Genomic DNA, 69,576 nt, shown 5'->3' with positions numbered 1-69,576 from the left:
TTCCGCGGCCTGCCCCTGGCCAGGACATATTAAATAGTCCAATATCTTTTGCTTATCGCACTACTTGTATCGTTCGGCTTTGATAGCAGCCTTTCTATAAACAATGCATAGCTTTTTGTCTATTTTCTGCATTACCCTCTTTTCATATATATGTTTATTAAATGACATTTTGCACCCGTACACCATGGTACGGCAAACACGCCAGGGGCTTCGGTACCCCTCAATATGGTGTGAGAAGCCCGTACACTTTCACAAGTGCGGCACCCCGAACTTATAGCACTATATGCATCGGCTCCGAATCATGATTTGGGTCAATAGTTGGGTTTTCCCGGCTCCTATGTTTTGGTGTCTTACGTTCCGCTATATCGGCTAAGGTAGCACTAGGAGAACCACTGCGATTGTGCCCCGGTTGAGCTGGGTTAAGCACCTCAGTGGAGAAAGCTAAAACTGACTGTCATGATGAGGCGAGAGACCGGTCGCTGTTCGAGAGGTTTTTCGAGTCCCTAAAGACTTATGCCGCTTCAAGCGAGGAGCCGGCTTTGTCCGGCCAAGGCGTGGATAGCGCCCCGAACTCGGTCTTCCGAACTAGGGGCTTCGCCGAAATTTAAAATTATAAAGTTATATGGCTAAGTGAGAGTGTTCAAGCATTATAGTCTGATTGCCTGGTTCGTTGTGCTGAGCGCCTCCCTCGAAGGACCCAACTATGGGAAAAAGAGCGCTCAGGTTTTATCCCGAACACCCCAGCACTAGTGGCATGGGGGCAGAAGCCGACGACTGGCCATCTCTCAATTTTTGATAAACGGCCGCACAGAAAATAATATTTTAAATTCAACAAGCATTGCTTAGCGCCTATGAACAAGTTTTCAGCGCACAGGATAAACACGAGCGAGTTCATTCAAAAATTACATCCTTGGTACATTCATCCGCCACAAGGCGGGCACCCGCAAGAACATCCTTATAGTAGTTCTCGGGCTTGCGATGCTCCTTCCCCAGCGGCGGCCCGTCCTTCACAAGCTTCTCACCGTCCAGCTTACCCCAGTGCACCTTTGCATGGGCAAGGGCCCTCCGGGCACCTTCGATGTAGACGGACCGCTTGATGACCTCCAGCCTTGGACAGGCCTCCACCAGCCGCCGCACCAGCGCAAAGTAGCTCCCAGGCAGGGCCTCTCCGGGCCACAGCCGAACTATGAAGCCCTTCATGGCCTATTCGGCCGCCTTGTGGAGCTCGACCAGCTGTTTCAGCTGGTTGCTCAAGGGCACAGGGTGTCCGGCCTCAGCATACTGAGACCAGAACACCTTCTCCGTCGAGCTGCCCTCTTCGGCTCGGTAGAATGCGGCAGCATCGGATACGCTGCGGGGAAGATCTGCGAATGCCCCTGGAGAGCTCCGGATTCGGGTAAGTGACAAGTAGTTTACTTTTATATTTCTGCTTTGCATAAAGAATGCCTTACCCGCCACTATCTTTTTCATCTCCTCCAACTCTTGGAGGGCCTTTTGGGCTTCGGCCTTGGCAGACTTGGCAGTCTCAAGGGCCGCTGCGAGCTCGGACGCTTGTGTCTTTGACTCAAGCTCCAAACTCTCATTTTTTTTCATGAGAGCCTGAAGCTCCTGCTGCACCTCGCCGACCTGAGCCCCAAGTTTCTCTCGCTCGGTGCGCTCCGCGGCCGTTTTCTTTTCGGCCTCGGACAACGCCTTCTTGAGGGTCGCCACCTCAGTCGTGGCCCCTATAATAAGCAGTACAATCCTGTTATTTTTTGCAATCACGTCTTTTTATAGGCACCCCTTTTTTTGTAAGGTATTTCTTACCTTCTTTTTCCTCGAGCTGCCGTTTGGCAAGGCCGAGCTCTTGCTCGGTCCGCTCGAGGTCCTGTTTCAGGACACCCACCTCCGCAGTCAGTGCGACAGTGGATAGCAGCGAAGCCTGCATGCGCATATTGACTCTTTATTATTAGACTCCTGCGAAATTTAATAGATCCTCTATTCGGCTTTTATTTCCGAACGCCAAACAGAGCATCACGGGCTACTGTCTATGCGGTAATATTTTTACATATTTTTACTTACCTCGAAGCCTGTTAGAAGGCTAGCGCAAGCTTCAGTCAGTCCGCTCTTGGCGGACTGAACCTTCTGGATCACCGTACTCACAATGGTACGGTGCTCCTCGTCGATGGAGGCGCCGTCAAGCACCTCCAGCAGATTGTCCGGCGCCTCCGGTTGGACGGAGGCTGCCGGCTCAGAAGGCTTGCTCCTCTTGGAAGGAGTTCGCCTGCTGCGGTCCGGAATTGTTGAAGATTCCGGCACGGTGTCCGGCTCAAAGCCGGACTTGGAGCCATGGGGGGTCTTGTCCCCTTTACTCCTGGAGTCCGGGAGGTTGCCTTGCGGCTCCTCCAGGACCACCTCCTCCTGCCCCGGAGCCTGTCGCGACGCCACTTCGGCGTCGTCCGCAGTGCGGGGGGAGACAGCGGGTGGAACGGAGTTCACGTTCGATGAATCCAGGGAGCCGCTCGATGACTCGTTGAGTTCGGCCCGGGGCGGGCTGCATAATTATGATCGACATTAGGGAAAGCTGTGCAATAAAGGAATGTCATGAGTTACTCTGATATCCGAACTTACGATTTCGCCGGACGCTTGGCCCTGTCTGGCCACTCCTCTTCGTCCTCTTCGGCGTCGGGGGAGTAGTCCGGCGGAGGGGTCTTCCTCTTCCTAGACCCTTCGGCCTCCCCCGCTGGGGCGGCCTTCCTTTTCTTTCCTCCCCCCGATGGAGGGGGAGAGGTTTCTTCTTCCTCCTCCTCGTTCGCATGGGAAGAGAGCGTCTCGGACTCGTCAGATGACGAGTCCGACACCACCACATTACGGGCACTCTTTCGAGTCCCCGTGGCCTTCTTCTTCTTGGCCTTCTTCTGCGGCACCACATAAGGTGCCGAAACCAGCAGCTTCACTAGGAGAGCAGGGGCTGGGTCTTCGGGCAAGGGAGCCGGACAGTTAACCGGTCCGGATATCGCCTGCCAAGCCTGTCAAAGGTCAAGGAGTTTAGATCCCGCATAGTCAAACTATGAATAAACTTAAACATCCTGTAAAAGGTGAAAATAGCTTACCTCGCTAGCGTGACGCTCCGAGCTATATCCGCGGTCCTCAGAAGCGGATGTGGGGGCCTCGGCGCCTTTGATTAGCACCTTCCAGACGTCTTCATACGTCGTGTCGAAGAGCCTGTTAAGGGTTCGGTGCTGCGCCGGGTCAAACTCCCACAGATTAAAGTCTCGTTGTTGACACAGGAGGATTCGGCGAACGAGCATGACCTGGACTACGTTGACAAGCCTGATTGGCTTGTTTACCAGGGACTGGATGCATGTTTTCAGTCCGGTCACCTCTTCTTCGTTACCCCACGACAGGCCCGTCTCTTTCCAGGACATAAGCCGCGTGGGGGGTCCGGATCGGAACTCGGGGGCTGCGACCCATTTCGGATCGCGTGGCTCGGTGATGTAAAACCACCCGGCTTGCCACCCCTTTAGGGTCTCCACGAAGGAGCCCTCGAACCATAGGACGTTGGCCATCTTGCCCGCCATGGCGCCTCCGCACTCCGCCTGGCTGCCGCGGACCACCTTGGGATTGACGTTGAAGGTCTTAAGCCAGAGGCTGAAATAGGGGCGGACGCGGAGGAAAGCCTCGCACACGACGATAAACACCGAGATGTTGAGGATGAAGTTTGGGGCCAGATCATGGAAATCCAGGCCGTAGTAGAACATGAGCCCCCGGACAAATGGGTGGAGTGGAAAACCTAGTCCGCGGAGGAAGTGGGGAAGAAATACTACCCTCTCATGGAGCCTAGGGGTGGGGAGAAGCTGCCCCTTTTCAGGAAGCCAGTGCACGATGTCGTTAGACAAATATCCGGCCTTCCTTAGCTTTTTGACATGGCCCTCCATGATGGAGGAGACCATCCACTTGCCTCCTGCTCCGGACATTGCTGGAGAAGGTTGAGGTGGGAAGTGTGGGCTTGGGCGCTGGAGCTCGAGTGCGCAGGAGATGAATAGGCAAAGGAGGAAGAAGGCGTAGGTAAAAAGGTGGATCCTTATCCCCTTATATAGGCGGATGCGGTTGCGCGTCCCCACCGGCCTAAGTAAAACTCGCTTGCCTCCCAAGCGCCGTGATAAATGGCGCGGTTGGGTTACCCACGTCCGTATTGATGAGAATCCCATAAAAGGGGGACACGATCTCTGCTTTGACAAGACGTGCCAAGGAAACCGCCTCGCAAAAACGTGCTGAGGTGGAAAAGTAAAAACGATTCGAGTAAAAGACTTGGCCGAAGTGTGATGACACACTGCGGAATACGTCAGCAGATTTGATTTGTGTTAATATTATTCTCTCTATGGCAATATGTGGAAACTTATTTTGCAGAGCCGGACACTATTCTTGGTGTTTACAATCTTCTATGAAGAATTTGGAGGAGGAACCCGCCTTGCAATGCCGAAGACAATATGCGCGCCGGACTCGTCATCATTGAAGCCTGGTTCAGGGGCTACTGAGGGAGTCCTGGATTAGGGGGTGTTCGGGTAGCCGGACTATACCTTCAGCCGGACTCCAGGACTATGAAGATACAAGATTGAAGACTTCGTCCCGTGTCCGGATGGGACTTTCCTTGGCGTGGAAGGCAAGCTTGGCGATGCGGATATTCAAGATCTCCTACCATTGTAACCGACTCTGTGTAACCCTAACCCTATCCGGTGTCTATATAAACCGGAGGGTTCTAGTCCGTAGGACAACTCCATCATACAACAATCATACCATAGGCTAGCTTCTAGGGTTTAGCCTCCTTGATCTTGTGGTAGATCCACTCTTGTACTACCCATATCATCAATATTAATCAAGCAGGAGTAGGGTATTACCTCCATCGAGAGGGCCCGAACCTGGGTAAAAACATCGTGTCCCTTGTCTCTTGTTACCATCCAGCCTAGACGCACAGTTCGGGACCCCCTACCCGAGATCCGCCGGTTTTGACACCGACAATGATGAAGAGGGCCGCCGGAGATGGATCCCCCTCCGGAAGGGTACCGGAAAGGGGTCCCGATTGGTTTTTCGTGGCTCTGGAGGCTTGCGGCGGCGGAACTCCCGATCTATCTTCTGTTATGGAACTTTTAGGGTACGACAGTATATATCGGTGAAAGGAGAACATCGGTGGAGCTACGGGGGCCCCACGAGGCAGGGGGCGCGCCCAGGGGGGAGGGCGCGCCCTCCACCCTCGTGACCGCCTCGTGGCTCTTCTGACATGGGGTCCAAGTCCATCAGGTGGGTTTCCTTCCAAAAATAACTTCTCCAGTTGATTTCGTTCCGTTTTGACTCCGTCTGATATTCCTTTTCCTCGAAATACTGAAATAGACATAAAACAGTAAATCTGGGCTGGGCCTCCGGTTAATAGGTTAGTCCCAAAAATAATATAAAAGTGGATAATAAAGCCCAATATTGCCTAAAACAGTAGATAAAGTAGCATGGAGCAATCAAAAATTATAGATACGTTGGAGACGTATCAACCCTCTTGATCGGCATACTGCCAGACCCACTAGGGGGCTTCTTGATCGTATCTGAATCATAGCTCAACCCCTTTTGAGTCTGACGTGGACCGTATTTGAATCAGCGTCATTAAACAACTTTCAAGGTCACTTGGGGGCTTCCTGTTCAAACATAGGTTGTATTCGAACCAAAGAGAACATAGCTGTCGATACCCTCTTGATCGGCAACGCCAAAGCCACTGGGGGCTATATGATCGTATCCGAATCTTAGCTTAACCCCTTTAGAACGGTTTACTGATCGTATTCGAATCAGAAGCCTCAAAGTTTTGTCTGTTTCTCATAACGTTTTGCAATCACAATTATTTGACTGTCTTGAGACCCCTTTTTTTATCATATTTGAAAGAGTTTATGGGGTGGTTTCTAATCCACCGGCTTAACCTTGATCCATACAGATGTTAACACATAACAAAACATCATATGTGACGGTTTTTCCAGAATTGGATTATCACCCTCATTGTTCGGATCACATAAACTGGCAGCATAATCAAAGGATCACAGGTATGCTATTATGATTATGTCTCAAGGATATAATTGAGAACCGGCTTTTTTATGATTTCTGATTCATACTCCGGATTATCTGTAAAATATATGACCCTCCATGCGGTAAGCCGCCAAGGGACTTGTGTTTTGTTCTTTACGCAGGACAATTAAAGCAGCTCTTTTTGCATAAGGAAAGAAGAGGATCAGCATAATACGGAGGAATATAAGATGGCGGCTTAAACAATGTTGAGCGCCACACATGTGTGCGATGGCACGACAAAATTAAGTGTTTTTTACCCTATTACATGACTCCCCGAGTCCAGATAATGAAGCATTGTTTTAAGCAAGGCATAAATATAAGTCGCCCGATGGATCACTCGTTTTGTTCGCCCGAAGCTTCCGGTTCATCCCTTTCTGCTCCTCCGTCTGTTTCCCTGTCCTGGAAGGTTGACGATGACCATTCAATGCCACTCAAAGCTTCAAATTCAGCTTCATCATCAATTAACCCAGCCGGATCGACTTCAGGGGCGAAGGTATGCTTACGAATTGGAGGGATTAGACTGACTGCTTCATAATGTGGCGTTGGGATTCTCTGATTCTGGTTGTCATAACCCGGCTGGTACTTGGTAAGGTCCGTGTCATTACCAATAAGAGTGGCCACAGGATGTATTTCCTTCACGCAGGCGGCGAAATTCTTATGGTCAAATGGGGTGTCCTCTTCCTTCAGGCTCGGATATCCAAGGGCGATGTCGGCCGGGTCCAGCTCTGGTAGCCACGCCTTGGCCTGGCTTAATGCGGCTATGGCTCCGGCTCTTGTAGAGGCCCGTCTTAACTCTTGGACCCATTGAGGCAGCACGACAAGCCGCCTTAATACATCCGCCAGGAGAGTAGGAACTTCATTCGACAAGGCCACGGCAGATAAAGCTCGTTGTGACCCGGTATAGAGTTGTTCTACCAGTGTATAAACCGCGTTCAGCTTGATTAACATGCTTTGGTTAAGGTTGGAACTCCTGGGGCCTGTATTACAAAATCAGGTGAGTCGGTGACAGTTTAGATATTTGTTGAAAAAGATTTAAAATATCTAACACTTGCAGAATAACTTGCCAAAGATTGCTGAGACCATCTGACAGATATGGCGTTTTAAGCCGGATAACTCAGCAGTTGTTTCTGCAAGAGTCGCCTCCGCTTTCTCCGCCCGGTTGATCAAGGCGACCTTTTCATCAGCCCAAGCCTTCTTATCTGCTTCAAAGCTCTTTTTCAATTTCTCTTGTTCAGATACACTGAACTCAAATTTAGAGTTGGCTTTTTGGGTTTCAGTCTCCCGAGCTTCCAGACGATTCTTCAAATCAGAAATCTCTGATTCAAATTGATTCATGGCGGTCTGTATGAATGTCGGGTTACAGTCAGGATCATCATAATGGAACATTAAATCCCAAAGCATTTTGCAAGCAAAGATACTTGGCACTTGGGGGCTAATGTATGCTGAAGAAAGCTGTTTACAATAGTGGTTCATCAAAAATAAAGTCCCAAGCACTTTGCAAGCAAAGGTACTTGGCAGTTGGGGGCTAATGCATATTGCTATTCAAACTACTTGATTAAAACATGGTAAGGACCGGGTCAAACATGTTGTCTAAACCGGCCATTGGGTGCTACAAGATAAGCCGGTTTTCTTGCATGTATTACTAAGCTGGTATTAAGTCTACAACATATTTCATTATAAGCAATAGACTTGGGGGCTGGTGTAATAAGGATAAGTAAAGTATAGTGCTACCTCTTGAGCTTGCGTTGGTTTTCCCCGAAGAGGAGAGGATGATGCAGCAGAGTAGCGTAAGTATTTCCCTCAGTTTTTGAGAACCAAGGTATCAATCCAGTAGGAGGCCACGCTCAAGTCCCTCGTACCTGCACAAAACGATAGCTACTCGCAACCAACGCGATTAGGGGTTGTAAATCCCTTCACGGTCACTTAGGAGAGTGAGATCTAATAGAGATAATATTTTTGGTATTTTTGGTATAAAGATGCAAAGTGAAAAGTAAAAGGCAAAGTAAAAAACAAAGCAAGATTAAAGTGATAGAGATTGATATGATGAGAATAGACCCGGGGGCCATAGGTTTCACTAGTGGCTTCTCTCAAGAGCATAAGTTTTCTACGGTGGGTGAACAAATTACTATTGAGCAATTGACAGAATTGAGCATAGTTATGAGAATATCTAGGTATGATCATGTATATAGGCATCACGTCCGTGACAAGTAGATCGAAATGATTCTGCATCTACTACTATTACTCCACTCATCGACCGCTATCCAGCATGCATCTAGAGTATTAAGTTAAAAACAAAGTAACGCTTTAAGCAAGATGACATGATGTAGAGAGATAAATTCATGCAATATGAAATAAACCCCATCTTGTTATCCTCGATGGCAACGATACAATACGTGCCTTGCTGCCCCTTCTGTCACTGGGAAAGGACACCGCAAGATCGAACCCAAAGCTAAGCACTTCTCCCATGGCAAGAACTACCAATCTAGTTGGCCAAACCAAATGGATAATTCGAAGAGACTTGCAAAGATAACCAATCATACATAAAAGAATTCAGAGAAGATTCAAATATTATTCATAGATAGACTTGATCATAAACCCACAATTCATTGGTCTCAACAAACACACCGCAAAATGAAGAAGATTACATCAAATAGATCTCCACAAGAGAGGGGGAGAACTTTGTATTGAGATCCAAAAAGAGAGAAGAAGCCATCTAGCTAATAACTATGGACCCGAAGGTCTGAGGTAAACTACTCACACTTCATCGAAGAGGCTATGATGATGTAGAAGCCCTCCGTGATGACGGCCCTCTACGGCGGAGCTCCGGAACAGGCCCCAAGATGGGATCTCATGGATACAGAAAGTTGCGGCGGTGGAATTAGGTTTTTGGCTCCTGTTCTGATCGTTTGGGGGTACGTGGGTATATATAGGAGGAAGAAATACGTCGGTGGAGCTTCGAGGGGCCCACGAGGCAGGGGGGCGCCGCGCCCCCCACCCTCGTGACCGCCTCTTCGATGCCTTGGCGTACGGTCCAAGTCTCCTGGGTCTTATCCGGTGAGAAAATCACGTTCCAAAAAGGATTTTTCTGTTTGGACTCCGTTTGATATTCCGTTTCTTCAAAACACTGAAATAGGCAAAAAAACAGCAATTCTGGGCTGGGCCTCCGGTTAATAGGTTAGTTCCAAAAATAATATAAAAGTGGAAAATAAAGCCCAATATAGTCCAAAACAGTAGATAATATAGCATGGAGCAATCAAAAATTATAGATACGTTGGAGACGTATCAGGCATCCCCAAGCTTAATTCCTGCTCGTCCTCGAGTAGGTAAATGATAAAAAGAGAATTTTTGATGCGGAGTGCTACTTGGCATAATTTCAATGCAAAATTTCTTAATTGCGGTATGAATATTTAGATTAGAAAGATTCAAGACAAAAGTTCATATTGACATAAAGAATAATAATACTTCAAGCATACTAATAAAGCAATTATGTCTTCTCAAAATAACATGGCCAAAGAAAGTTATCCCTACAAAATCATATAGTCTGGCTATGCTCTATCTTCACCACACAAAGTATTTAAATCATGCACAACCCCGATGACAAGCCAAGCAATTGTTTCATACTCTAACTTTTTCAAAACTTTTTCGATCTTTACGAAATACATGAGCGTGAGCCATGGATATAGCACTATGTGGAATAGAAGGGTGGTTGTGGAGAAGACAAAAGGAGGGGAAGATAGTCTCACGTCAACTAGGCGTATCAACGGGCTATGGAGATGCCCATCAATAGATATCAATGTGAGTGAGTAGGGATTGCCATGCAACGGATGCACTAGAGCTATAAGTATATGAAAGTTCATCAAAAGAAACTAAGTGGGTGTGCATCCAACTCGCTTGCTCACGAAGACCTAGGGCAATTTTGAGGAAGCCCATCATTGGAATATACAAGCCAAGTTCTATAATGAAAAATTCCCACTAGTATATGAAAGTGACATAACGAGAGACTCTCTATCATGAAGATCATGGTGCTATTTTGAAGCACAAGCGTGGTAAAAGGATAGTAACATTGCCCCTTCTCTCTTTTTCTCTAATTTTTTTATTTGGGACTTTTTTCTTTTTTATGGCCTCTTTTTTTGTCCGGAGTCTCATCCCGACTTATGGGGGAATCATAGTCTCCATCATTCTTTCCTCACTTGGGACAATGCTCTAAAAAAATGATGATCATCACACTTTTATTTTTCTTACAACTCAACAATTACAACTAGATACTTAGAACAAATATGACTCTATATGAATGCCTCCGGCAGTGTACCGGGATATGCAATGAATCAAGAGTGACATGTATGAAAGAATTATGAACGGTGGCTTTGCCACAAATACGATGTCAACTACATGATCATGCTAGCAATATGACAATAATGGAGCGTCATGATAAACGGAACGGCGGAAAGTTGCATGGCAATATATCTCGGAATGGCTATGGAAATGCCATGATAGGTAGGTATGGTGGGTGTTTTGAGGAAGGTATATGGTGGGTGTATGATACCGGCGAAAGGTGCGCGGTACTAGAGAGGCTAGCAATGGTGGAAGGATGGGAAAAAGTGCATATAATCCATGGACTCAACATTAGTCATACAGAACTCATATACTTATTGCAAAAATCTAGAAGTTATCAAAGAAAAGTATTACGCGCATGCTCCTAGGGGGATAGATTGGTAGGAAAAGACCATCGCTCGTCCCCGACCGCCACTCATAAGGAAGACAATCAATAAATAAATTATGCTCCGACTTCATGACATAACGGTTCACCATACGTGCATGCTACGGGAATCACAAACTTTAACACAAGTATTCTTTAAATTCACAACTACTAAACTAGCATAACTCTAATATTATCACCTCCATATCTCAAAACAATTATCATGATTCAATCTTCTCTTAGTATTCAATGCACTCAAAAGAAAATTTCACAAATCTTGAATACCAAGCATATTAATATTAAGCAAATTACCATGCTATTAAGACTCTCAAAATAATTTAAGTGAAGCATGAGGGATCAATAGTTTCTTTAAAACAAACCACCACCGTGCTCTAAAAGATCTAAGTGAAGCACATAGAGCAAAAATTATAACACTCAAAAGATATAAGTGAAGCGCATAGAGCAAAACTACATAGCTCAAAAGATTTAAGTGAAGCACGTAGAGTATTCTATCAATTTCCAATTCAAGTATGGCTCTCTCAAAAGGTGTGTACAGCAAGGATGATTGTGGAACACTAACAAACAAAGACACAAATAATACAAGACGCTCCAAGCAAAACACATATCATGTTGGTGAATAAAAATATAGCTCCAAGTAAATTACCGATGGAAGTGGACGAAAGAGGGGATGCCTTCTGGGGCATCCCCAAGCTTTAACTTTTTGGTGTCCTTGTATTATCTTGGGGGTTCCATGGGCATCCCAAAGCTTAGACTCTTGCCACTCCTTGTTCCATAATCCATCAAAAGAATTCACCCAAAACTTGAAAACTTCACAACACAAAACTCAATAGAAATCTCGTGAGCTCCGTTAGAGAAAGAAAACAAAAGACCACTTCAAAGTACTGTAATGAACTCATTATTTATTTGTATTGATGTTAAACCTACTGTATTCCAACTTCTCTATGGATCATACCCTATTTTACTCAACATAGATTCATCAAAATAAGCAAACAACACACGAAAAACAGAATCTGTCAAAAACAGAACAGTCTGTAGTAATCTGTAACTAACGCAAACTTCTGGAACTACAAAAAATCTACCAAAATTAGACGACCTAGAAAATTTGTTTATTGATCAGCAGAAATTTGAATCAGTATTTTATCACGTTCTGATGATTTTTAATAATTCGGGCACTGAACGCAAAGTTTCTGGAAATTACAGCAAGATCAAATAACTATCATCCAAGAAGATCCAATAGGTCTAACTTGGCACAAACACTAACTAAAGCACAAAACCACATCCAAACAGAAGGTAGATGGGTTATTTATTCCCTAACAGAAGAAAAACACAAGAAACTAAAAATAAAATTGGGTTGCCTCCCAACAAGCGCTATCGTTTAACGCCCCTAGCTATACATAAAAGCGAGGATAGATCTAGGTATTGCCATCTTTGAAAGGCAATCCATAAGTGGCTCTCATAATGGTTTCATATGGCAATTTTATTTTCTTTCTTGGAAAGTGTTCCATGCCCCTTTTTAATGGAAATTGGAATCTAATATTCCCTTCCTTCATATCAATAATCGCACCAACCGTTCTAAGGAAAGGTCTACCAAGAATAATAGGGCAAGAAAGATTGCAATCTATATCAAGAACAATGAAATCTACGGGCACATAATTCCTATTTGCAACAATAAGAACGTCATTAATCCTTCCCATAGGTTTCTTAATAGTAGAAACCGCAAGATGCAAGTTTAGAGAGCAATCATCAAAATCGCGGAAATCTAGCAAATCACACAAAGTTTTGGGGATAGTGGAAACACTAGCACCTAAATCACACAAAGCATAAAACTCATGATCTTTAATTTTAATAGTTGGTTCCCACTCATCATAGAGTTTTCTAGGGATAGAAACTTTCAACTCAAGTTTTTCTTCATAAGATTGCATCAAGGCATCAACAATATGTTCGGTGAAGGCTTTCTTTTGACTATAAGCATGTGGAGAATTTAGCACGGATTGCAACAAGGAAATAAAATCAATCAAAGAGCAACTTTCATAATTAAATTCCTTGAAATCCAATATAGTGGGTTTAGCAACATCTAAATTTTTATTTCTTTCAATCTCACTTTCATCAATTTCATCATCAAGATCTAAATACTCCGAATTTTTAGAACGCCTTCTAGGTAAAGGAAGATCATACTCAGTTTCATCAAGATTCATATTGCAAAGCAAAGATTTGATAGGGGACACATCAATAACCTTTAGGTCTTCATCTTGATTTTCATAAGAATTGGAAGAACACGCTTTAATAAAGGCATCTTTGGAAGCACGCATCCTAGCGGTTCTTTCCTTGCACTCATCAATGGAAATTCTCATAGCTTTGATAGACTCATTGATATCATGCTTAGGAGGAATGGATCTAATCTTTAAAGAATCAACTTCAAGAGAAATTCTATCAACGTTCCTAGCCAAATCATCAACTTTAAGCAATTTCTCCTCAAGCAAAGCATTAAAATTCTTTTGTGAATTCATAAACTCTTTAACACTATTCTCAAATTCAGAGGGCATCTTATTATAATTTCCATAAGAGTAGTTGTAGGAATTTCCATAATTATTAGAAGGATTACTTGGGTATGGCCTAGGATTAAAATTCCCTCTATACGCATTGTTACCAAAATTATTCCTACCAACAAAATTCACATCCATAGATTCATTGTTATTCTCAATCAAAGTAGACAAATGCATATCATTAGGATCAGAAGAAACACTCTTAGTGGCAAATAATTTCATAAGTTCATCCATCTTTCCACTCAAAACATTAATTTTTTCTATCGCATGCACTTTTTTATTAGAAGATCTTTCAGTATGCCATTGAGAATAATTAACCATAATATTATCTAGGAGTTTAGTAGCATCTCCTAAAGTGATTTCCATAAAAGTAACTCCCGCGGCCGAATCTAAAAGATTTCTAGAAGCAAAATTCAATCCGGCATAAATTTTTTGTATAATCATCCACAAATTTAAACCATGAGTAGGGCAATTATGTATCATTAATTTCATTCTCTCCCAAGCTTGTGCAACATGTTCATGATCAAGTTGCTTGAAATTCATAATATCGTTTCTAAGAGAGATGATCTTAGCAGGAGGAAAATACTTAGAGATAAAAGCATCTTTGCACTTGTTCCAAGAATCAATACTATTTTTAGGCAAAGACGAAAACCAAGCTTTAGCACGATCTCTAAGCGAAAAAGGAAATAGCTTCAATTTAACGACATCATTATCGACATCTTTTTTCTTTTGCATATCACATAAATCAACGAAGCTATTCAGATGAGTAGCGACATCTTCACTAGGAAGGCCGGCGAATTGATCTTTCATAACAAGATTCAACAAAGCAGTATTGATTTCACAAGATTCAGTATTGGCAAGAGGAGCAATCGGAGTGCTAAGGAAATCATTATTGTTGGTATTGGTGAAGTCACACAATTTGGTAGTATCTTGAGCCATCGCGACAAACAAGCAATCCAACACACGAGCAAACAAAAGGCAAGCGAGAAAAAGGCAAACGGAGAAGGAGAAGGAGAAGGAGGAGGAGAAGGAGAAAGAGAGGGCGAATAAAATGGCAAAGGTGAAGTGGGGGAGAGCAAAATGAGAGGCAAATGGCAACTAATGTAATGCGAGAGATAGGGATTGTGATGGGTACTTGGTAAGTTGACTTTTTGCATAGACTCCCCGGCAACGGCGCCAGAAATTCTTCTTGCTACCTCTTGAGCTTGCGTTGGTTTTCCTCGAAGAGGAGAGGATGATGCAGCAGAGTAGCGTAAGTATTTCCCTCGGTTTTTGAGAACCAAGGTATCAATCCAGTAGGAGGCCACGCTCAAGTCCCTCGTACCTGCACAAAACGATAGCTACTCGCAACCAACGCGATTAGGGGTTGTCAATCCCTTCAATCACTTACGAGAGTGAGATCTGATAGAGATAATATTTTTGGTATTTTTGGTATAAATATGCAAAGTGAAAAGTAAAAGGCAAAGTAAAAACAAAGCAAGATTAAAGTGATAGAGATTGATATGATGATAATAGACCCGGGGGCCATAGGTTTCACTAGTGGCTTCTCTCAAGAGCATAAGTTTTCTACGGTGGGTGAACAAATTACTGTTGAGCAATTGACAGAATTGAGCATAGTTATGAGAATATCTAGGTATGATCATGTATATAGGCATCACGTCCGTGACAAGTAGATCGAAACGATTCTGCATCTACTACTATTACTCCACTCATCGACCGCTATCCAGCATGCATCTAGAGTATTCGGTTAAAAACAGAGTAACGTTTTAAGCAAGGTGACATGATGTAGAGAGATAAATTCATGCAATATGAAATAAACCCCATCTTGTTATCCTCGATGGCAACGATACAATACGTGCCTTGCTGCCCCTTCTGTCACTGGGAAAGGACACCGCAAGATCGAACCCAAAGCTAAGCACTTCTCCCATGGCAAGAACTACCAATCTAGTTGGCCAAACCAAACGGATAATTCGAAGAGACTTGCAAAGATAACCAATCATACATAAAAGAATTCAGAGAAGATTCAAATATTATTCATAGATAGACTTGATCATAAACCCACAATTCATCGGTCTCAACAAACACACCGCAAAATGAAGAAGATTACATCAAATAGATCTCCACAAGAGAGGGGGAGAACTTTGTATTGAGATCCAAAAAGAGAGAAGAAGCCATCTAGCTAATAACTATGGACCCGAAGGTCTGAGGTAAACTACTCACACTTCATCGGAGAGGCTATGATGATGTAGAAGCCCTCCGTGATGACGGTCCTCTCCGGCGGAGCTCCGGAACAGGCCCCAAGATGGGATCTCGTGGATACAGAAAGTTGCGGCGGTGGAATTAGGTTTTTGGCTCCTGTTCTGATCGTTTGGGGGTACGTGGGTATATATAGGAGGAAGAAGTACGTCGGTGGAGCTTCGAGGGGCCCACGAGGCAGGGGGCGCGCCCTAGGGGGGGCGCCCCCCACCCTCGTGACCGCCTCTTCGATGCCTTGGCGTACGGTCCAAGTCTCCTGGGTCTTATCCGGTGAGAAAATCACGTTCCAAAAAGGATTTTTCTATTTGGACTCCGTTTGATATTCCGTTTCTTCGAAACACTGAAATAGGCAAAAAAACATCAATTCTGGGTTGAGCCTCCGGTTAATAGGTTAGTCCCAAAAATAATATAAAAGTGGAAAATAAAGCCTAATATAGTCCAAAACAGTAGATAATATAGCATGGAGCAATCAAAAATTATAGATACGTTGGAGACGTATCATATAGCGACATGAGTTATACCTCAGATTTTTGGTGTATCTGTTTCGCCATGTCAATTTCCAGGTCACGGCTGTTGTGCACTTGATTTATATAACCAGAGATGATTTCTCCAATACTTAGGTGAGTATAATCAGTGACATCCAGCTTGGCTTTGCGGCGTTCCAGAAGTTCTTCCTTGGCGGAGCACTTGGCTAGCACGGTGGGTCTCCCCGATTCAATGAAGTCAGTCTTGATGATCTCGACGTCCGGGTCATCCGCTTTGGCTGGGCTAGGGATCTCCGGGTTTTCAGAGCCGTCAAGGGTTTGCTCGACAGGCGGATCAGTGGCAGGCGCTGGAATGTCGTGGATCGGTTCAGGCGGCGGCTCATGAGCGGAGGTATCAGGAGCAGCAGTTCTGAGCTCTGGTTGGTTTAAGATCGGCCCTTCGGTCGGCTTGTTCTTCTTCGCCCTCTTGCTGGGCTTCACTTGTATGCTTAGTACAAATCAAAAAGGTTAGTACAAAAAATAGTGGTAAGATAAGCACAAGATAAGCAGATTATTATTACCCTGGAGCGGTTTTGAAAGCCGGCATATTGGTGCATTGATTCACCAGATGAAGGTGAAGTTCCCTGATAATTTTAGTCAGATGAATTGAGTGGTTGACGAATGAAACCCGCCAAGGGGTAAAAAGAATGTAAATCGGAGATGACCTCAGCCCGGCGCTTCCTTGTTACGTCAGGTAAGCCGGAGGAGAGTTCCGCATCTTTGCTGGTCCGGGTCTGCCTCCGGCTCTCATGAATATGTCGCTTCAAAAGAAATTGAGGATCTTGGTAAGCTAAAGGATGGGGAAAATCTTACTTTCCGGGTTACTCTTCGGATTTTCTGCCTCGGCAAAGGCTCGGAGTCGGAGGAAATTATAGTTACCTCTTCAATCACCACATGACTTGCTCCGGTATCCTCCTGATGATAATCAAGGTCAATAAGATGGTTAAAAAAGGAGCCTAAAGAGTCAAGAGCTACCTCTGACTCGGAGGTATCGTCCAAATGAAGCAGGTCTGAGGCGCTGGGTTTATTCCCTTTCTTCCGGGCAGCGGCTTTCCTGGTGGCTTTCTTGGCTTTTCGGGCTTTCTTTGCAGCCTCATGGTCATATTTGACCTTCCAAAATTCGTCATCAGCCTGTAAATTACAGCAAAGGTTTTGAGTAAAGACGAAATTGCTAAAGTTGAAGGTAAAAATGCTCAAGTCAATAGCTTACCGCTGGAGCCGGGTTAGCTTTGCAGAAGGGACTTAGGCCTACTTTCCCACAATCTGCCAGGCTCTCATTCAGAAGATACTTGGTCATGTCATCGACAACATCCTCAGGTAAGTCATCAGGACTGTGCCGTAGAGGGTCATTCTTTTGGCCTGTATAATTGCACATCAAGCCGGGGCGACGGCTCAAAGGAATAACCCGCCAGGCAAGCCAAACCCGGACCAGATCAATGCCATTTAGGCCGTTCCCCAGAAGAGCCTTGACCTTGCTCATGGTGGGGGCGAGTGTTAGACGTTCAGCCAGAGACAACTTATCTGGCAGGGGGTGAGTTGACTCCAGGCGCAGGGCGCGAAAGCCGGGTAGAGGGTTCTCGTTGGCCGGAGAAGTGTCTTGACAATAGAACCATGTTTGGTTCCAATATTTAGGGTGACTCGGCGGTTCGGCATATGGAAAAAGATAGTCTCTCCGCCGCTGGATTGAGATTCCACCGAGTTCTAACCTGGGCCCGTTGACGCGTTCACTCTGACGGTTCAAATAAAATACCTCTCTAAAGAGTAGCAAGTTGGGTTCTTCTCCAAGGTACACCTCACAGAACACTTGAAAATTGCAGATATTTGACACGGAATTAGGTACGATGTCTTGAGGTCGCAGGTCAAAAAGGTGCAGGACGTCTCTGAAAATTTTTGAGCTGGGTGGAGCAAAGCCCCGGTTCATATGATCAGTGAAGACAATAACTTCTCCTTCCTTGGGTTGAGGTTTTTCTTCTGTCGGTTCAGGAGCACGATAGGACATGACTTCCTTCTTCGGCAGATAACCAGTCTTCACGAACTCATTAAAGGTGTTATCTGTGACGATAGATTTAACCCAGTTGCATGTAACGGGTGCTTTGGGATCCTTGGGCGGCATTATGGAGATGGAAGCCTATGACAAGATGGAAATTCCGGTTCAAATTTAAGCCGGAGGAAAACATTTCAATTCATATTCAAGATGGCGGCTTACCAAGGGGCCTAAGGACATATGGCTAAATGTATCAGATTATTCAAGACGCCATGAGCATCATAAACAGTCAAGTTATTTAAACTACCATGGGTGGTCGGAATTATTGATTATCATCTTTTTAAGCCGGCGATAAGAGTCGCCATGGCTAGGCGGATCTAACAGATACAGTTTTTGCCTAAGTGTCACACAAACAAGTTTCACATATTGCAATTGCTATTTTGGATCAAACAGTTGTTTAGAAAAGAAAATATTCTAGACCTAAACATCTAGTGCAGATGAATCTACGAGCTCTAATGAGGCCTCTGAACTAGAGGAAGGAATCTACTGGCATCCGAAATGGATGCGAAACAGTTACCTCACAAGCTATATGTTCTTTTTGGATCAGAAAAAGCTGCGGTGGAGGAACCGCGAAGAAACGATGAAGAACCATGAAGAACATGGAGGAACTCAAAAACCCTAGCTGCAGATCTGAAGTGTGGGAAGGTTAAGACTTACAGCTGTAGATCTACTGCGGAGGATTATCGTCGTTCTCTGGTCGATTCAGGTTGATGCAGCGGCCAAGATCGACGAAGATGGGGTGCTCTGCTGCGGCGGCGGCGGCGGAGCTCGAGTAGCAGCGGAGTCGCGAGAGGAAGAAGACGACAGAAAGGGGAGAATGGAGAAAGACCTAAAGGTCATGCTTATTTATAAGGAAAGACTGACAGAGAGGGTGCGAGAAACGAGGAGGCCAGACGTGGTTATCCAGCTACTCCGACGCCTCGACTTTCGGGAGGTCATTAAGATAAGGATCCGTTGGGATATGACAGAATAAAATATGAATCTAATGGAAGATGACGTCATGGCGGGTTATTACAAATCCAGAAGATGGCGTCATGGCGGGTTATAACTTTTGCACAGACAGAAGACAGAAGGTTTTTTCTTAAGGTATTGAAGATTGACATGAACCGGTTCAAATCAATCTGGGGTCTAATGTTGAGGATATAAGTATTAGCGTAACCCGCCCAGGAGGGGCCGGGTTATGCTAAGACAAATCACCATACGAAGCCCAGTATCAAGCTTGAAGATGGCGGTTCAATAAAGGGCCTAAAGCCCGCAGGCGACTTACGGCCCATAGTGATAAACCGCCGTAATGGCATGACTTGTGTTATAAGGCAAGATTAACTAGTCACCGAGCCGGACACTGTTTATGAGCCAGTCGGGACTCTGTAGGCCGCAGGGCGTCAACCCGTGTATATAAGGGGACGACCCGCTGGCGGCTTAGGGCAAGTAACACCAAATCGAGAGCCGGGCATAGCAGATTTGCTCCCTGGCAATCGAAACCCTAGCAATTCCACCTCAACTAGATTAGGCTTTACCCTTCACCGCAAGGGGCCGAACCAGTATAACCCTCGTGTCCTTTGTCCCACCTTAACCCCTTTAAGCTTCCTAGTTGCGATGGCTCCACGACTAAGTCCTTTCACGAGAACATCTGCCGTGACAAATCCACGACAACATATATTACCAATATAGATGAAGATAAAAGACATACCTCATCTTCTTTGTAACTTATATAATCGTGCATTCACGGTGTGATCTGGTCTCTCGAACAGTCAACATGGTCGCATGGGAGGCAACAACGTAATTATCTGCGGCAATCCGATCATGGTTGTACTCTACTACTCTCGTGCATTAAGGAAGGATAAGAGGAGCGATTTCATTATAATTACCCCTAATTAATTGCATATAACCGGCACCCCCTTTGTTTTTATTTAATTTTCATATTAGATTTGACTGAATTTGACTGATTTGGCTAAAGCGTGCGGAGAATGTCAAGAGAGGTCGGGGTAGACCGAATTTGACATGGGAAGAGTCTGTTAAAAGAGACCTGAAGGATTAGAGTATCACCAAAGAACTAGCTATGGACACGGGTGTGTGGAAGTTTGCTATCCATGTGCTAGAGTCATGAATTGGTCGCGAGATCTTATGGGTTTCACCTCTAGCTTACCCTAACTTGTTTATGACTAAAGGCTTTGTTATTGTTGTTGATGTATTTGATTTGACTGAAAATCAAACTTCATAAAGTTTGACCAAGTTTGGCGAATTAACTAGTGGCTATGGCTAAACGAAGATGGCACTTTGGCATCTTAATTTGCGGTCATTCCCTTTCAAGAGGGAAGTTCTTTTCTTTATGGAGAAGCTAGCATATAACATGTCTTTGGTCGGAGATCTCGGCGGAGAAAAACCTCTAACTATGGGTTCCATTTTCCTTGTAGAAACACTAAGTAAAGTAGATGTATCCACACACAGACTCAAGGCATGTACTGAAAATTGAAATCACGGACATTAAAGAAATTTGAAAATACAAAGATTGAAGATTTAACACGATCACCAGCGAGAACATCGCCTCTAAACAAAATAACATCATGTCTTAACGATGCATACACGACCTTGAACTCGGGTTTAATCCATGGTTGACTGGGCTACAACCAACTCAAGAACCATCCAATGAATGATGGATTCTCCCACAAGATGGGTGCAACAGGGTCCACTATTGTCATTTTGCTTATCCTTCTTGCTTGTATAAGTTTTTGCTAATTTAATTATGTTTCAAGCAACAAAAAATAAGAGCCACCCGGAAAAAAAGGAGAAAGCAAGAAAGTGGCATAATATTTACTGTTTTCTCCAAATCTAAACTGCAGCGTTTGATTAATTTGTTGTGAAATTCTTTTCACCGAAAGTTCGTAAAGCCCCTGAATTCTAGCATATCCCTTTCCTCCATAGTTCACTACTGACTCGTAAAGATTGGTGCCTGGACTGCCGGTGTTAAACAACTAATATAATTGAAGCTTATCCTCAGCATCTTCCTCGAGACATCCCCGTAACTTGCACGCTTATGCTTGGCCATTCTCAGCTTTCTACAGGCTGCATGAAGCCATTAGCTGCTCTAAAATATAGTGCAGTTTGCAATTATTTGCCAATCATGTTAATCTAATCCTGGGGTTTAGCGAGGAGACTTCCCGTATCCAGGCTGAGCTGGTCGCCACGGCCACTCCCCCCGGCTGATTATTATTCTAGAGCAATAATGTCGTTGTGGAGTATATATGCGCTCGAGTTGGATCCGATTGCAGACACCACCCAGCTGGTGCTGACATGGCAGAACAAGCATGATTAATTTTGGTCGTCTTTAGTTATGAATGAAATCTCCGGTGGTAAACTCGGTGAGTGCCTTTGTGACGCATCAGCACCTGTTTGTTGTGTTATTTTAGTTCTAAAAAAAAAGACCAACCTAAGGGCAATTTCAGCTGCCCAGCCAATGGGTCGACGCCTCGTCCTCAATCATGCTTATTTTAGTTCTCAATTATGCCAAAGTTGTCTTCGCTAAATGTTTACATATTATTTTGGACGCATGCACCCCGTATGCTTGGACAACTACACGACCTTGGTCCAACTTAGAGCATCCGGAAATTCGCAGAGGCACCCAGGTGCGGAAGTATGCACCTGCTCAGCCCTTTGTTTTCTTGTATATCTCCTCCCCTTGTTCTATGTAGTTTGGATTTTGGCTCTCTGTACAGTGTAAATATTCATTGATTAATGAAGAAGCAGTACGATACTCTCCTGTTGTAATGTTGCTAAAAAAAACTCCGGGGAGGGGTGCCACAAGGACGCTGCCAAGAGGGACATCACCATCGCCAGCGCCAAAGCACAGAGCTTTCGTCCAAAGTCTCATCCACGCATCGTCGAGGCACCACGGTTAACATGTCCATCGCCATCAAACCAGACCTCCACACTGTGATCTGAGAGTTGCCACTGCTGAAGCATGGCCACACCAAGATTCCACATCGCCCCGCTCCTTTCCGTCCACACAACCAAGGAGTTGGGTCACCACCACCTGCCCGCTTGCCGTAGAGTCGACCACATTGTCCCTAAGGTCTCAGATGAGAGGCAAAGTGCGAGAAAGCATTGCGGCTTCAACGAATACGATTAACTAACTGTGCTACACGAAACCTATTTTTGTAATGTGATATAAGAAATATACATAAAAGTGCGGGAAATGGGCTAGCCAAACGCGATAAAGGAAAAAAACTTTTTTAAAAGCCGGATTATCATGGTTCACCTTAATACTAAATCGTACTCTCTTATATATAAAATGTTTTAGATATTTTAATATAAACTTTTTTTTTGAAAAGAAAGATAACCACCGACCTCTGCATCGAGCGATGCACATAATCATTTTAATTAATTATTAAGTAAAGTACAAACAAAAGACAACTAGTGCCCGAACTATTATAAGATATGAAATAAACACCTACGATTAAGTCGATCTCTCCAAGAAGGAATAAACGCCCTTGTGCTATCGTCATCACGTCCGACCAAAAACGGCTTAGACAAGAATTTTCACCCTAATTACCGAGATCAGTCAATGAAGATTGCTACAACAGCAAGTAGATAACGCCTTCAACAAGATAATGTCTTAAGTTCGTCGCCATTGTGGCCAACTAATAAAGGTCGGAACAAAAGTTTTCACATCAGACATGATCACATGAAGCGGTGTTCCCATCGGTATCTTGAAGACGGATCGTTCGATAGTCGGCCTCCGCTAGTACTCCACGCCATGCCGAAAGACACTAGCAGATTGATGAGATGTATTTCCACCTTAAACCACCGGCATGGCTGTCAGGTGTATGTACATCGGATTCACTAAAAATTTGTAACATTTTATATTTGTGAACGGAGGAAGCACAAGTTTACCCATCCATCTATCTGTGGAAAAGTAATTAATTACTCATAGTGCCACCTTAAACCTATAGAAAAACCAAATTCGCGGCAGCTACAACTACAAGAGGTACGCGGGGCTCGAGGCAGGACGGCCACTCACTCACTCACTCACATGTCCGCGGTCGATCCACGGATCGGTCGACACGCAGACGAACAAATGTGGGAAGCTTTGGGACGAGGGCTCGATCCGTTCAGAGCAGTTCGTTTCCAGCTGCGTGCCTTCGTCTCCTCCTCTCTCCCCAATCCCCATGCATCTGCAAGATGTACAGCACAACAAGTCAGAGCCTTGGAAGCGCAGGAAGAAGAGCCGGTACTCCTACGTAGCAGAATCTCACGCGCAAGAACCGGTCCGAGCGGACCCGACGAGCTAGCGGCGGACGGTCGTGCTAGACGATAGGTCACGGGAGGAGGAGGGAGCTGTGCGTGCTGCTCCGCTTGGCCTCACGCGCGCGGCGCCGAACGCTGCTCCGTCAGATTCGAGATCCCACGCACGGGCGAGCCAGAGCCGGAGCCGGAGGACGCGTGCGCGCGCGCTGACGCGGCAGATTCGGCCCGTCGCGTCAGCGTTCGTCACGGACTCGCGTGCTGTCAGACCGGGTCAGGGCAGGGCAGGGCATGGCGTGCTGCTTTGCTGCAAGAGGTAATAGCATGACAGGTCCTTCAACTTGTCTTGTATGTGATGATTTGGTCCTCAAACTTGCAAAAATAGATTATTTGGTCCTCCAACTTGGCCTCAAGGTGCATATTTGGTCCTGGCCAATCAGCAACAGTCAAGTGGAGCCAGCTGGGCTGAGCCGGTCAGCTTCGCACCTTTTGCATTTAGCCCCTGCCGTTTAACGGAATTAACTCGCGGGACACCACATGGCGCCAATACCCGGCACCGCGGCGAGCTTGGCCGGCACGGTGCCGGAGAGGCGGTTGTGGTCTACCGCGAGGAACGACAGCCTGGGCATCGCCGCAATGGACTCCGGGATGGTGCCCGCGAGGCGCACGTTGGACAGATCGTGTCCCCGGCCAGGGAGCGCTACCCCGCCGGCGAACGCCTGTCTTCCAACCTCGCCGTATCCTTCTTCTCCCACCAGGCCTCCCCAGCCATGGCAGCTACAGGGCTGAACGCGTACGCGCGGCCATACAGCCGCCGCTCCGCCCGCGCCCACCTCACTCCGCTAAAGCCCCATCCTTCCACGATGCTGGGGTACCACGGCCACGCCGGCTACCCGGCGCCTTCCCCGTTCGCCGCCAATTACTCCCGCGCCACCTTCCCCGAGCACCACTACCCCGGGGCCCTCCCGCCGCGGCCTTTCTTCCGTGAGCACGTCGCCGCGCCGCGTTACGACCGTCGCCCGCGCGGGGTCATGTTCGATCCTGAGAAGATGTACGCGCAGGTGATGCACAGCTTCAACTACAAGCATAAGGGGCGAGCGGCCGCGGCCGGGAAGGGCAAGGGAGGACCCGTGACTCGCCCTCTGTTGCCGGCGGCACCGCCGTGCGGGCCGCGGGGGCAGCGGGCCAGGGGCAGGGCGTGGAGGCCGCACGCGCCGGAGGTCGCCGTCGCCGTCGCTCACGAGGCGGAGGGCGTGGCCGGTGCCCCCGCCGGCCTGGGCCTGGCACGGCCGCAGCCGCACGACCGTGTAAGCGACCAGCTAGCCCAGCCACGCTACGCCTTCCCGGTTCTCCACCGTTGTACTGTTCAGTTCGTGCCTGCGTTTTAGCTGATGGATCTTTCGCCTTTTTGGCGTGCGCCGTCGCAGGCGCGCCTTGATGATGAAGCTGCTCGACGACCCCTGCGCCCGCGTGAACAGGCGGCACGGCCCCGGAGCGGTGGCCGCCGCGTCCGATATCCTCTACCTGCCCATGGATTTCAGGTGATTCATCTCATGCTTGCTCTTCTCTCACGGGTTGACAGGGTGATTTCTCTTGCCTGCATTTATGCCTGTGCGGTAGTGGAACAGATTCTTATCAAGTATAGTAGCATCAAATGGACGAAGCCAACGTTAATCCTGTAAGTCAGAAAAATAAGAAGCGTACTTTCAATAAGTTCCTCTTCTTTTGGCGAGACACAGTTTCACAAAGTACGTACGTACCGACTTGTTTTGTGTGCTTTGGTGTTCTTTATATTATTATTAGTCAGGTATAATGATCTTTCCGTCTTGCAAAAATAAATGGGTCAGTCTATGTCACATCTAGATGTGAGATAATACCTCACATCTAAGTGACATCGTCCTCTAAAAATCTGTCCCACCTCGTTTGACAAACAAAAAATTCGGCTTGTTTGTTTGTCGATCTCCCACCTGACCTGTTGTTTGTCTATCGTCAACACTCGCCCACCCATCCCGACTACCCCCACCTGGTGGGCCTTGTAAGTTGGGCTTTTGTATTGTCTGTTTGTTTGTCTCAAAATTTGCTCACGGGCCTGGCCCTTGTTTGTTATTAGTAGAAAAAGACCTTGCTTGCTTGTAAAAGAAGTTGACTGCAGTTGACTGCAGAAGCTTGATTCTGGTATGTAGAGAAACAACACAGCAGTTGACTGCCGTCAGTGTGTAGCAAGAGGGAATTTGTTTTGATTTCTCCAGGAAACAACAAACTATGGGCGCAGTTGCGAGACGAGAGTGGACTCGCATTTGGGGCAACAACAAACTATGATTCCAATTGCGAGTCGAGGATAAACTTGCAATAAAGACAACTACAAAACAACGAGCCCAGTGCGAGTCAAGGATCGACTTGCAACTAGGATGAAACAAACTATGGGCGCAGTTGCGAGACGAGAGTGGACTCGCATTTGGGGCAACAACAAACTATGATTCCAATTGCGAGTCGAGGATAAACTTGCAATAAAGACAACTACAAAACAACGAGCCCAGTGCGAGTCAAGGATCGACTTGCAACTAGGATGAAACAAACTATGGGCGCAGTTGCGAGACGAGAGTGGACTCGCATTTGGGGCAACAACAAACTATGATTCCAATTGCGAGTCGAGGATAAACTTGCAATAAAGACAACTACAAAACAACGAGCCCAGTGCGAGTCAAGGATCGACTTGCAACTAGGATGAAACAAACTACGGACCCAATTGTGAGTCAAGGATGGACCTGCCACCGGGATGAAAAACTAAACAAAGGCCAAGTTGCGAGTCAAGAGTGAACTTGCAACTAGGTTTAAACAAACTACGAGTCTAGTTGTGAGTGGATGCTATACTTGCAATTGGGACAACTACACAAAACTATGATACGAGTTGCGAGTCGAGGGTGGACTTGCAACTGAGATAACTACACAAAACTACGATACAAGTTATGAGTTGCGAGGGTGGACTTGCAACTGATACAACTACGAAACTACGAGCCTAGTTGCGAGTTTAGGGTGGACTTGTGATCGGGATGAAAAACAAACCGCATGCCTAGTTGTGGGTCAAGGATAGGTTTGCAACTGGAATGAAACAAATTACGGGCCTAAATGCCAGTCAAGAGTGAATTTATAATTGGGACAACTACACAAAACTAAAAAGAAAAGAGGAAATAAAAAGAAAAAGAAAAATAAAAAAATCAAAATAAAAACTGAACCATAGCTCAACGGAAGAGAGTGAGAGCAACGAGTCATGTTACTCTATAAAAAAATTGAACCCGCACCCACCACATAGAGTGAGAAAAGTTGCTGCCCCGCAAACTGAAAATTGACACAACCCCAACAATAAATGCGAGTCGCGAAACACCTCCAATGTGCGACGTCACATAACCGGAGAACAATGGATGAAAGCCGTGAAACAGGTCGACAACGTGACGAAGATCAAAGCATTGCATGAAAATTTCAGCAACAAAAGATTGTACATTTGAAAATTTAGAAGAGCCGACATTGCTAATCTCGTCCTGATGAGTCACAGTCTATGGAGGATCGTACACTCACACTTACGCAAACATGGAAGACAATGAGAAAAATGACCAGCAATACGACACGAAAAACCGGCCTGACAACGCAAACACCAACACGACCCAAGGTACATGCATGTGAACAAAACATTTTTGCACGAAACATACATGTTTGATCAAGTGGTGAACAACTTAGTTGTAAAATCATCTAGATGTAAATTAGCAAATGCAAAAGAAAAAATATATGAAAATAATGATATTTAAAATAAAAGTAAAAAACAAAAACAAACAAAAAATACGCGTGGCATTTTCATATTTTTTTCTTCAATTTTCACCTCTTGGGGTAAGATAACAAATAAGAAAAAAAATTAAAATAGAAAAAATGCAACTAATAGTGTGCTGCAGGGTGTGTTTGCACGAATTACAGCCCATGCATGCAGCTACACATACGTGCAACATCGGTCACATCCCCAAAACGATGTGAAAAGAAAAAAAATAGACGTTCAATGAAGTCCCATGGGCCGATACGTGAAACAAGCTAGTACAGGTGCAGTCCGCGCAAGAACAACAATGAGAAAAAAAATGCACTATGCTGAGAGAAGAGAACAAATCTTAAAGGGCTTTCATCCTATGATGATAGAATTAGATATGAGGTAACTACGGTATTTCACATCTAGCAAAAGACAACAACAAACGACATAGCCTGCCTCTTCCACTTCTACACCGCAAACCAGATAAAAAGTGGGCCACAAGTGCGCAAGAAAAAACAAAAGTCCAACAAAAAAACAGACATGCACCACGAATGGGTCAACAAAAAGTGGACAGAACGGAACAAGAGACACAGAAATACATTAGCCGATGATGCGAGATCAAGAATTTGCGTGAAAATTACACCAATATGATCCCAACAGAAAACAACTTAGCAAAACTTCAAAAAAAACTTAGCAAGAGGCCCTTAACAAAAGCCTTGATTATTCTCCCAGTTCTTATTAGTACAACGGTCATGCAACCAACAAAGAAAAAAAGCCCAAAGAGTCACATCACATGCAGCAGACATGGGCTATCTTCCCAAAAGAAAAAGAAAAAGCAGACATGGGCTAAGGCCCTCACGCATGACACGAACAGGCAACAGGAACACAACGTGCAACCGACAAACACGGCAAGCGCGGCCTGGGGATAGCAGGCAGCGACAAGAGATCAAGACGTTTACACGATTTTTTCAGCAATTAGATCGTGTGGTGGAGAACTTAGATGTGAGATACTATTTCACATCTAGATGTGAAATAGCAAACCTGAAAATAAATATGGCAGAATATCAACCATACCGTATGTGCAAAAACTGCAAACTGTGCAACTACCAACTAAAAATATGTGCAGCCTTTTAGTATATCTGTAAAAACTAGTAGTACTATCTCCAACAAAGCCCCTGGAAGAAGACAAACAACCAAAGCAAGCGAGGGAAACAAACAGCCAATGAAAGCATGCATAACTTTAGTTTGGTCTTCCAGCCTGAATGAATCGGAGTTAAAACGGTCACGATCTTCTTCTGTTTTGCAACGGGCAAATTAAAGCAGGCAGCGTTGCAACAACAAGGGGTGCGCGGTCGTCAACGGCGGCCGACGCGGAGCGCGGGCGGCACTACGCTCTACACGGCCGCGGCTGGAACCGTTCGCTCGGCAAGGCGTACATGCAGGTAACGAACGTGCACGCACGCACAAGCCTCCTCCGTGCCGTCGATGCATGCATGCATTCATGCGGTTTGTTCTCTCACACTGTGAGCCGTTGGTCTTTGCAGGCAAAGGCTGGTGAGGCACTTCAGCCGCTCCACCTTCGCGTGCTACACCGATGAGTACCTCCCGGTTGTCTTCTCGCCGCCACGCGACGGTGCCGCCGACCCGCCCCCGGCCGAGCCTAGGCACCTCGGTCGACGTGTCCCTCCGTGCGTCCCTGCCGTCGAGCCGATGAAGCCGGCGAGCAGCTGGCATGGGTGCATCGAGGCGAGGCTATAGCGAGCTAGCTAGCCACTCCAGCAGAGGTGCCCCGCGGGTTAATTCCGATAAACGACAGGGGGCTAAATGCAAAATATGCAGCGCTGACCGGCTCGGCCCAGCTAGCTCCACTTGGCCGCTGCTGATTGGGCCAGGACCAAATATGCACCTTGAGGACAAGTTGGAAGACCAAATAATCTACTTTTGCAAGTTTGAGGACCAAACTATCACATACAAGACAAGTTGAAGGACCTGTCGTGCTATTACCTCTTGCTGCAATGCTACGCTGCTGCTTGCCTCTCGTGATCGATATGAGAGGAAATTGCACAAACCACCTACTTTTGGTGCTAGTGTTGCACAAAACACCTATTTTACATGTTTATTGCACAAAACATCATATATTGGGGTAATCCCTTGCGGCTAGGTCTAATCCATCATTTAAGTGTGTTGACATGATTCTTGACAAGTGGATCCATTTGTTAAATGCACCGTTAGCAAAAAGAAGAAGAAGAAGAAAAAAAAACTGGTCACATCATCAGCCAATTAGAACCGTCAATATCTCACAATTTTTTGCTTCAATTGAGCTGAATTTCCCCTAAAATATTAGTGAGTGTATTTATGTTTTACTGGATAATTTTTTAATTTTCTAAATGTTAAATTATGAACAAAAAAGTTGACCAATGGAAGTCCTGCATCCATTCTTAAACCCTTCAACTGGGGGTGAGATATTTACCAATGAAAGGCCGCACCCATTCTTAAACCCTTTGATTTATGCATGTGGAACAAAGAAAACACCATGAAACCTTGTTTTTTTTTCAGGTTTGTTAATAGGACGGGTTGTCCATACATGAAATCTTGAACTAGGATTCTTTTCCATTACAGTGCGCAAACAATCTCGCATACAGGGCCGCCCCTAAGGAGGGCAGGGGGCGGCCGCTGATACGTCTTAAACATATCTATAATTTTGATTGTTTCATTTTATTACACAAACACCCAAAAAATTAGGTTCATTGGCAAATATACGTCGATCAATGACAAAATTTCTACCCGACCATGGGGTGGGGAGGGGGTGTAGAGACGGGCTTACCCGACGACGTGGGAGAGCTGGCTAGGCTCCATCATCGGCAACCACTTTGCCAATGGCTGCCACGGCCTACTCTTCTGTGCGATGTGTTTTGTGCAAGAAAAATGCAAAATAATCCAATAAATCATAAATGCACTCGCTAATATTCTAGGGAAAATTCAACTCAATTGGAGCAAAGGATTGTGAGACATTGACAATTCTAGTTGGATGTTGATGTGGCCGATTTTTCTTTTTTTTTTCACCGGTGCACTTACAAACTAGATCCACTTGTCAGAAATCATGTCAACACACCTAAATGGTGGATTAGACCTGGCTGCAACAAATTACCCCAATATATGGTGTTTTGTGCAACAAACCTGTAAAGTGGGTGTTTTGTGCAACAAACCTGTAAAGTGGGTGTTTTGTGCAATCCTAGCCCCAAAAGTAGGTGGTTTGTGCAATTTCCTCCGTCGGGTGAGCAGCGTCTGCGTGGCTGGAGGCCAAAATCAGGGCTTATTTGATTCAAAGAAATTTTGAAGGATTCTAATCCTCAGGAATTTTTTCTATGTGGGTTGTTTGATTCGTAGGTTTGTAAACCATAGGAATTTTTTCATCGGATTCCTTTGCACTAGATTTCATAGAATTTTTTTTCATCCACTCAAACCTCTTTGAAAGAATTCTACGTTTTTTCTATGCACAATCAAATACTTGTATAATCCTGTAGGATTCAAGACGACATGTCACTCTAATTCCACGTTCTTCCTATTCCTACGTTTTGAAAATCCTACGAATCAAAGAGGCCCTCACTGTGTGTGTTTTTGCTACTAGTAAGAAAGACCAAAATTATTGTTTTGAACTTGTTTTGCTGATCAAATTAAGTGTATGATCTGACCTTTTTAAAAACTCTGGCACGATATATGATCCCGACCAATCAGTGGCGGAGCTAGGCAAAAGGTTCTGGGGGCCAAAGGCAAATCACGAAAATCTAAGGGGCCAACAACTATTTTTTTCTCTCAATCTATGCCTCCTCAGAAAAAAGCACACCTACCCCGCCCGCCGGCTGATTCGCGTATTTCCCTTCAATTTCCGTCGGTTGACTCTTTGATCACACTACAGCTCGACTTCTGGCTTCTTCCAGTTAGAGTCTATGCATGTTGACTCCAGGCTTCCAGTACTCCACGCATGTTCTTTGTCTTTTTGACAAAAGAATCCACGCATGTTGAATGCTGGGTTTGATTTACGTGGATCATGTACGTTATCATGCGCGACCGATTGCTTTGCCCGTTAGTCACTTGCGTGCGTACACGCGCCCCTGAATTTGAAATTAGGGTCAAGTAAACGACGCGAGAAGATGCAATTTTGGACCTTCGCAGCAGAAAAGATGCTGTGGTACGTGCACGCGGTCAGGTGCCTGCACGTATTGCGTGGAGAAAAACAAGCGACCACGTGCGAAATCCAAGTCCCGCCGAGAATCGAAATCGAGTCCACCAGCTTGTTTTTCTGCACGCCATACGTGCAGGCACCTGACCACCAGCAGCTTGTAGTACTACTACCACGATAGCACACGCAACGGGACGCTGAAAATTTCGTAGGGGGACGTAGGTATGTCGAGGCACCTTGGCAGGCGTAGGATTGCCTCGCAATTCAGAAATTGGATGGGTGTCATGCATGCCTTTAGTGCTTAATCACTGTACGTGGGGTCAATGCATGCAACATGCTCCATCCAAACCACCTCCCATACCTTTTCTTTTGACTTTCAAGTTTGAATCCATATACTTTTCAACCAAAAGTTTAATTTTGTTTTGTTTGTGTATTCGTGTTTCTTGCAATGAGTGCTTTCAAACAAGACCACTTTTGAATACATTTTGGCATTTTTTATCAAAGTGTCAAATATTGAAACTTGACATTCGTAATATTAAGCTTTTGCCAAGTTTCATATGAATCAACTCAATTTATAATATTAAGTTTTTGTTAGGGTTTAGGATTAGGGTTTAAGTTTTAGTATTTGACACTTTCTCGTTTTTAGGGCCCATGGCACACTGTAGCGAGACGGCAATTGTAGCTGAGTTTTTTATTCACTCGGTTTTTTGAAAACATGGGAAGATTAATTGTTTTGAAAAAATGTGAATATTTTTTCAATTTTTGATTTTTTTAAACACAATTATTTTGAAATTGTTTTTGAAAAGCAAACAATTTTTGGAGTTCCATATAGTTTTTGAAAAATGCAAACAATCTTTCGATTTGCCAAACATATCTTAAATATATTTTTTGGAAAATGCAAACAATTTTGATTTTTTGATTTAGTTTGGAAACACAACAATTTTTTCTGACATTTTTTGAAAAACACAAAAAAAATTAATGTCAGAACAATTTTTTAGAAAGCAACACTTTTTAAAAAATTCAACTATTTTTTACAATTTTTGAAAGAGAGAATAACAAAAACCACAGAGGGAAATAGACGAAAAAGACAAAAAGTGAACAAAACAAAAGAAAAAATGCAAACAAACGCCGAACTAGAACCTTGTAGAAAGTTCCTAAAAGCAGTCTAAACCGAGCTAGAAGCTTTGAGAAAGTTCCTAAAACAGGGATTGGTAGAAACGTGTAATAGGTTAAATGGGCCGGCCCATCTCGCCTTTCGTCGCTTGTTCCTTGTGGAAAATGTCGATATTTCGGTGCAATGTGGGTCACGTAGGATTTTACACTACGTGGGTGTGTGCATGTTTTGCTCAAAAAAAAGTTGTGTGCATGTGCTAGCATAGTGGGTTGCGATGCTAGTCCTTAGCAATCTTGCATCATGGCCTGTCTGCGTACATGGGTGCCCCCTGGATTTTGGGGGCTCGGGGCGGCCACCCCTTCGACCCCTTCTAAGGGTCGACGCAACAATGATCACGACGACCATGAGAAAACTTGTCTACTCGTTGCCGGCTTGGGCAGAGCATGGCGGTCAGGCACATTGTCAACGTATTTGGTGGTGCAATGGTGATCGGTCACGAACTCATCCATGTCGAGGACCATGGTGGTGGTGGCAAAGAGATGCGGTTTGAGGACATACACAAGTTGGTGTTCCAGCTCCTAATTCGAACTATACTTATTGGACAAAAAAAGACAAAATCAGATGTGAATAGTATCAAATACTATTCACCCCAAAGCTGACACTATTTATAGTCGAACTTGTCTTTTTTGAACCTCTAACTGTAGATCGAGTTTTGAGCTGAATTTTTTTGTAGTTATAGACATGCCCCGCATGTATGTTCTATATTTTTTTCAGATTTTTTTGGATTGTCTAAATATGAAATGTTTGGGTTGATCCTGCGATCTCACTTAAAGGGCTGATCCTATACTAGTCTCCCCCACAGAGAAGTGGGTTGGCTTTTGTGGGTCAAGAGGAACAGGCCGAGTTTGACCTGCTCTTAAAGGTGGTGTTGAGCTGAAGTGGTAAAGCTGAGTTGGGGTGTAGAGTGGGACCTGCCCCTAGCTCATAGGAAGACCTCCTATAGTACATACGCAGAGAGAACTGGTTAGAAGGGTTCGTCCCATACTAAGGAAGAAGCCAATGAGTGGAGTTCTATATGGAAGATTAAAGTCCCGTCAAAACTTCGAGTTTTTATCTAGCGTTTGGCACGACATTCTATCCCCTCTGGAGAGGTTTTGCAGCGTAGAAATATGGCAACTAAAACAACATGCAACTTCTGTGGGGCGCACGATACTTGAAGGCACGCCCTCCTTAGCTGCCCCCTATCGCGCATCACGTAGCCTCTTTCTTTGGAACCAGTCATCAATCAGCTAAGTTTAGTACAAGAGGATAGTGAGAAGAGATGTTGTTTACCATACATGATGTTATGCAAACAGAAGATCTTGTCATACTAGTAGTGACTCTTCGGGCTATCTAGGGTGCTCGCAGAAAAACAATACATGAAGGTATATTTCAGAGTCCTTTTGCAATCCATGGTTTTATTACATCGTACTTGTGAGAGCTGCAAGTGATTACACCCAGCAGCGTTATTTTGAATGTAACAGCAGCCCGACCATCACATTGGTCAGCACCACTGTCGAGTTTCTCCAAGTTCAACGTGGACGCAACAGTCGGACGAGGTGGTATGTTTGGAGCAGTGGGTGCTATCTCCAGAGATCATTTGGTTGTATTTTTGAGTGCCTCAACAATTTTCTTCACCAAAATTGATGACTCGACTACTCTAGAAGCCTTAGCTGCCAGAGAGGCCCTCGCTCTAGCCGAGGATCTAAATTTGCAGCACATCCACATCACATCAGATTGTAAGGCTGTGGTGGATGATATCAAGAAGGGAGGTGCGGCTACCTACGGTCCTATTATCCTGGAGATCTAGCAACATTTAGTAGTTCTTACTTCTTGCAATATAGTCCATGAATTTAGGAGTTCAAACTTTGAAGCTCACGGTTTAGCAAAGCATGAGTTGACTTTAGGCCCTGGCCGCCATGTTTGGTTAGGTCAGCCTGAGGATCTTCCTTTCGTCCCTGTAAACGTGACAACGGTTGAATAAAACTTCGTAAGATCATCTCAAAAAGTAGTGCATACATAACATAAATAAGACCATATGTTTACGGGAGCACCTATTCGGTGCTTCACGCGTCTGAAGCGTCGTTAGTGCTCGAGCACACCCTAGGCGGGCCACAGCCCCCTAAGCCAGCATGTATTGGTTTACAAAAAAACAGGTTTTTTATAGATGAAAACTCCTATAATTTTTTTAAAAGTGCTCGCAAAATTTAGAAAAGTTCACAGATTTTAAGAAATTTTCTAAAAAGAATTTAGGAATTTCCAAAAGTTAATGATTTTAGGTAAGTTAATAAATTTAAAGAGAGTTCATTTACTTTTAAAAAGATCACGGATTTAAAACATATTCATGATTTTTTGTAAAAAATTGCGCTCATAAAAATCATTACTGAATTAACAAAAAGTTCAAGATTTTTTAAAATGTTCATGAATTTATCAATTTTCTTAATTTAAAGTTTTCAGCAATTTAATTTTTTGTTAGGTTTTAAAAATGTCCATGCAATATAAAAACGTAACCTTTAAAAATGATTTTTTAAAAAGTTCATCATTTGGAAAAGTAAACGAAAAAATGAAAGCCCAAACAAACGGAAAAAGTAAGCGAAGAAATAAAGAAAAACCGGCGTCGGAAAGGCCCTAGAGAGAAATAAACCTACATAGGCCGACCCATAAGAAACTACCACGGGTGATTGTGGATTAGCTACTATTTGGAGTTCAAGGAAATTCCTATATTTACATAATGCTTTAAAGTAGCTCCCTCAAGTATGTTCTAGACTCAAACTAACTTGTGGCTGGATAGGTAGGAGGGCAGTGACACTCCTAGCCCATCAAATGCCAAACCACATATTTAACCATTTGGTGTCTCGTAAAGGTGGAATATTCTTCTAGTTGGAGGCAACGTCTCCAAAAGCGATGCACAACCATAGTCCATCGAGGTGCTCATTGGTGTAGAGTGTGCATGCATTTATAAGATTGAGCATATGTATGTATTTGAGAACGACAGCAACAATGTTATGTTTTTCTAAAGAAAACCTATGTTCTAAAGAAAACCACATATTTAACCATTTGGTGTCTCGTAAAGGTGGAATATTCTTCTAGTTGGAGGCAACGTCTCCAAAAGCGATGCACAACCATAGTCCATCGAGGTGCTCATTGGTGTAGAGTGTGCATGCATTTATAAGATTGAGCATATGTATGTATTTGAGAACGACGGCAACAATGTTATGTTTTTCTAAAGAAAACCTATGTTCTAGAATTTTTAGCCATTATAAACTCCTTACAATTACTAAACTTCTTAGGAATAGAGGCCAGGGAGATCTTAATTTCTTTATTCTAAGTAGGCCCTATCTATAAGAGTTTGTTTAGGTCGTGGGTTCTGCAAATGACAGTTTCGGAAATAATATTTCTATTAGAACAATTAAAAAAATCAAGGATTTTTTTTGGGAATTTTGAAAGTGTTCAATTTTCTTATGAAGTATTAATGAATTTAAAAATGTTCATAAACCTAGAAATTCTTCATGAACATGGAAAATATATTAATGAATTCTAGAAAAATTCCATGACTTATAATTTTTAGTGATTTTTTAAAAATAGTCATGAATTTGAATAATGTGCATTGCTTTTTAAAAATGCTTGTAAATTTAGAAAATGTTCATGAATATGGAAAAATATTCATGGAATTTTTTAGAATGTTCAGAATTTTGAAGAAAATATTTCTGAATTTGAAAAAGGTTCAAGAATTTTAATAATTTTCTTAAATTTCGAAAATAGTCATAGTTTTAAAAATATTCATGAATATTAAAATATGAAATGAAAACAAATATAAATATGAACATAAAATAAAACATAAAAAACAAGACGAAACCTTCTCCAAATCGAAAGGATACACCTACATGGGCAATCCCAGGACATCCGCGCCGTATGCTTGGAGTGTGAATTACGATAATAACTCTTGGGAGAAAAATAAAATTAATTCCATGACCAAAGAACGGCGTGCGCGTTACCCTGTAGTTACATTCATGCACGATATGAGAAATTGTTCAAGCGCACAGTTGGGTTAGAAGCGTGTTGGCAGCAGGACGGACACTCTCTTTTGGACTTCTTTTAGGAGAGTGGATGTTCTACTCTAGGGTATACTACACCCTCATTTGGAAAAATATATATGAAAAAACGTGATAAAACAAAATCTAAAAAATCTGAAAATTTGAGACATCAAACTATATCAAATGTTCGAGCATATTGCCAAATTTCAGCCAACATTTGAGGAGCTCTCACTAAAAAAACAATGCTCAAAGTGTGCACTTTGAGCATTGTTTTTGTTTTTTTTAGCGAGAGCTCCACATACACTTTGAGCATTGTTTTTGTTTTTTTTAGCGAGAGCTCCACATATGTTATTTTTGGGTGAAAAATTACAAGGAGCTCGAACATTTGATGTATTAACTTTTCAGATTTTGTTTGATCAATTTTTTTTCAAACTCGGTTGTAGTACACCCAAGAGCAGTGGCTACGTTACATTACAGCGAGAGTGAAGGAAAGTAGCCAGTACTCTCGAGTTTGGTAAAAAAAATCTGATCACAAAATCACAAAAAAAATCTGAAAATTTGAAACATCAAACCTTATCAAATGTTCGAGCTTCTTGCAAGTTTTCAGCCAAAAATAACATGCAAGGAGCTCTCACTAAAAGCAAAAACAAAATCATCAATGTTCAAAAAGTTCAGATTTTTCACTTTTTTTTTCCAAACTCGGGTGTAGTACACCCGAGAGTAGTGGCTACTTTCCGTTCTTTTAGCTTTCACGGTCACGGGCCTTGGCGTCGGAAAGTGTGGGGCGGTTCGGGCTTTGCACAGCACCGAGAAAAGCCCCGTGCCCACGTGGCCGACACGAGCCAACTCGCTCCCCCGTGCACCCGGTCCCGCATGTCAGCGGCGGCACCGCACCGCGTCACTTTTCACCGCCCGCAGGAAAACCAGCCTTCTCCCGCCCGCCTTATTGGCTCGCTGTCTCCACCACTCCTCTCCCCTCGCCGTCGACCGGCCGACCGACCGAGATGGCGCCGGCCGTGCGTCTCCGCCTCCTCGCCTCATGCCGCCTCTTCTCGGCGCTTTCCGGGACGGTGCCGCGGTGCCGGCGAGGTCAGCCTGCCCGTCACCGCGCTCCTGCCTTCAGCCCGTTCGACGTAATGCCGCTCCGCGGGATGGGGCTTTTACAACCCGGTGACTGGGTGTTCTCTTCTTGTTCCAGGTCTCCGAGGTCTGAGCACGCTCTCCTCGACGCTGGGGTCGGGCGCCGGCGAGGACGAGATCGAGCGCATCCGCCGCGAGTTCGAGGACGCCAAGCGCAACTACCTCAGCATCCCCGCCGCCATCAAGGACATGCCCAAGATGGACCCGCAAGGTCTGGCCGTTCGCTCCTCCCGACCACCGTGTGCCCCTGTCTTGTTGCTTTATTGTAATGTTTTAAAATGGATACTGAATTTGCTGGTTGGGTTCGCGGGGCTCCAGGCATTTATGTGAACAAGAACGTCAAACTGGACGACCTGCAAGTCTATGGCTTCGACTATGATTACACGCTGTCGCACTACTCCGACCACCTTCAGTGCTTGATCTATGATCTCGCCAAGAAGCACTTGGTCAATGAGGTTTGGCTGTTCCCGGTTCTGGATAGTCTTTTTATTGCATAGCTTGATTGGTGACCTGTGGGTATGTGTGCTGTGAGTGCCTGAATGGTGGTCATTCTCTGTGCAGCTGAAGTATCCAGAGAGTTGCTTGCAGTATGACTACGACAGCAGCTTTCCTGTCAGGGGCCTTTACTATGACAAACTAAAAGGGTGCCTTCTGAAGCTTGATTTCTTTGGTTCTATTGAGCCCGATGGATGCTTCTTTGGACGACGGAAGGTGAGGAGTTCACTAAACTTTCTATGAGCATTCACATGTAAAATGTAGGTTCTCACTAATGTGTCCATTCAAGCTTGGACATTGGGTCTAGTGGAACTTTAATGGTGCTGCTAGAATGTTAAGAATATGATTCTCCACCACTATTCATTTTGCTGATTCTGAAGTTAAGTGCAGACAAATGAACATTGTCTGTTGGTGATATATATTCGTCCTGGTGTTGGAAAATCTTACGTGGGTGTTTGTTGACCAGCTAAGTTCGACTGAGATAAAAGAACTCTACGGCACAAGACATATCGGAAGAGATCAAGCTCGTCAGCTTGTTGGGCTGATGGATGTCTTCTGTTTTAGCGAGGTAATTTTGAATTGATCCAAGCCCTCTCTCATATTCATTTTGTTCACTTCTTTTTATATCATTTTCTTGAAGTAGTAAAGCACTATCAGTAGGCGTTACACATAGCCTGAGTTAAGTAGCACACACACACGATATACTTTTGAACTAGCAAAGCACTATCACTGGTCAGTACACATATCTCGACTAAGTAGTGCACACACAATATCTCCCATGTAGTTAATGCTTGATGCATAGATGATGGATGTTTTATCTGTAGGATATTCATACACATTTTAGATGTGTCTGATAATTCTCGTTGGGAAGATAATTGTGCATGTCATTGTGAGTGCTCACCTCCCTTGCAAAGATATATTCCACAGTAATCTGCCCTAGGTCGTTTATAAAACACTGAGAGTTATCCTGCACTCAGTTATAGCTTCATGTAATATGCACAGCTTAATAACTGTTTCTGACAATAAAAACACTCTCATTTCTACAGGCATGCCTCATTGCAGATATTGTTCAGCACTTCGTAGATGCCAAGCTGGAGTTTGATGCTCCTTATGTATATGAGGATGTAAACCAAGCGATTCAGCATGTCCACAGAAGTGGTTTAGTTCACAGAAAAGTTCTTTCAGAGCCTCAGAAATTTCTGTTAAAAAATGTAAGCGGTACTGCATCTGATTATGGCGTTTGAATACTGCTCCCCCCCACCCCCCTCTTTGTAGCTAAAATCTTGTTCACTAACACTTTAACCTGATACTGTTTCTCGTCTTATGACATTCTTTTATGTGGTCATGTTTTTTTTAGTCAATGCAACTTTAAAACCATTGCCTCATTTCGTCTTGTGACTTGCAGAGCCAGGTGTTTCGTTTCTTAAAGACCCTACGAGAGAAGGGGAAAAAGCTGTTTCTTCTTACCAACTCACCTTTCTACTTTGTTGATGGAGGGATGAGTTATTTACTAGAGGTCCTTTCTATATTTAAATATGTTTTTTGTGCTTTCTCCATGCATAGTTTACCATTAAAATGAAAGATAATTCTAGTTGAAGTTGACAATTTGATATCCAATATTTCTGTTCAGTAGAAGAGAGTTTTATGCTGCCTTGACCCATTGAAGCATAGTTGTGATTGTGAAACTGTCAAGCCAATTTTCTGCATGCAAATTCTTCATTTGTTTCCATATTTCTTTAATAGCTTGTTTTACTACTACATCGTAGTTGTAGTGTATTTTGTTCTGCCATTCTCGTAATTTTCCTCATGAGACGGTTGTTCCAAATATGAAGGGTATCATATGTGATCTGTTTCTCTGGCCATTCTTCTCCATTCGCATATTGTCAACTTTACCTGTCCATTGGTTGGTTGAGCAGGACCAGCATTTTGATGGGAATTCCTGGAGGGAGCTTTTTGACGTTGTGATTGCGCAGGCAAATAAACCAAGTTTCTATAATTCAGACCACCCATTCAGGTTATGTGGAACATTTCTACACTACTGAAGAAAAATATTCATTTTATCCTTAGCAAAGAACTTCTCCCTCCGTTTCTAAATATAAGTCTTTTTAGAGATTTCAACGTGATCTACATACGGATGTATATAGACATATTTTAGAGTGTAGATTCACTCATTTTACTCTGTATGTACTCCATAGTAGAATCTCATAGTAGAATCTCTAAAAAAGACTTATATTTAGGAACAGAGTGAGTAGGTCTTAGTAGGCTGCATATTGATGCAAGTTGTTACATGTTCTGCACAATCATTCCACTCCCATTCTGGATTCCTAATTAAGTTTCCTGGCTATCTATAGGGTGTATGACACTGAAAAGGACACCTTAGCATTTACTGCAGTTGACAAGTTTCTGCCAAATGAAGTCTATTACCATGGATGTTTAAAATCCTTTCTGCAGATTACAAAGTGGAGAGGCCCAGAGGTTGGTGTTTCGAATCTGAAGAAGTATCAGTTTCCTCTATATATGTTCACCCAGCTTAAACTTCTGTCTAGAGTGACATTTTTTTCATGTTAAATCAACACAATATTTTTCATACATTTGCACATTTAAATGGTGATTTGCGTATTGCATAGTGGAAGCTGTCACATGATTTAGATTCATCTGTTACATTTTTAGTCTTTTTACTATGTTTCATGCTTAATCTAATTAGGTAATGCCATAACCTTATCATATTGTAAAGTTATTGCAGAGGCCACCATCGATAACCTGATCCCTTTCACACTAACACATGTTTACTCAATACTGACTTGTGGACGTTCTCCACATATGACACAAGTATATCATCTCAGGTCTTTTTTTGAACATGTGTTAGGTGATATACTTTGGTGATCATCTTTTCAGCGACTTGAGAGGGCCTTCCAAAGCTGGTTGGCGAACAGCTGCCGTAATTCGTGAACTTGAGGTAGGTGCAAGATTGCATATGCCAGTAGTCCGTGACGTATAAGCAGCACTATCTTTTTTCCAGCAATCTAACATATTAAGATTTTACGGCTTGACTTCAGGATGAAATAGGAATCCAGAATGGTGACAGCTACCGGTTCCAACAGGTCTGTATATAATATGCCTGTACAATATGTAAAGTTTCTCTTTCAACAGCATTGCTACTGTCATGCGCATGTTAGTCTAGCCCATTAGGGGCCGTGCACCATGGAAAGCAGCCTCAGCTGCTCGAGCTAGCGGCAACAGCAACTTGTTCGTCAACTCTTCGTATTAGCTGGTATCTTATCTCACTAGTTCATATTTTAGGATTGTTATTAAATTAATAGACTGACCTGTCTATAATTAGGAGAGCCTCTAGCTATGAAAGGGCTATTGTAGTCGTTGGCATTAGGCATGAAGATCCCTACCTAGTCAGCGAGTCCATAGTGTCATCTTTCTCCTAAGATCTCTCCTCTTCAGCCTTTCCTACACCATCTGGCCCTTTCCAATGCGGTAATTGCCCCAAAGAACTAAGATACATCACAGCTGTATAGTAGATTGCTCTTTTACCATTCTCCAGGCATGCGGTACTTGTTCACCCATGACCTGTTGTAATCTTTGTCAAGCTCTGTACTGAACTGGTTTCATTTTTTTTCTCCTGCTTAATATATGGCGCAGCTGCCAACTCCTCAAGAAAAATGTATTTTGAAGGGCCAATAGTCAGTACAATTCCTGGCTGGATTAAATAAAGGAAAACTTTAAGCCATTTGGATAAAAAAAATCTGAAGTAATACAGACCCTAATTATCATCTCTTTACACATAGTTCTAGATAAGATGCTAAATATCATATCTCAATAATTTTGTTATCTGGTCTGCAAAATAGTAGGTATATGCAAGTGTCTATTTCACATAGATTAGCAGTTAGATCCTAGTATGGAACGGATCCTACATTCTAGTATGTGATGTCCTCTAATTCATCATCAATTCTTTGAACTTAGCACTGCTGTTATTATCATTTGCAGTTGCAAATAACAGTTGTTCCCTTCCAAATTTACACCAAATATTTTGAACCTGTCATCAGAACTAAGAATACAACTAATGAATATCTATCAGTAAAACTAATAGGGTTGACTGTATCAACTTGTGGAATTATGTTTAGGAGGTTTTCATTATGGTAAATGTTTAGGAGGCTTTCTTAGGCAGTAGGTATTTGTGGAAGTTATAACAGCTGCCTGAAGTTTCATATGGCACTTGGGGAGTGTGGAGGTAAATCCTAAAGGTCTATCCTGCACTCCTACTGGTACATATCCTCTAAACATGGCACAGAGACAACCAGTTGCAGTGTCGCCCCACAAATTGGTCCATCAGAAAGATGGCAGTACTATTTTTATTCATCAGTATGCTAATTTATTCTAGTATTAATTATACAATTTCGTAGTCCATGTTATTCCATCCACTTCATATTGGTGCTTTATCAAATTGCCTGAAATTTATCCTACACTGCAGGCAAAATTAGGTATAATACATGATCTACTTGGGAAGGTTCATGCAACTGTGGTTAGCACCGAGAAAGGCCAAGTTTACAGAACATTGCTTGATGAGTTGAATGCAGAAAGGCGTCAATGTCGATCTGGCATGCGAGATCTGTTTAATAGTTCTTTTGGTGCAACATTCCTCACAGACACAGGAAAGGAATCATCATTTGCCTATCACATTCATCAATATGCAGATATCTACACCAGCAAGCTTGAGAACTTCTTGTCATATGCCCCTGAATCATGGCTTCATCCACCTCACGACATAAAGATCATGCCACATAATGCAAAGGTAGCTCAAATTCGCCCACTTATGTGGTGTTCACCTGTTCAGTTTATTTTGATATATGTTTAGAGAACTGGCTTGATTTTTAGGGCAGTTACATTTCATTTATTTTGATATACTGATGAATTGAGATGCTGCTGATCTTAGAATGATTTCTTGAACATTTCCTGTTCTAGGTGCCAGCGAGTTTGTTCAGCACCTCATAGTTCACTGTATCCATTTCTTGTGGAGAGCCATGGTAGTGCACTACACAGTGGTTTTTGTTTGTGGCCATGGGACTCCATACTGTCACTGCATTCAGCTAGGTTATGAAGAAACCAACACAGATTGGATCCAACTGAATAGGCCAGGGAGCAAATCAAGATGTGCCTATTCTTGACTGACGTAAGAATCAGTCTCCAAGTGAGTAGGCGATTCTTTTGTACAATATCGCTGTACAATATTGTTTCAACTATGTGTGTCTTCTAAATACATCCAGGCAACGTAACAACCATCTGTAATGGTTGTCAATAAAAATGTTGGCATATTCATTTTTTAAATCTGCTGTTGTTTTTCAAGATATGTAAAATATTCACCTATACTGCCATCCAGTGATCTTTGCCAACAGCAAGTAACTGACACTATCTCAATGTTGAGCAATCTACTCTTGCAATCAATGCTGTGCTTACCAGATTATTTTGAACTGGTAAGAATGAACTGTCACGACAGACAAAAATAGAAAACATCTGGTGATGGCAATTTGTACTAAACCTACCTTTCATGATTTATATGCGTGTGCAGGTTATTGCCAGTTTCATGAGCCTACCCTATAAACAGCCCCCTGCCAAACCAAACATTTTTTTTCTGCAGTGAGCACTGAGGATTGAACGAACAAGATTCAGGACTTATTATGTTTGGAGTTCACAGAAGAAAATTTGGATTCCATGCAAGGGTTCTACTTGTCCTTGTCTACGACAGGCTGATCATCTTGGTTTCCATCGTTTCTGATCCCAGATAACTGCTGCATTTCCAGTTCTTGCTGCTTCCATGACCTACAAGACCTGAAGGCACAAAGTGTATCAATTAGATCCTTTTTTTCATCCATTCCGAACTGCTACAGCTGGAGTCTTAAGACTCTTATCCGTTCCATAAATGCGCATTGCAAACTCCTGAATACAGTGCAAATCAACATTGCTTACCGCTGCCTAAAACCCGATCTGTTTCCACCCATGGAGAGCACCGCTGCAGGTGCAGAGCTATATCCAGCATCATCTGAGGGTGACGAACTCATCTTTTTTCACGTTGCAGAAGAACAACGACAGAAATCTTCTCAGAGACTTTTTAGACGATGAAGCTCAGAGTGATGATTGAGCAGATGCTACTTGCGCGGTGAATGTTTCGAAGAGGATTAGAGAAATGTACTCACAAGTTGATGGGACATGGTTCGTTCTGATGTGCGAACTTCATTGCCGGGGCGGCCTCTTGTTCGTTCAATCCTCAGGGCACACATGCATTTCACAAGGAAATACAGGAGAACCCCGCCAAGGCACAGCATTGCCAGGATCTCGATTGCGATTGCCGATCCGGTCACTGAAAGTATTCATCACAGTATAAAAATACAAGGATAGGAATGGTGTGCCACACAAGCCACAGCACCAAACCAAGCACAAAGAAACTCACAGATGGCTCTTGTTGAGTTCATTGCTTTCCTTTTGCTCAGCTGGACAGTCTTCTCTGCTTGCAATGGCCTTGACATCATCTCTGAACAATCTGGGTAGCACCCATAGTTCCCCAGGTCGTTTACGGTGATGGATAAGCTTGTGGCATGGCTTGGACCACCCTGCAAGAGAAAATCTCATATTTTTCTAGTTTCAATACCTCCATTTATAGCTCTCGGACAATCAGTCACTTAGTTAACCAAGAGAATTAAATCATGGGATGAAGAACGAATCGCCAAAAGAGTCCGTGAAGACGGGGTGTTTACTTGGTAAAACAGCCGGTGCATTGCGCTGTTGCAGTCAGCGACATCCAAGCGGAGCCTGATGCCAGTTCCTCTCAAGACCAAGTGATGTGCAATGGCCACATAGGTCTGAAGCGACTGCCACTGGTTACTGCCACCAGTCTTGAGCTCCGCCCTGCCGACGAGACTGGCTGGCAATGTCATCATCAAGGTTCCTTCAAAGACTTCCAAGGAGAGCACTAGCAGAAGGTGAGACCTGTTCCCTGCCACATGAGGTTATTTCTTAGTTACTTTAATTGTCTCCTAAGAACAATGTAAATCTGTCAGGCTAGGAAATAACATTTTACATCTCATCTCAAAATAATTAAGCAGGATAAAATCCATTTTTAAAACCATGGTTTCATACCAAAAGAGTAAGACAATGCACCTGGGTACCAACGAAGATCCGGTTCGACGATTGAGAACTCAAATGGATCTCTCTGCTTGTCAAAGATTTGATATCCATCTCTTGATTCTTTTCCACCCAAGAAAATTGATTTCGGAGCCAGTATAACCGGAGGATCATTGACCGGCTCCACGGTGACGTGTAACTCATCACGATGCCTACCATTCCTGTTCCTCGCATATAGCATTATAACATCATCTCCGTAGAAGTCTTGGTTTCTGCAAATGATGTCAGGATTTGAGATTCTTGTAACGCCAGGCCTGCTACAATACTAGCAAGATTCAGATTCTTGGCTAGTACCCGATATACTGAAGATATTTTAGCGCTCCATTTATTTCCTCCACCACCCCTTGTATTTTCAAGGCTTGGCTAGACCTGCCTACCCTGCTGATTGAAAGCGTATCATCTAATAGATGTTGAAGTTTCATTGGCACTGGAGCAAGAAGAACATTGCCGTGCTGCGCTCTCACTGTAACCGATATGTTCTCTGATGTGTCTGAATATGTCATTTCAATCCCCGGAAACCCGCTGCTGAAACATGGAAACGCGTGATCAGTTCAGAAAGCTAAGAAAAAGTACAAAAAATAGAGAGCATCTAGTTGAAGCAATGAAGCTTACCCAAACTTTGGGCTAATTATATCTTCTGTAACATGCAGTTGTTTGGGCAAAGAGATGAACTGAGGTGGTCTGCACAGAACAGATATGAACACTGTGCCACTGACAACGTTGCCATGCTTATCAGATACTGTGTATGAAAAGGAGTCGTTCCCAAAAAACCGTTCAAAAGGTGTGTAGCGATAGCCCGGGTTGTACTGTAGGACTGCTCCATGGAGTGGCTTCAGTAAGACGGAGCAAATTTACTATGCGATTAGAGTTATCAAACAAGAAAGTAATGGCACTATGAAACAACTGAAAATGTCACTCTTGTTGTAGTAAGATTGAACAATGACATTTCAAATCTAAGGAGTGTCACTGTACTTGTGTTTGTAACAAGTTTTCTTGTTTAAATTCCAAGTAGAACTGTTTAGGTTTTTTGTACGAAGGAACAAGTAATTAAATTACAAAAAGTGGTTTAATAAACTTACTGAAGATAAATTAACTACGTCAGCTAGTCCTACTGCAATGTAGTCATTTGACAAGATATCAAAGGAAACAGATTCATCCTCCCAAACTGAAATGTGATCTTCCCGAACTTCAGAGAAGTATTCGTCTGCAGGGAGGCATTTTCAGTTAGTCGACGCTCTTCAACATTTTTATGTTTTTATTAATGAATATATCATCCGCGCAATGGAAACTTTACCGGGAAGAACAAGGACCTGGAATGGACAAGGAGCCAGCTGCCTGCTGTCAAACAGAATGCACATGCCATATAAACCAAGATACCTAGCCACATAATGAGCAGTATATGATCCATCTCTGTTGTTGACAAATTCCCCCGCGGTGAAACTTGACGCGTTCATCGGGGCCGTTACATTTGCAGATGTTAGCTGAAGCCTCAGTTTGGGCTCCAGAGATTCCACTGGGTTCATGAATGAGTCGACAAGTCGAACGGTTACATTGTTTCTGACTGATCTTTTGGCTTTTGGATCAAACATTGGAGCGGTTGATAAAGATGTGTCAACTGCACCTGCAAAAAGGAAATGTTGTTGAAAGTCAGAGGTCAATCAGCATTAGAAAGACAGAAACAACCCTCGAGTTCGTCCAATGTGAGTTGCTTCAGGTAATGCTGCTGAAATTGTAAAGATACTTTCTGACTGAAATAACGTAGGTGAAGCTACTACGTTGTGTTTTTTCATAAAGGAAACGTTGTTCTGATGCAAAATTATTTGCATAGCCAGGGGCGAAAAAGGAAACAGACTTGCACGAAACGAAAAGTTGTAAAGAACAGTTACTGCATTATCATCGTATATGGGGTGAATGTAGAAGTGAGCTACTAGGATGATACATAGGATGGATGTGTGCATCTCCAAATCCAGAGCCTGGTGTTATTCTTCCATTATCTTAAAAAAATGATGACACATATATAGGAGAAATATACAACCTGGTGAGACTGTCATGTTATAGGGTTTTCCATCATTCAGCGCTATGTTCCCGCACAACACCCAAATTTCATACTCGCCGGCAATTTCAGGAGTATACGAGACATTGAAATTACTTGTTTGTCCATCCGTGGATATCGTCTCTGTAGATGGATTCAGCGTTAATGTATAATAATAATTTTGAACTGGAATTAGGAAAGATGGTTTTATACTAGCATTTACCATTTGGTTCTCTTACAGGTGTTATAACTGGGTTTACACCAGACGTGCCATTTCTGCTCAGAATCTGCACTCGCAGCATTTTGGTATCAATCGGAGAAGGGCTTCCATACTGATCCACCAGGTAAACCATGAATGATGATGGTGAGCCAGCAACAGATTGCACCAAACCAGAACCATTAACAATGCTTTTTGATCCGTCGCAATACCCTAACAATTTTCACTTATATATCAGCATCAGTTATATGAAACTATACAAGATAGATAGTCTTCTCAGAAGAAGAAAAACAAAGAAGCAAACATAGTACCTACAAAGACATGATACACGTACACCGTATCGGAAAGCCTCTGCTTGAGGTGAGTTTCAAAGATTGTGAGCACAAACTCCCCGGGCTCCACGACGTCGAAGGAGAGCCACTGGATTCCCTCGGCGACAGCTTCGATCCGGAGCCCCCCTACCGGGACCGACAGCCTTGAGGCGCTCTCCACCACCGCAGCATCGAATGAGTGGATCCCCGGGACGAGGTTTCCGAACGAATCCCTCTGGTTTATGAAGATCTCCAGCTTGGAGAATATCTGCACGGCGTTCGTTCCATGCTTCCACTCGGCCGTGCTTTTCGCAATGTCGATGAGTCCTGCAAGAAGTTGCATCTGATTTTGAAGTGCCTGCAGGCGTTGTGAGCGGCAATGGCGAGCCAGGTTAGGAGGACTGACCTGGCTTCACTGTGAGCGGCAATGGCGAGCCGCGCAGTTTGGTGTTGTCGGCATGAACGTGCACCAGGAAGTCCCCGGCGAGAGTCGGCACGAACTCGATGCTCATGCACGCGTCCTCCGTCCAGCCGTTGTACTCGAGGCCCGAGAACTGGACGGGCGTCCCGTTGACGTAGGACCAGGACACGGCGAAGTACCAGTTGCCGAAGGGCATGTCGGCTCCCCGCGGGAGGCCGTTGCCGAGCGCGTCCCTGGGGAAGACGGACACGAACGCCCTGGACCCGGCGGCGACGCGGCCGCCGCCGAGGTGCGTCCAGGAGGCCAGGGAGGCGGACGGGCTCACGTCCCGGGCGGCGACGGCGAAGTTGAGCGTGTCCACGCCGAGGAAGAACCGCTCCTCCTCGAAGAGCGCGACGAAGTCCCCGGCCCGCAAGGGCACGAGGGTGATGTTCCAGGACGGCAGGTCGCCCTCGAGGTGCACGGCGACGTCGGTGAGGTAGCTGGTGTTGCCGGCCTTGTCGCCGTGGCCGTGCAGGGTGACCTTGAAGGCCGCCTTGCGCCGCACCTCGGAGACGTTGGCGTCGGGGATGTAGAAAGAGGTGATCATGACGGTCGCGGTGTCGCCGGCCCGGAACGACCCGTTGTCGTCCACCCATCGGAACATGAACGCCGGCCGCGGCGTGATGGGGTATTGCGGCCATTGCTCCTGCGCGGCCGTGGGGCGCAGCGGCGCCAGGCACAGGAGGAGGGAGATGGCTAGGATCGGGCGCGGCGAGAGCGCGGCGCGGTTCGCCATGGATTTGCTTCCGCTTTGGACGTGGAGGGATGCGTTTCGTTCGGTTGCTGGAGATGGTCGTGGAGGGAGGGAAAGAAGAATGCGGCGGGGAGTGCAACTGCAAGTGCAAGGCGGCAACCGCCGGCTGGTGTTGCGTGCGAGGGGGCGGGCAGTACCACCGTAACCGTAAGAGTCCCTGCATTCCAACTGGCCTTGGTGTGTCTGTGTACAAAGAAACATACTCCAACTGGCCTTGGCGTTAGTGCAGCATACCCGGCTGTACAGGAGGAGGGCATGAAGAGGTTGATCCTTGGCCCCGATTCTCCACGGCGCCGCCGGCCGATGAAATCAAATCCAGCTACGCACGCACTCACCAGACAGATCCACGAGCGGCCGTTGTCTCTCCCTGCCGGCGAGCACAGGCAACGGTGAGGGCATGGACATGTATGCCCACCTACTACCGACGAGGAAGGAAGGAGGCAGGACCTACCTACTATGTACTCCCTCCGTTCCTAAATACTTGTCTTTCTAGGCATTTCAACAAATGACTACATACGGAGCAAAATGAGTGAATCTACACTCTAAAATATGTCTACATACATTCGTATGTAGTAGTCATTTGAAATGTCTAGAAAAACAAATATTTAGGAACGGAGGGAGTACTTGTTTTGTCGGCAAGCTGTCGCCGGAGCTGCGACGGGGACGCCATGATCACCAAGTCGCACGCGGAAGGACCACTACTTTCATTATATATGGAGAGATGCTGTTGCGGTGTGTGGTGGAAAGAAGGAGGGCGGCGTGGTCCATGGCTACCGTGTCATGGATCGATGAGCTGGCGTGATCCATACCCTAGATTAGATTGATGCCTCATTGTGTTCTCACGAACACTAGTAACTGCTTCTATACCCTAGATTAGCACGCGAAAAAGGGCTACTACTTGCAGGACGCGAGGGAAAAGGGCTTCCAATCGATTCAAGCTATTATAACTGCTTGTAATTAATGCTGCCTTATTTTAAGGTATACTCTTCTTTATAGGAATATGTATGGCAAACCAATACTCCCTCCATCTAGAATTACTCTTAGAAACGGAGGGAGCAACCCTTAGGAACCTTTTAACTTTTCTTTTCTTTGATTCTCAGCTTTTAGTGTTTCTTTGATGGCATTCTCAGCTTCTAGTGGATCCACATCCACTCACTCAAAATGGATTTTTCTTGACTTGTCATTCCGGTGTCAATTTGTTTCTTTGCAATTCATTGATGTAGTCACTACTCCCTCCGTCCGAAAAAACTATCTAGCACTAGCTTGTCATTTGATGGACAAGCCTTTTCAAACGGAGGGAGTACTAATATCTTCTCTGATGATGGTTCATGACAAGGGCGTCCTCTTTTCTCTTATTTCATCATTCCGGTGTCAAATTTGTTCACAAGAATAACATGTCCTGGTTTATTCATCCATGCATTTCCAAATCAACATAGAATCAAGCTCTTGGGAATTCATATATTTTACACCATATGTTTATTCCTTCCACGACATAAAACAAAAGAAAATGGATGGTTCCACAACATAGCTCAATCTATATATCTCCTCTGCTGGAAAAGAAATAAGGAACCTAATTAACTATGCCGATGAATTCATCCATCCATGCTTGTACTCGCCGACGACGTCCTTATCTTCAGCAACCAATTTAACGGAGATGATTGCCCTGAGTGTTGGCTGCTACTAACAGGAGGCTATGAGAACAAGAACATGTTTTGCGCAACCGTCACAGAAACCAAGTCTTGCAGCATCGCATCGACCCCCTTGTGCATGTCAATCCTCGCTTCCACGGTTGCCCGGGATTCGTTATGTCCACTGGAGCAAAAACACAACTTCCCGTCAGCACAATTAGCCAAGAGAGTAATCAAGTTAAGCCAGCAACCTCATCAGAACAGATATTAACATGTTCAGAAAATTGAACAGACTGCTGAGGAGCGGATGGTTCCCGAATAACTATGGCAGTAACCCAGGCAGAACTTTCGACCTGTGAATCCTCTACACCTGACGATGGTGCAAAAGACAAGATATAAGTTCCAACATCTAAATTCTCCCATTCATTTCCATCAAAAGGAGCCCTATATTGCTCACCAATCCTTGGGCCAAGCCCACTGAGTACATAAGCATCCTGAAACAAACAAACGACAAATATATTTGAATAAACTGGCAGATAATTTGAAAGAAATACTAGGATCACAACTTTCTAACTAAATATAAAGGCAACTTATCACATACAATTTCAGCCACAAGCAAAAGAGCATGCCTCAAAACAGATTCCAGTATGGTAGAATCTTTCATATACTGTAGTGAACAAACTTCAAAAAAGTGAAGCAAACAAAAACATCAGATAAGAGTTAGCAGTACCTTTGAGAAACCAGTAGACACCAAGGTTTCATCTTCCATTTTGTATTCATACATTACCCAATCAGTCCTATTGCCTTTGGGTGCCTTGCCTTCATGAAAAATCAATGTTTTCTTCAACCCAACAATGCGAGAGTTCAGGTCAATAGTTCCGTCTTTTCCACTTGTTTTCCAATAACCATTCGGTGTGGTACGGTTCGTCCAAGACCCTTTAGGATTTTTTTTGTCATGGGGGCAAAAGAAGAACCACTCAAGATCTTTGCTCTGGAGACATGATTTATGATTTATCTGCACAGAAACATAGAAGGTCGCGACAAAGGCAGGAACCAAATTCAACCAAAGAGAGAGCATTACAAGAATTCTAGATTAATTTGCAACTCATTTGGGTGCAATCATTAAATAAAAAAAATAAAACAATAGATGAAATTACCAGGAGGTCCCAAGGAGCAAATTTGTACAGCTCAACCTCTGAGATAGCTTCGACAAAAAGTTTCTTCCCCATAATCTTCCTTTTCAAGTAGTAAGAAACAAACTCAACATCAGTTGGATGGAAACGAAAGCCAGGCGGCAGGCAAGTTTGAGACATCACCGGAGTGGGTTTCTTTTGCTCAGTATCAACAGAAGAACACAAGAGGTGAAACACAACCAGAATTGCTTCACCAGATAATGCAACTAACAATACCAGTAAATCAGGGAAATATTAAGTTTGCCAGAAAGTTGAATGCTTCTGTCCTCAAAAGACAGAATCAAGGCTACAGATCAACCAAACTTAAGGAGAGAGGAGCTCAAAAGAGAACAAGCAAGAACCAGAGAAGAGAGCATCAGAAGATTGCAGTGTGAGCAGAGTAGGACAGCTCATGTTATAACAACTGTTCTGAAGGGAGGATCGAAAAATTGATCCAACCGAAAGCTGGAGGAGACACAACTGATGGGAAACCAAGCTTGGCAAGACTCAAGGAAAGCAGTACACCAAGGACTCGAGCGACAAATATTTCTGAACTCAAATGAGAGAGTCTTGCCAATTAAACCAACTACCACTGATCCACATGATAGGAAGTATTCACACAAAACTCGGAATTTTATGCAATATATGAACCAGAAGTAGCATGAGAGGAAATAAGGGGATGATGCCTCGCTGACTTCAAAAGACATGAGTTATTCAGATCAAAAACCTGCATGAGATTAGAAATCATGACAGAAAGGAAAAACATATGCAACAAATGAAAATACAGAATACATATGTTCCATGTTTTATCCAGATCAATGAGGTATCTTCCCATCCAACTAACTAAAGTCCAGGAAGCAAAGAAAAGATTGCCTATAAAGAAAGTGGATTTTACAGTGTACACAACTCGCAATGAAATACTAGCACATTAACAAGGTGTATCTAACCTACACCATGGCTTTGAGGAGGAATAGAATCACTTGAATTTATGATACTTCATAGGCACAGATGATATTAGTAACAAAACAAAAGTAATCTTTCCCACAAACGAAAAAACTACGGTAAGTTTCCTAGAAGAAACGGCAAGGGTGGTCGGTGGCTTTTCTTAACAAGGTAGATAAGATCCCAACCATGTGTAGTGTACAATCAATCGATCAGGCGAAAGAACATGGTTATTCATCCAGTATGTGCATGTACATATCTCCGGCTAATTTATTTAGTGTTTTTTCTGCTATCTATGGTAATTGGTAGAACCAGTTATTATTTCTCTTTTGAAGTATATACTGGACGTTGTTAGTGGCAGCATACATCAATCATCCTTTTCGTGTTGAGATTTAGTTGGGGGATGATTAATTAATCTAGCCTAGCTGAGTACTCCCTCCATCCCATAATATAGATTGTTTTGCAAGCTAAATCAGCTTGCAAAACGATCTTATATTATGAGACAAAGGGAGTATAAGATTGCAAAAAATAAATAAGTACATATTAAAGTATATATAGGAGAACCTACATGTACTATTAATACAACGGGTGGAACATACACTCTAAAGTTCGGGTCAAAGGCTTGCACCTAGATGGCAGGATTATACATTTGACCCTCCACCAATTTAGTTAGACTCAGCTCCTTAGAATCGAAGCCACACACACATAGATGATGTCCAAGTGTAAATATGAAGCTTGAGACAACCATACATTATTAATACTGCAGTAGTCCACGTCTTAATCATTTGCCATGTCCAGATCCATACCCATATCCATGACCTTCACCGTAGCCCGAACCAGCCCCATTTCCATAACCACTACCAGAGCCTTCACCATAGCCTGAGCCTGAACCAGAGCCTTGGCCATGACCTTCGCCATATCCAGATCCTTGCCCGACACCACTTCCTTGACCATAACCTTCGCCATGGCCCTCACCGTATCCGGATCCTTGCCCGGCACCACTACCTTGACCATAACCTTCGCCATGACCCTCACCATATCCAGATCCTTGCCCGGCACCACTTCCTTGACCATAACCTTCGCCATGACCCTCACCATATCCAGATCCTTGCCCGGCACCACTTCCTTGACCATAACCTTCACCATGGCCCTCACCATATCCTGATCCCGCACCACGTCCTTGACCATAACCTTCACCATGTCCCTCACCATAACCCGAACCAGAGCCTGAACCTTGTCCATGGCCCGAGCCGGAACCCTGTCCATATCCAGATCCTTGGCCCTCGCCTTCGCCTTTTCCCTGCCCCTGACCATAACCGGACCCCGAACCAGCACCTGAGCCAGAGCCTCCACCCGAGCCTGAACCGGCACCAGAGCCAGAAGCTCCACCATAGGCTCCACCCGAGCCTGAACCAGCACCAGAGCCAGAGGCTCCACCTGAGCCTGAGCCTGCACCTGAACCAGCACCGGAGCCTGAGCCTGCACCTGAACCAGCGCCAGAGCCAGAAGCTCCACCAGAGCCTGAACCAGCACCAGAGGCAGAGGCTCCACCTGAACCTGAGCCAGCACCAGACCCAGCATAAGACCCCCCACCAGAAACTGCACCCGAACCCGCTGATGATGCAGCGCCCGAACCAGATCCCGAGCCAGACCCCGAACCAGAGGCTGATCCCGACCCTGATCCAGACGCAGAACCAGACCCTGATGCAGAGCCGGCACCACCAATGGCACCACCAATAGCACCACCTATGCCAATGTTACCCCCTATATTAACACCTGTACCGGTCTTGAAGCCTACACCACCAAGGTCTAGGCCTAAGTCCTTCCGGGCAATGCGACCCTCGGATGCCAAAACAAGTGCGGCAAGCACAACAATGCCAACCGAAATGGTCGTCATTTGTCGCATTGTCGCGGAACCTCTAAGAACTAGGTCTTGCTTCTATGTGATTCAAATATGTTCTGCTACTGGCTTGCTTTCTTGCCTACAAGGCTGTGCTTCTCCTTGTCCTTGGTATGCAAACACTGGGAACAATGCCGTGCTATTTATAGGGTCCAGAAGTGGGCTTTCGCAAATGTGGTTTGGCCTGCGTCTTCTTCCTTGGTGGGAAGAACTTGTGGCTGTGGCTTACTGCGCGGCCGAATTCGCTCGGGTAGTGGCGCGCAGTGTGTGGCCGGCGGTGCAAAGGGAGTGGAGACGTGAGGCCTCGTAGCGCGTCGGGGTGACACGTTTCAAGTGCGCCGCTGCATGCATTGTGTGAGAGGGAATATGGTTGCTGCACTGCGTACGTGAAGTTGACGTGACCTGCGGAGATTTGGTATAATGGAGCAGCTTTTTTGTTGATCAATGGGGGATTCCAGAAGCTAGCTAGCTCTGCCGTTTTATCTTTTAGATGGATGCATGATGGTTGTGGCTACTGGCTAGTGGTGGATGCGAGAGCCTTATCAGCCAGCTTGCTAGTGCTAGCGCTAGTCCTTTTCATCTTTGGATGTCCATGTCCATACTGTCGACCTTGTGGTTGACTTAAATTAATCTCAAATTTTGCTCCTTGGATTATTACACTTATTATCATATTGCCGGAGTAGTGAGAGGTTTACAGTGGGCTGAGCACGAATCATCTGCTGGCGATAATGACTTATGGTTCGGCTTCACAATGAGATATGTCACACTCATTGGCTGGCACGGAAGGAGGCTCTAATTTTTCGATTTAAAATTACGTGCTAGTCATATATAATTCGTTGAATAAAACTAGTCCTTTCAAAAAAAAAAAACTATGGGTAGGTTGGCTGTCTTGATCTTAATTTATAGATAATCTCCATCAACTCTCTCTACACGGGTCACCAAAAAAAAACTCTCTGCATGTGAGCTTAATTGTGAGATAAATATATACCGTTGACTAAGTGAACATAAAATAAAATAGTAACACTAAGTGTTTCGGACGCGGTCTTGTCATTATCTTCTACTACCTCTGTACACTAATATAAGTTGTTTTTGCAGTTTAATTTAAACTGTACAAAGTCCTACATTAGTGTATATATAGAGTATATCTAAATAGCTAGTCCTCACTAATATATTTCTCTCAACATACAAGTATACCACCTCATCATACACCATATACGGAAAAAGATCCACCTCAACATGTAAACATGCATGAGAGTTTTCATTCTATTATGTCATTTATATTTAACAAGTATTTATAACTATACATTGATCAAAAACAATAATTCACATGTATTTTCAGTTCTAGTTCTCATATTACCTCAAATATCTATGTTTCACACAATCACATTTATTGCAAAACATTCACGCAACAACGTATGGGCCATCATCTAGTCCATAACAAAAAAAAAGAACTTCACTAATTATACCTCGTCACTGAAATGCCGAATCAACCAAGTATTTCATGTGTGTAAACACCAAACCACGTGCGCCCTTAGTCCCTTAGGAGTCGATGATAAGCATTAGTAAATAATTGTTGTAGAACTCAAACATAATTTGTTTTATCTTGATGCAGAAATATGCTCCATATGTTTCAAAATATACTCCTTCCGTATCATAGTGTCAAAAAACGTCTTATATTTTGATACAGAGGGAGTATGTCCTATAAAATTTGTCCAAGTCAGAGATTCTGAAGGTTGTCCAAATTTATACAGAAAAAAATTACAACTATATATAAGATATCAATAAATACACCATAAAAACATATTTCATTGTATATTTTTATTTGGTTTGTTATTGTAGATGTAAATTTCATATAAACTTCTTTTTATGAATTGATTTCCTATATAAACTTGGCCAAACTTGGAGAGCTTTGACTTCGGACAAAACTTGTAGGCCTTATATTCTCAGACGAAGGAAACATCACCCATTATCTAAAAAAATGTGCATGCAAGCTATCAACAATTATTTGTGTGTTAGCTAATACTATTTACCGAAAGTTGGACCTTATGTATTTTTCTATCTTTACCATACTACATAATTTAATAGGACATTCTAAAGTTGAATATGATTCATCAGAAACACACATATTATATATATATATATATGTGTGTGTGTGTGTGTGTGTAAATCTATATATATAGATTTATACATACGCCGTAATACTCGGTGGCAATATCATAATCTTGATGCTATTGCAACTAGGTGAGAGCCCATGGTAGAGTATTGGTTTAACAAAGAGTGAAGTCTCAATAGTATATATTGGTGCTTGGCTAACTACATAAGGATACAACTCTGGTGTTCAAGTTAATGTTAGTAGGTCATGCATCGAACATAATTACTCAAGAGCCCAAGCATGAGAATATAATTTAAAAATTGGAAAACAACATGCATTTGGGATTCATCTAGGATCCTTTATTCAAAGCATGCACAAGTTTTTATATAACCAAATTGTTTAATCTTTATCAAAATTAAATACATCAAATATCATTTCCTTCAACATGGTCGAAATCACTATGTATGTATGGCCTTGCGGGTAGAATTAACATAGTATTTAGAGAATAGTGTCTTCATCCTAGCTCGCGTCAATGGTGGCCTTGCACTCTTCTGGCTTCGGAACCTGCTTCTGATCCAGCACTAGAGCTTGCACTTGAACCTGCACTTGATCCGGCACTTGATCCTGCACTAGAGCTAGCACCTGATCCAGCGCTTGAGCTGCTTCCCGACCCAGAGCCCGAAGCCGAAGCTGAGCCTGACCCTGAACTCGAGCTAGAGCCACCGGTACCGCCACCTAATCCAATACCGAGTCCTGCCCCAAGCCCAAGCCCACCCCCTCCCGAGGTTGAGCCTGACCCAGAAGCCGATGCCGATCCAGAACCAGATCCTATGCCTGGAATTGATCCAGAACGAGAGACAGATGCCGAGCCCGACCCATAACCGGAACTAGAACCACCACCACCACCTACACCAATACCGACTCCAACACCAAGTCCAAGACCTAGACCACCTGACCCTGAGCCCGACCCCGAACCAGACCCTGAACCAGAGCCCGACCCTGATCCGGAACCGGATCCCGAGCCCGAACCCGAGCCAGAGCCGGAACCACCTGCGCCCACACCACCACCCAAGCCGATATCAACTCCAAGCCCACCAAGGCCGAGGTTGAGACCAAGGTCCTTCCGAGCAGAGCGGCCCTCACCCACCGGGACAATTGATGCACCAGCGACAACTACAACTACGAAAGCAATGGCCTTAATGCAAACCATTGTGCCCGCTGCTCTCTCTAGTCTCTATCTCAACAGTGAACCAGTGAGTAGGTGATTGTGAACTAGTGATGATCGATGCTGAGTTCGACAGACCTTCTGGGAATTTATAGGTCGACGAGAGCGAGAGGCTGTGCGCTTGTGCTACCGATCTACCGATAAAGTCCGTGGTGGCGAAGTGGCGTGGTTGAATCATCCGCGTGTATGCTCCAGATTAGCCTCCGTGCATGTGTGGCCAGGGAGCCGTGCCTTTTTCCATGAGAATCGGTGAGAATTCAACGCGGCGGTCGTGCTCCCGGACGGCGTGTGTAGTGGGCGGCCGGGTTTAGTTGCTGCCGGTGAGCTATTCGACCGTTGGCGTACCACAGCTGCGGCTGCGCGACACGTCCCGGCGTCGAGAAAATCATGAGACCGTCGATGCTGATGGGCGCGTAGAAAAGTTGGCGCTCGTGGGCGCCGTGGCATGCATCTGCATACCGCATGCGCTCGCCAAGAAAGTGGTCAGCGCCTATTTAGCGGCGAGAAATTAGCTGCGGCTGAGTGGTGACTAGCTGAACGATGTCAACCATATATATGCGAGTGCACAGTACTGTATGCTACTACAGTAATACGTGCAGAGCGGATGTAATTGTCTGTCGACGTGAATGCTTCCTTCGAATATTCCTTTTCGCACGATCATTTTTCTTATCCACATATCTATTATCAAAATTCACAGAAAGTACAAAGCACCTCAAACATAATAAAAATTATATCGAGATTCTGAGACCACCGAACGACCACTATCGTCGTCAAAACGAGTCACCGCTCCCTAAAGATCAACGATCATTTTTCGAGAACACCTCAAAAGGTGCAGGGGGTTCCTGCATTTCATTAAGAAGAAGAGAGTTGGTCTAGTTTATAAGAAAAACCGAACCCAAAAACCTAACATTCACGGCTAATCAGGGATAACCGAAAGAAACACACGCCGACCCCAGGGCCGCGCTCCAGCCGAGCCGCCGGCTTCGTCACCCAAGCAATCCATAGCCGACACCCAACAACCAAGACCGAAGCCGCCGCTCCAGCATCCACGCCGACCCCGAGGCCGCGCACCAGGCGAGCCGCCTAATTTGCTGCCCGAGCAACCGGAGCCGACACCCTACAACCATCTCCGGAGCCGCCGCTCCGACGTACAGACAGAAACCCCACACGCCGACCCCGAGGCCACACACCAGGCGAGCCATCAGCTTCGTCACCCGAGCAACCGGAGCCGACACCCAACCATCATATACGGAGCCGCCGCTCCGACATCCACGCCCACCCCGAGGCCGCGCACCAGGCTGGCCAACGACACTGCCACCCATGTGACCAATGCCGGCACCCCTCCAATATGACGAGATCCGGAGCCGCCGCTCCGACTTCCACGCCGGCCCCAAGGCCGCGCACCACCCGAGCCGATGACTCTCCCAGGCCAAGACCACTCCAGAACGATGCCTCCACGAAGGACCGCGACACCGGAGCGCCACCATCATCCGCTCTAAGAACTGGAGCAAGGGTTTCCCCTGGAGTGTGAGAGAAGAGGTCGAATGCCCTCGAACGACGATGCCTCCAAGAAGGTGTGCGGCGCCCATAGGCGTCGCCGCCGCCGGCTTCGGCCAAGGCCAGAGCAAGGCTTTCGCCCCGAGCAGCCAAAGGAAGCCCTTCCCTCGAACCGGCACACGAGAGCCACCGCCTGCCTGAACCACCACCAACCTCCAGAGCCCGGAGCCACCAATCAGAACTGACCACGTCTGGTCAGATCCGAAGCCCCGTGCAACAGCAACAACCAACCCTTGGCAACCGTGCGTGGCACGGCCCGATTAGAGCGGGCCGCGTGCCTGGCACGGCCCGATTAGAGCGTGCCGGGCCTAGCCCATCACGTGCCGTGCCAGCGTGCTTGCGGTTCGGCATGCCAGACCCGACCCATTTGGCCAGCTATAAGACCAGTACTGATAACGTGGTAACCAGACCAAATTTCCAGATTTGCAATATGATTTCTGCAAGGAAAAAAAGTTCACCAAACAAATAGGAAATACTCTCTTCTTTCAAAATATAAGGTGTATTATTATTTTTTAAATCAAACTTGTATATGTTCGACCAAATTTTTAGAAAAAAAATATATCAATACCTACAGATTTTTGTATCATTTGATCCATCACGAAAGGTATTTTCATATTTTATTTATTTTGTATTTTAGATATAGATATTTTATTCTATAATCTTGGTCCAACATACATTAGTCCGACTTGCATGAAAACTGATGTTGCTATGTTATGGGAACACACATGAAATATAAGTGAAAATGCTAATAAAACCCTGTGTGCGTAATTAAATTTGGAATCGAATATGCTAGATGTACCACGTGGTCATCAACATTTTGAGCAGCCCAGAGCATGATCATTTCGGAGTGCAAAGGAAAAGCTCCATCGACCATTACTGTGCGTGGGCATGCATGCACGTGTCGTAGCCAAGCGAATTCGAATCCACTATCCACACTAGTGGAGTACCACTCGGTCACTCACTAAAGACTAGCGTATCATGCGCATACGCTTATCTCAACTAAGTTGCGTCGCATGTTTCCAAATAGCAAATAGTACATCCCATTGCAAGCATCCACCGTCCGCCCACACCTCGACTGCGATACGAGTGGACAGGGGAGAGCATGAACATTTTAATTACGTCAATCTGCTAAGTCCCATTTGGATGTTTCATTGGGAATAGTTATTTAGATGAACAATTCAGTAAATCAGACGCACATCCGAGAAACGGTGATGATGGGCAGGGACAATCAGCGACGCAAGTACACTCTGCTGCTGCTGCTGCTGCGGACGGAGCCGACGAGGACGCTTCCTACCTGCACCATGGGTTTCGTGCTGTCCCGGCCTCGCAGACCGGGAGACGGCCGTGGGCGAAGGTGAGTTCTCAGGGTGTGTGCAGGCTCTGAACGCGATATTTCATAGCATCTCACAGTCGGCTAAAAATCGACTTTGGAATGTCGGCCTTGTTAGAATCTGGACACGCATGATGATCTATGGATAAAGTTAGGCAATCACAAGATGACAACACTAAAATTTGTTAACGAGGTTCGGCAAGGCCCCCGCGACAATGACTACCAACCTTATCTTTTTTTTTTGAAAAGGGGGATTCTTCGACCTCTGCATCAGAAAGATGCATACGGCCATCTTATTAACCAAACAAAGTAGTGCCAACATGGTTCCAAAGGTCTTCAAAAGTAATAAAAAAGCACAGAAAGCTCACACAGAGCCAATAAAGGCTAGAAACACCAACTAGCCAAGAAAAGACGTCACAACCGGCTGGCTAAAACTAGATAGGGAAACTAATTGCCTATCCTATTACATGACCACCATCCAAACCGGTTGAAGATATCCCGAGCTACCCTCTCCCAGCGGAAAGACCCAGTAACCAAATGCTCCCTGGCCTCCGTCTGGGTGAGTAGCGACCACGAACGGATCAGAGCCGTAGTTCGGAATATGACCTGCCAAAAAATGTATACATGATATTCTGTTAAAAACCAAATCATTTCTGCAAGTCCAGATAGTCCACATCAAAGCACAAACTCCAACCCGAATATGTCTCGCTAAGTCAGGCTCAATCCCATTAAGCCATGTCCACTAGTAGAAAACAGGGCTATGGCCCAGGCCGGCTCAGCCCATTAGTCCCGGTTCAGTGTAGAACCGGAACTAATGTGGGCATTGGTCCCGGTTCGCGAGCCCAGGGGGCCGGCCGGGCCACGTGGGCCATTGGTCTCGGTTCGTCTGGACCTTTTGGTCCCGGTTGGTGGGACGAACCGGGACCAATGGGCCTCGCTCCTGGCCCACCACCATTGGTCCCGGTTGGTGGCCTGAACCGGGACCAAAGGCTCCCCTTTAGTCCCGGTTCTTGCCACAAACCGGGACCAATGAGGTGCTTATATATACCCTCGCCCGCGAGCAGAGCACTCCAGTGCTCTGTTTTTCTCTGGCCGGCGAGGGGAGGGGTTTGTGGTGCTCTAGCTCACCTCCTATGCACATGAGGTGTTTGATGGAATGCCCGAGCCACACTACTTAAACTTTCTCCTCTCGAAGCTCGACCTCCAAGCTCCATTTTCCTCGAGATTTGTCTAGATTTAGCGGTCCGTCACGCCCCGTCCCCGTCTTCACCGCCGTCGATCACCCGCGCTGATCTCATCACCGACACCACCGTGGTGAGCCTCTTGTTCTTATCTTCTTTCTGAAAGGAAAAATATTCTTACTTGTCTGTTTAGATAGATACTTGTATCATTTTCTTACATTTATTATTGCATCTTATATAGTGCGATGGTTTTGGTATCCGCCCCCGTCGGCCCTCGTCCTGTCTATGATTCGGATTTGGTATGTATATTATCTTCATAACTATTGGTTCATTTATTGTTTATGAAAATTATGCCGACCAACGTGACATAGATTTTATTTATCTAGGATGTATGTGAATCAGAAATGCCAACCGACCCTATTGTCGAGAGGTTAAATTTAGTTGAAGAAACAATTTGTTGAAGGAAAAAATAAAAAAAATTGAGGAGGAGAAGATGATATTGGAGTTGCATGTTGCGGATGTCGTCGATGATCACAAGATCAAGATGGATGCAATGCGCTTGAAGATTAGAAAGATTAGAAAATATGCCATTCATACCGAGGCTTGATATCATTATGCCGTTGGATCAATTGTTACCTTGGTTGCGATTATGATCGCATTTGTTTTCGCATTGAAATGTTTTACATAGTTTCAATGTATGGTTTAATTAATTAGATGCTCTGGAGAGCTATATGTTGTTAGATGAGAACTATGTATGCACTTTGGTTTTAATGTGATGATGAACTTCTATTAATTTGGACACTTAATTATATATAATGCACGCAGATGAACCGGCAATGGATGTACGGTGACAGACACACCCGCGAGTACATTAAGGGCGTGCATGAGTTTCTCGATGCGGCTGAGGCAAACAAGCAGAATGGTTTTATGTGTTGTCCATGCACTGAATGTGGGAATACGAGGTCTTACTCTAACCGGAAAATCCTTCACTCCCACCTGCTTTACAAGGGTTTCATGCCACACTATAATGTTTGGACGAGGCATGGAGAAATAGGGGTTATGATGGAAGACGGCGAAGAAGAAGAGTACGATGACAACTATGTGCCCCCTGAATACGGTGATGCTGCAACGGGGGGAGCTGGTGAAGATCAAGAGGAACCAGACGATGTGCCCAATGATGCTGCCACGGGTGAAGCTGCTGAAGATCAAGAGGAACCAGACGATGTGCCCGATGATGATGATCTCCGCCGGGTCATTGTCGATGCAAGGACGCAATGCATTAGTCAAAAGGAGAAGCTGAAGTTCGATCGCATGTTAGAGGATCACAAAAAAGGGTTATACCCCAATTGCGAAGATGGCAACACAAAGCTCGGTACCGTACTGGAATTGCTGCAGTGGAAGGCAGAGAATGCTGTGGCTGACAAAGGATTTGAGAAGCTACTGAAAATATTGAAGAAGAAGCTTCCAAACGATAACGAATTGCCCGACAGTACATACGCAGCAAAGAAGGTCGTATGCCCTCTAGGATTGTAGGTGGAGAAGATACATGCATGCCCTAATGACTGCATCCTCTACCGTGGTGCATACAAGGATCTGAACGCATGCCCGGTATGCGGTGCGTTGCGGTATAAGATCAGACGAGATGACCCTGGTGATGTTGACGGCGAGCCCCTCAGGAAGAGGGTTCCTGCGAAGGTGATGTGGTATGCTCCTATAATACCACGGTTGAAACGTCTGTTCAGAAACAAAGAGCATGCCAAGTTGATGCGATGGCACAGTGAGAACCGAAAGAAAGATGGGAAGTTGAGAGCACCCGCTGACGGGTCGCAGTGGAGAAAAATCGAGAGAAAGTACTGGGATGAGTTTGCAAAAGACCCAAGGAATGTATGGTTTGCTTTAAGCGCGGATGGCATTAATCCTTTCGGGGAGCAGAGCAGCAATAACAGCACCTGGCCCGTGACTCTATGTATGTATAACCTTCCTCCTTGGATGTGCATGAAGCGGAAGTTCATTATGATGCCAGTTCTCATCCAAGGCCCTAAGCAACCCGGCAACGAAATTGATGTGTACCTAAGGCCATTAGTTGAAGAACTTTTACAGCTGTGGAATGAAAACGGTGTACGTACGTGGGATGAGCACAGACAGGAGGAATTTAACCTTAAGGCGTTGCTGTTCGTGACCATCAACGATTGGCCCGCTCTCAGTAACCTTTCAGGACAGACAAACAAAGGATACCACGCATGCACGCACTGTTTAGATGACACTAAAAGTATATACCTGGACAAATGCAGGAAGAATGTGTACCTGGGCCATCGTCGATTTCTTCCGACCAACCATCAATATCGAAAGAAAGGCAAGCATTTCAAAGACGAGGCAGATCACCGGAAGAAGCCCGCCATGCGCACCGGTGTTCACGTGCTTGCTATGGTCAATGATTTACACTACGTAATCTTTGGAAAGGGTCCCGGTGGACTAGCTGTTCCGAATGACGCTGAGGGACACGCACCCATGTGGAAGAAGAAATCTATATTTTGGGACCTACCCTATTGGAAAGACCTAGAGGTCCGCTCCTCAATCGACGTGATGCACGTGACGAAGAACCTTTGCGTGAACCTGCTAGGCTTCTTGGGCGTGTATGGGAAGACAAAAGATACACCCGAGGCACGAGAGGACCTGCAACGTTTGCACGAAAAAGACGGCATGCCTCCGAAGCAGTATAAAGGTCCTGCCAGCTACGCTCTTACGAAAGAAGAGAAAGAAATCTTCTTTGAATGCCTGCTCAGTATGAAGGTCACGACTGGCTTCTCGTCGAATATAAAGGGAATAATAAATATGCCAGAGAAAAAGTTTCAGAACCTAAAGTCTCATGACTGCCACGTGATTATGACACAACTGCTTCCGGTTGCATTGAGGGGGCTTCTACCGGAAAACGTTCGATTAGCCATTGTGAAGCTATGTGCATTCCTCAATGCAATCTCTCAGAAGGTGATCGATCCAGAAATCGTACCAAGGCTAAGGAGTGATGTGGCGCAATGTCTTGTCAGTTTCGAGCTGGTGTTCCCACCATCCTTCTTCAATATCATGACGCACGTCCTAGTTCATCTAGTCGACGAGATTGTCATCCTGGGGCCCGTATTTCTACACAATATGTTCCCTTTTGAGAGGTTCATGGGAGTCCTAAAGAAATATGTCCGTAACCGCGCTAGGCCAGAAGGAAGCATCTCCATGGGCCATCAAACAGATGATGTTATCGGGTTTTGTATTGACTTCATTTCTGGCCTTAACAAGATAGGTCTCCCTAAATCGCGGTATGAGGGGAGACTGACTGGAAAAGGCACTCTGGGAAGAGACTCAATAATATGCAGGGACGTATATTCTTGGTCTCAAGCACACTACACAGTTCTACAGAACTCTACCTTGGTGACCCCGTATGTCGATGAACACAAGAACAGTCTGCGCTCCAAACACCCGGAGCAGTGCGACGACTGGATTACATGTGAACACATCAGGACTTTCAGCAGTTGGTTGGAAACACGTCTCAGAGGTGACAACACTGTTTGTGATGAGTTGTACTTGTTGTCCAGGGGACCATCTTTGACTGTATTGACTTACAAAGGATACGAGATAAATGGGAATACATTTTACACGATCGCCCAAGATCAAAAGAGCACCAACCAAAACAGCGGTGTCTGCTTTGATACAGCAACCAAGAGCGGAAAGGACACATATTATGGTTACATAGTGGACATATGGGAACTTGACTACGGACCTGATTTTAAGGTCCCTTTGTTTAAGTGCAAATGGGTCAATCTGTTAGGCGGCGGGGTACAGGTAGACCCACAGTACGGAATGACAACAGTGGATCTGAAAAATCTTGGATACACTGACGAACCGTTCGTCCTAGCCAATGATGTGGCACAGGTTATCTATGTGAAGGACATGTCTACCAAACCGAGAAAAAGAAAAGATAAGGAAGCGAATACATCATACGATGAGCCAAAGCGCCACATAGTTCTTTCAGGAAAAAGGGACATCCTGGGAGTGGACGGCAAGACAGACATGTCTGAAGATTATGAAAAGTTTCATGAAATTCCTCCCTTCAATGTCAAGGCTGACCCAAGCATCCTGATAAACAATGAAGATTATCCATGGTTACGGCGCAATAAGCAAATGACACAAGCGAAGAAAAAGTGAAGACTTTCTCCCGCAATAAGCAAATGCTATGTGGGTGAAATTATGATACCATCCCAACTTTCAACTTTTTCAGAGTTCATTTGAAATGCTTTCATGTCTTATGGTTCGAAACTTTGATACTTCGAAAGTGATTGTCCATTTTGTACACGAAGTGCATCAAGTTTTTGTCGTAACCCTCTCTACTTTTTGGAACATGCTATGTGGGTGAAATGATGATACCATGCCAACTTTCAACCTTTTCAGAGTTCATTTTGAAATGCTTTCCAATTTCAGAGTCATTTAGCTCAAAGAATGAATTAATAGCAAACAGAATGAACTACAAAACTTTTATGAAAATAAAAACAATCAATTAAAATATTATGTTATAATCAACTAAAATAAAACTATAATATTCTTCAATAGCAAAAAGAATATAATTTGTGTGACCTAAAATCAAACTATAAGTATTTAATTGTAAGTATAAATAAAAAATAAATAGCAAAGAAGAAAAAAAATTCTAATTTTATAGTAAAGTTATTCATAAACTAGTGATTCACACAAATTTTTAAAAATTCAAATTTAAACTATTTAAAATTTAAAACTAATGGCACTAACAGAAAGTTTATAATTTTTGTGACCTAAAAGCAAAAAGAAATCACTAAAAAACTGTAAGTATTTAGTTTTAAGTAGAAATAAAAAATAAATAGAAAAAAAATTCTAATTTTATAGTAAAGTTATTCATAAACTAGTGATTCACACAAATTTTTAAAAATTCAAATTTAAACTATTTAAAATTTAAAACTAATGGCACTAACAGAAAATTTATAATTTTTGTGACCTAAATGCAAAAAAAAATCATTAAAAAACTGTAAGTATTTAGTTTTAAGTAGAAATAAAAAAATAAAAAACCAAAAAAATATAGAAATAAAAAAGAAAAAACCAAAAAAATGCCATCTACTGGGCCTCCACTGCCTGAATACGACTAGAAACCCTACATGGGCCGGGATTCAGGCCCACAGAAGGCCCAATAGGCCCACAGGCAAAGCAGTGTCAAATTAGGCCCATAGGCCTGCTGTTCAGAGGAGTTCGAGAGGGAGGAGGCAGCAGAGCTTATAAACTGGTGTTGGGCGCTGTCAACTAGCGATGTGGGACTAAACTTATGGGCGCGGGGCAGCACAAGGGTATTGGTCCCGGTTGGTGGCCCTAACCGGGACTAAAGGTGGCATTGGTCCCGGTTGGTGGCACCAGTCATGACCATTGCCCCCCTTTAGTCCCGGTTGGGGACCAATGGGCTTCGCTTCCCGCCCTTTGGGCTGCCGAAAAGAGGCCATTGGTCTCGGTTTGTGGCACCAACCGGGACTAATGCCCACCTTTAGTCCCGGTTGCTGCCACGAACCGAGACTAAAGCCTCTTCTATATAAGGCCACACTTTGGAATTTTTCATTCTCATCTTGCAGTTGTCGCCCCTGACGCCGCCAGGCTGCCCCGACGCCGCCCCGCCCCCATCGTCGCCGTCGCCCGCGACGCGCGCCGCCACGGCCCGCCCCCGTCGCCGTCGCCCTCGTCCCTGCCCCGACGCGCACCGCCCCGTACCGCCCTCGCCGTCGCCCGCGCCGGCCCCTTGCCCGACGCCCGCCGCCCCGGCTACCGTCCCCGTCACCGCGTCCCCGAGCCGGCCGTCCTCGTCGCCGGACTCCAGCCGTCGCCGCCCCCCTCAAAGTGAGCCCCCCTCTCGAGTGCTACTCTTGCGCCGCCCGAGCGCCCTTGCTCCGCCCCTGCTCCATGGTCGCCGCCGCCCGAGCGCCCCGGCTCCGCCCCTGCGCCCTTGCTCCGCCCCTGCTCCGCCGGCCCCGAGCACCCGAGGAGAAGTAGAGGAGAGGAGAAGTGGAGCAGCAGCAACGCGCTGTCCACTTTTCTGAATTTTTTGGAACAGGAGGAATTTTTTTGTCCATATAGAAGGTGTTTGATGAAATACTAGATGGCTTTGGGCATTTTTGGAATTTTTAAAAAAATTGTGGTGAGGTACTGATGCAGGACAAAGGCGATGGCAAAATTTCAGAATTTTTGGAGAGGTTTAGAATAGGTTTTCAACAAGTTATTTGAATCCGATTCAAATTTCATTTGAATGAAATTTGAAAATTTTGAACTATGGATCAGAATATGCTAAATATGTCAAAAATGTTTTTTTATATGATGTTTTTTTTCATATATGTATTCATTTTTTTATTTAGGTTGTTAATTAGTAGATATCGATTTTAGGTTAGTGTAGAGGAAAAATTAAAATAAGGAAAAGGAAGAAAAGAGGAAGAAGGAAGAAGAAGAAGAAGAAAAGGAAGGAGTTTGGAAAGGAAAATAAGAAGAGGAAGGCTTCTTTTTTTTTCTTCGATCTTCTCCTCTATTTTGTTCATGGATATATGCCAAAGAAAACGAGGGGGGTGATAGATGATGATGAGGGGTCGAGAGTGGGACGAGAGGTCGAGAGGTGTCGAGGGGAGAAAAAATATGTTATCAGGGACGAGGGTCATCGAGGGGTCGAGAGAGGGATGAGGGGTCGAGAGAACTAAATAAGAAGAAGAAGAGGAGAGGAAGAAGAGGAGAAATAAATAAGAAGAAGAAAAAAGAAGGGGAAGAAGAGGGAGAAGAAGAGGAGAGGAAGAAGAGGAAGTCTTCTCCTCTATTCTTTCTTTTCTTCTTTTTTCTTCTTCTTCTTCCTCTTTATTTTATCGGGAACGAGGGTCGTCGAGAGGTCGAGGAGCGGTAGAGGAGAAACCCTAAATAGAAAGTATCGTCGGTGTGAGATACATGTACCGTCGGTGTCGGACACTACACCCACATCCCACAAGTGGCGCGGGCTTCGACGCCCACGTCACTTGTGGGACGTGGATGTAGTGTCCGACACCGAAGGCCACATGTATCTCACACCCACGAAACTTGCTAGCTATTTAGGGTTTCCTCTACCGAAAAGAAGAGGAGAAATAAATAAGAAGAAGAAAAAAGAAGAAAAAGAAGAGGAGAAGAAGAAAGGAATAGTGGAGAAGAAGAGAAAATAGAATATATTCTCTTTTCTCTTTTCTCCACTATTCCTTTCTTCTTCTCCTCTTTTTTTTCTTCTTTTCTTCTTCTTATTCTTCTTCTTCTTCTTATTCTTATTAGCCGGAAGTAGAGAGAGGTTTCCTAGTGTCAAAGTATTGAAGAAATCCATGCCTTCATCATTAGCCGGAA

General features: G+C 44.6%; 8 protein-coding genes across 12 annotated transcripts; 2 read left to right on the top strand and 6 right to left on the bottom strand.

Annotated features, from left to right (window-relative positions):
* Positions 1-6,411: 6,411 nt before the first annotated feature.
* Positions 6,412-16,665, bottom strand: LOC147971733 (uncharacterized). Its single transcript, XM_087524091.1, has 4 exons — positions 16,640-16,665; positions 16,116-16,566; positions 7,143-7,419; positions 6,412-7,055 (listed from the first exon to the last, which is right to left on the bottom strand). The coding sequence occupies exons 1-4, from the start codon at positions 16,663-16,665 to the stop codon at positions 6,412-6,414; spliced, it is 1,398 nt and encodes a 465-aa protein (XP_087380217.1).
* Positions 16,666-16,711: 46 nt separating this feature from the next.
* Positions 16,712-18,231, bottom strand: LOC147971732 (uncharacterized). The gene is made up of 4 exons (XM_087524090.1): positions 17,329-18,231; positions 17,094-17,249; positions 16,998-17,033; positions 16,712-16,879 (listed from the first exon to the last, which is right to left on the bottom strand). Exons 1-4 carry the CDS (start codon positions 18,229-18,231, stop codon positions 16,712-16,714), a joined length of 1,263 nt encoding a protein of 420 aa, XP_087380216.1.
* Positions 18,232-23,048: 4,817 nt separating this feature from the next.
* LOC125556114 (uncharacterized) lies at positions 23,049-25,568 on the top strand. Its single transcript, XM_048718905.2, has 2 exons — positions 23,049-24,710; positions 24,831-25,568. The coding sequence occupies exons 1-2, from the start codon at positions 24,174-24,176 to the stop codon at positions 25,083-25,085; spliced, it is 792 nt and encodes a 263-aa protein (XP_048574862.2). The 5' UTR covers positions 23,049-24,173; the 3' UTR covers positions 25,086-25,568.
* An 11,870-nt stretch (positions 25,569-37,438) lies between these two features.
* Positions 37,439-43,526, top strand: LOC125509417 (HAD-superfamily hydrolase, subfamily IG, 5'-nucleotidase). The gene is made up of 13 exons (XM_048674392.2): positions 37,439-37,646; positions 37,756-37,908; positions 38,016-38,152; positions 38,259-38,408; positions 38,659-38,760; positions 39,239-39,403; positions 39,598-39,708; positions 40,109-40,206; positions 40,544-40,667; positions 41,059-41,148; positions 41,249-41,293; positions 42,673-42,993; positions 43,164-43,526. Exons 1-13 carry the CDS (start codon positions 37,562-37,564, stop codon positions 43,191-43,193), a joined length of 1,611 nt encoding a protein of 536 aa, XP_048530349.1. The 5' UTR covers positions 37,439-37,561; the 3' UTR covers positions 43,194-43,526.
* A 323-nt stretch (positions 43,527-43,849) lies between these two features.
* GEX2 (gamete expressed 2) lies at positions 43,850-49,703 on the bottom strand. 2 transcript variants are annotated; one of them, XM_087526301.1, is made up of 14 exons: positions 48,344-49,703; positions 47,938-48,264; positions 47,633-47,839; positions 47,413-47,553; positions 46,672-46,998; positions 46,457-46,581; positions 45,990-46,207; positions 45,672-45,902; positions 45,354-45,589; positions 44,951-45,189; positions 44,647-44,806; positions 44,393-44,556; positions 44,166-44,257; positions 43,850-44,027 (listed from the first exon to the last, which is right to left on the bottom strand). In XM_087526301.1, the coding sequence occupies exons 1-14, from the start codon at positions 49,353-49,355 to the stop codon at positions 43,922-43,924; spliced, it is 3,585 nt and encodes a 1,194-aa protein (XP_087382427.1). In that variant the 5' UTR covers positions 49,356-49,703; the 3' UTR covers positions 43,850-43,921. The 2 variants fall into 2 exon arrangements, with proteins under 2 accessions (XP_087382427.1, XP_048530348.2); XM_048674391.2 differs by having other exon boundaries at positions 45,672-45,899.
* Positions 49,704-50,587: 884 nt separating this feature from the next.
* Positions 50,588-53,182, bottom strand: LOC125509415 (NAC domain-containing protein 54-like). 4 transcript variants are annotated; one of them, XM_048674390.2, is made up of 5 exons: positions 51,940-53,182; positions 51,513-51,797; positions 51,240-51,276; positions 51,055-51,152; positions 50,588-50,966 (listed from the first exon to the last, which is right to left on the bottom strand). In XM_048674390.2, exons 1-5 carry the CDS (start codon positions 52,093-52,095, stop codon positions 50,958-50,960), a joined length of 585 nt encoding a protein of 194 aa, XP_048530347.1. In that variant the 5' UTR covers positions 52,096-53,182; the 3' UTR covers positions 50,588-50,957. The 4 variants fall into 4 exon arrangements, with proteins under 4 accessions (XP_048530347.1, XP_048530345.1, XP_048530346.1 ...); XM_048674388.2 differs by having other exon boundaries at positions 51,055-51,276; XM_048674389.2 differs by having other exon boundaries at positions 50,588-51,152.
* A 247-nt stretch (positions 53,183-53,429) lies between these two features.
* Positions 53,430-54,924, bottom strand: LOC125509414 (uncharacterized). The gene has a single exon (XM_048674385.2). The coding sequence runs from the start codon at positions 54,800-54,802 to the stop codon at positions 53,678-53,680; it is 1,125 nt and encodes a 374-aa protein (XP_048530342.2). The 5' UTR covers positions 54,803-54,924; the 3' UTR covers positions 53,430-53,677.
* A 2,301-nt stretch (positions 54,925-57,225) lies between these two features.
* On the bottom strand, positions 57,226-58,169 carry LOC147971731 (uncharacterized). Its single transcript, XM_087526300.1, has one exon. It carries the CDS (start codon positions 58,096-58,098, stop codon positions 57,418-57,420), a length of 681 nt encoding a protein of 226 aa, XP_087382426.1. The 5' UTR covers positions 58,099-58,169; the 3' UTR covers positions 57,226-57,417.
* Positions 58,170-69,576: the final 11,407 nt, after the last annotated feature.

This window comes from Triticum urartu, chromosome 5A, assembly GCF_056163025.1.
Source record: "Triticum urartu cultivar PI428250 chromosome 5A, HENAU_Tu73, whole genome shotgun sequence".
NCBI classification, from domain to species: Eukaryota; Viridiplantae; Streptophyta; class Magnoliopsida; order Poales; family Poaceae; genus Triticum; species Triticum urartu.
Note: the sequence above shows the minus strand (reverse complement) of the source record. Positions and strands in the feature narration are given on the sequence as shown.

Coding starts and splice junctions, on each gene's coding strand:
- LOC147971733 (XM_087524091.1), bottom strand. CDS start 16,665: ATGCCGGCTTTCAAAACCGCTCCAGG. Junction 16,567..16,639: donor GCTTTCAAAACCGCTCCAGG/GTAATAATAATC, acceptor ATTTGTACTAAG/CATACAAGTGAAGCCCAGCA. Junction 7,056..7,142: donor GATGGTCTCAGCAATCTTTG/GCAAGTTATTCT, acceptor TTTGTAATACAG/GCCCCAGGAGTTCCAACCTT.
- LOC147971732 (XM_087524090.1), bottom strand. CDS start 18,231: ATGCCGCCCAAGGATCCCAAAGCACCCGTTACATGCAACTGGGTTAAA. Junction 17,250..17,328: donor AAGCTAACCCGGCTCCAGCG/GTAAGCTATTGA, acceptor TGTAATTTACAG/GCTGATGACGAATTTTGGAA. Junction 17,034..17,093: donor ACGATACCTCCGAGTCAGAG/GTAGCTCTTGAC, acceptor GATTATCATCAG/GAGGATACCGGAGCAAGTCA.
- LOC125556114 (XM_048718905.2), top strand. CDS start 24,174: ATGGCAGCTACAGGGCTGAACGCGTACGCGCGGCCATACAGCCGCCGC. Junction 24,711..24,830: donor GGCCGCAGCCGCACGACCGT/GTAAGCGACCAG, acceptor GCGCCGTCGCAG/GCGCGCCTTGATGATGAAGC.
- LOC125509417 (XM_048674392.2), top strand. CDS start 37,562: ATGGCGCCGGCCGTGCGTCTCCGCCTCCTCGCCTCATGCCGCCTCTTC. Junction 38,409..38,658: donor GCTTCTTTGGACGACGGAAG/GTGAGGAGTTCA, acceptor TTTGTTGACCAG/CTAAGTTCGACTGAGATAAA. Junction 41,149..41,248: donor CCGTAATTCGTGAACTTGAG/GTAGGTGCAAGA, acceptor GCTTGACTTCAG/GATGAAATAGGAATCCAGAA.
- GEX2 (XM_087526301.1), bottom strand. CDS start 49,355: ATGTTTCTTTGTACACAGACACACCAAGGCCAGTTGGAATGCAGGGAC. Junction 45,903..45,989: donor ATAATTAGCCCAAAGTTTGG/GTAAGCTTCATT, acceptor TCCATGTTTCAG/CAGCGGGTTTCCGGGGATTG. Junction 44,258..44,392: donor GAACCATGTCCCATCAACTT/GTGAGTACATTT, acceptor ACGTGAAAAAAG/ATGAGTTCGTCACCCTCAGA.
- LOC125509415 (XM_048674386.2), bottom strand. CDS start 52,095: ATGTCTCAAACTTGCCTGCCGCCTGGCTTTCGTTTCCATCCAACTGAT. Junction 51,798..51,939: donor TTGCTCCTTGGGACCTCCTG/GTAATTTCATCT, acceptor GTTTCTGTGCAG/ATAAATCATAAATCATGTCT. Junction 51,277..51,512: donor TGTCTACTGGTTTCTCAAAG/GTACTGCTAACT, acceptor TGTTTGTTTCAG/GATGCTTATGTACTCAGTGG.
- LOC125509414 (XM_048674385.2), bottom strand. CDS start 54,802: ATGCGACAAATGACGACCATTTCGGTTGGCATTGTTGTGCTTGCCGCA.
- LOC147971731 (XM_087526300.1), bottom strand. CDS start 58,098: ATGGTTTGCATTAAGGCCATTGCTTTCGTAGTTGTAGTTGTCGCTGGT.